Raw genomic sequence first — 72,089 nt, forward strand, 5'->3', positions numbered from 1 at the left:
TAAGAGGGGGCAATCGAAGGCTAAGGAAGAAAGGAGAGATAGCTACGCAAGCTAGAGGTACAAACGGAGGGCTAGAAGGAGGTGCAGTGACATGCTAGAGGGATTGGGAATTGTTGAAGTCCTTGACACAAGGGTTTTTAAAAAGAAGAAATGAGGGAAGAAACAAGGTGTAGCTGAGAAAGATGTTCACACTCATGTGATCTACAGGTGACCAAGGGTTCAATCCCCCTTCTCTCTTCCCTCTTCTCTCTTCATGCTTCTGCACTGGGGAAGCCAGGGGCGTAAGCTTCTTTCATCTTTGCACTCTAGCCAAGGGAAAGAGCCCTTCTTATTCTTTGCATAGGCGGCCCATCTCCCCTCTCTCTCTATAGCCACACCAACCTCTCTACATGTCCATGCAAGCAACCCTCGTAGGCGATCCGCAATTAGACTTCCCTAATGATTTAGCATCTTTAATCATTGATTCTTGGATCGTGGCAATCTGACTTTTGGATGATCCCACTCTCCACACAATTCAACATCCTTAATCATCAATCTTGGATCGTGGCAATCCGACTCCTAAACAACTCCACTTTCCAGACAATTCAACATCCTTAATTGTCAATTGTGATCCAACCTCATCGATCTCACATCTTAAATCGTCGATCTCACTTCTATGATCGCAATCCAACCTCTTCAATTCCACCCTCTAATCGTTGCCTTCGAATCATTTCAAATCGTTGATTCAACTTTAGAAATTTCCATACCCCTCAAATTGTTCTTGCAATGTGACCCAAGTTGATCCAATCCATGTTAATCTAACTTTAGATCAACAATCGGCGGCGGGCGATCAAACTTTTGAGAGTGCCGATTCGACTCAAGTGCCACATCACCATGTGCAAATGTTTTTTTTTGAGGACTCTTCATATGTTGTTGGGTTTTTGTGTTTTTTATCATTCCTAGTGAAGATAGTTACTAGTGACACGAGTGGGAAGGATTACGCCACATATGTACACATGGGCTAGGGTTTGAGGCTTACCGTGCACGTGCTCACGAAGCGAGGATGGAGAATCGTTTTCCCATCCACAACAAAATCTTAGATGCCACCACAGCTGGCTTTGTTAGTGCACTTGATTGAGAAGTGTCTTTCAAGTTCTAGCTTATAATTTGGCATGGTGACACAGCACGTACATAGGTGTTATGGGGTCGTGGTGATCCTTTTGAGCCCTGGGTTTCCCTAGAAGTGTGTGCACATCTCTTTGAGGTTTGGCACCATGGGTGGCATCGTGGGTGTTATGAGGTCGTGGTGATCCTTTGTGCCCTAGGTTGCCCCAAAAGTATGTGCACGGTTCTCTTTCAGGTTCGGCAGCATGGGTGGCTGTTCTTTGATGGGAAAAATGAGGGGTAGGGACACTGCACATGGGCGAGGTGTTGCCTCTTGCTGCTTGTTGTCCATGGGCTCTTTTGACTTTTCTAAAGGTGCTGTCATAGGTGGAAGCCACTATTCTCTATTCCTGCATAAGCTTTAGAGTTGGCATTAGAGGCATGGCTTTGGGTCTCCACACCCACTTGGATTTGACATTCAAGGATATGTTTTACGGGGGTCCGGGGCATAGGTTTCTTTGATCTCGATACCCAAATGTGGGGTTTCCTTCATAGAATCCTTGTGCATCAAGCAAATTTATTGGGATCCAACAAAAGCATCCACTTCTGAGATGGTACTGGGTACCGAGGCTGTCACCTAGATATTTTTGGCATTTGGGGTTATGTGAAGGCACTAAGGTTTTTGAAACAAAGATGGATGGGTTCCCTTCATAGAATCCCTAGGCTTCTAGTAGCTTGACAAGGATCTAATAGGGCTTTGGGTTTGGGTAAATCTCTATTGCTTGGGCTGCCCGCTTGGCAGATCTCCATTCATAGTTGGACTTCGGGCCCAATGGTAGCAGTGAACTTGCATGGGCGTCACATTCCTTGGATAGCCAAGGTACTCTTGGGTACCCATGCTTTCTTGGTGACCTCCCTAAAGTGTTGCTGAGGTTGAGGTTTGGGAGGTGATCTTCGATTTCCCTAACAAGGTTTTGGATCTCTATAATAGTTTGAGGGGGTAGCTGACGCACGTGACCAGGCGAGAGGAGTGTTGAGTGCTAGAGGTTACTTGACGTAGTGGCTCATAAGTGAAGGACGAGGCTTGCGATGTTGATGAGTTTGGGGTGCCCTCATCCACCAAGGATGCGATAACCATTCTGATGAAGGGGAGCTCGAGTGTTGCGATCCTTCTTTACTAACATAGTTGACAATGCAATCCGTGGTCGCGTGATCCACTCCTTTGTGAGGATGATGTTCTCTTTCAATGTACTTGGGGGGTCACATTAAAACTTGCACACACAACACATGTTTAGATCCAATTAGAAACTCCACTTGACGATCATAGATTGGGAATAATTTACCCACGATAATGGTTGAATCAGATGAGGCGAGGGGTGGGTGGCCGATGAGGTATGTTTCCCAAAGGCAACATGTTGTGGCTAGCCCCGGTATTACCTAGGTGGGCCATGCACTAGGTGGTCTTTTCAGGGGAACTTTAACTCAAGACGAGTTGGTTCCACTGTTGAATTTGTCACATGAATGCATTGAGCATGAACAAGGGTGTGATTTTGGCACCATCCAATCGTGCAAACATTGTCCCAAGCTTTTGTGGAAGAGTGTTGTGAATCTAGTCCTCATAGTCAGTTGGCTCGTTAGGCTCTGGGAGGGGCTCATATTCTTGGCCTCGTTTTCACCATCAAATATCTTGTTACAAGCTCTATAAATGTCAATCCAATGTGGTGTGAGCTTCTCCGTTGTTATAGGCTCTACAATATATAGTGTTCCGAGCTATAGTGTCTAACTCATTGGCAAGAATACCTAACCCCATGGGATGTTTTCCATGGTTTAGGTTTATCTTCAAGGATTGGCTACCCTTGTGTATGTAAATGTGATTGGTTTCCCAATCGTGAACCAGCCTTGTGTCTCTCATGTAAGGCCTTCCAAGGATCATGGTTTATAACCCTCCTCTAAAAATCCACCACTCTGAATGTGTGGTGAAAACTTACCCCAAAGGTCTTAATCTTTACAACTTGAAGGACGCCTGAGGGTTTAGCTATGTTCCCATTGACAGCAAGTTTGACCGCAAGACTTGTGCCTATGAGTAGTGGGCTTCCCCATGCCACCCAATGATCCACCAACACTACCATCCAAGATTGCAAAGAGAATGTTGCTCCTTTATGAACGAGAGACAACACGTCATTCATTTCATCACTGTCAAAGTAGTGCCCCAACTTGTTCATGGGAACTTTTGGCTATCCTTTTGTCTTGTGTATAGAAGGAGAGTGGTCACTGTGGCATGACTCATCCTCATCCTCCTCCTCTTCAAATTCAAGTTTAGGTTCATGTTCAGGTTCAGTTATGTGTCTCTTAAGTTTCCATTCATCCAGTCTGATAAGTCTCTCCAAAGTTGAGAATTGAAAGGGATTCCAACTTTTGAGGACAAGAAGATTGTGAGGTGTGCCATGTCCCTTTTGCAATATTCACGCTCACTTATCTCATACTCATTGGACCTATTAATGTGTAGGAGATGTGCAACGATCCTTTCCTAGGAGGTGGTGCCTCCGATGGGGTCAAAATAAAGTCACCACCTTTGACATATAAGAATATATTATGGTGCAGATGATGATCCATTTAAGGCCAACTTTCACCTCCCACTAATTCCTTCTTCATTGCATCTAACAATGCAGAATCTGATGCATTGGTTCCAAAGGCTTTGGAGCTGGCTATTTTCACGACCTTTTGAGAATGATTACATTCTCAAAAGGCCTTTGGCTAAACTTGCTCTTTTCATGGCCTTTTGAGAATGGTTGCATTCTCAAAAGGCCTTTGGCACACTGAGGTTCCCTCATTAGTTCTATTATTAGCTCTAGGATGGTGTCAGGGATTGACTCTGGTAGGGTTAGTGATTCATACTCAACCACTTTCTCAAGTATTGTCTCTAGTTTTGCTTGGAGGACGAGTCGGCAATTGTGGAGTCAGGGTGGCTGAAAAGTATCATCGGAAGTCTTGGCGGAATTGGAATCCGGTTATGGGAGAAGTGAGGGTGGCGGGCTGCTTGCGAAATTTGATTCCGAGTGGCGTGTGCGAAGATGGCAGTCCGGGTGTGATGCGGAATGATCACCAGGATGCGCGCGGGGTGAGGGTGTTTTCCATTACCTGCTGTTGGATCTCTTTAGATCTTTGTTGCTTTGCTGTCACGTTTGATGCAAAGATGAGCATCGGTTGGCTTGAGTTTTGTTGGCTTGACCTTGCACGTGTGCGATGCTAGTAGGAGGAAGAAGGGTCACACGAGCCCCTTTGTGCAGCTCTTGCGAGGCCTCCGTGGACATGCCCTTGAACGCAGACATCTTCGAAGAGCCCCCCTCAGGCTTCAATAGCCCACACAGCAGGTACACATTACACAAAGCTATTTTTATGGCAAGGCTGCCATCGTGACGCGAGCAGAAAGCAAGGGTTCGTGGTCGCATTACTGGAAGATGAGACAAGTGAAAACTCAAGATGAGGAGCCTTTAAGATTGAGGGAACCAAAAAAAAATGAGACAACACTCAGCTAGAGAGCCGTGTGATTGAGACAACAGGAAAATGAGAGGTCTCTGTGTCTACAACTCTGCGCCTACTTATGCATCGAGCTTCATCTCCCAATAGGGATCGCTAGCATTGTGATCGTGGAAGTGTTAGCGGCCTCTTGCCCTAACAAAGAAACAACAAAAGAAAGGAAAACACAGAAAACACAAGGAGAGGTATCCATTGCAGCTCTCAGAAATCTATAGTCGTGCATAATCTCGTACAGCAACACACACACACACAACCTCTACCCGTGAAATGATCTCAATGCTCAACCATATAAGGTAGGCAGACACACCTAACTCTGGCGGCACGCCGGCTCCACAATAAAGTGCACCGACTCACCGGCTGTGACATCCGATGGCGTTGGTCCCAGCGCTGGTCCACCAACTCGACGGTAGGGTGGTTGACCGCCTGGTGCTGCGACTATCCGGCCGCCAATAGGGCCATTGGTACAAAGTGGGTTTATAAGCTTAATGATCATAGCATTGGAGCATTCACCACTACAAGGCAAGGCTTGTCACAAAGGGTAAAGCTGATGGTAGTATTGTAGCATTGACCACTACAAGGCAAGGCAAGGCTTGTTACAAAAGGTTATGCTCAAGAGAAGAAGGGCATAGATTGTGATGAGACATTTGTACCCACATCTTGTATGACTATAATCAAGTGTATTATTACATTGATAGTGCAATGTGGTGGTTAGAATGTATCAAGGCTATCTTTATAAATTGTGATTTTCATGAGGAGGTTTATGTATCTTGAAGCCTCATGGTTTTGTTAAGAAGGGACATGAGTCTAAATTATGCATGTTAATAAAAGCTTTATATAGTAGGTACCATGTTCCCAGAGCATGGTACCTGCATACTTGGTTAACAAATTGTTTTTTCAATATTCCAACTAAGAGTACCCTCTATGTAAAGAGGAGTGAATATTTTTTTTTGGTCATCATTTTATACCTTGATGGCATGCTACTCACATGCGCCCTAATGAAGAAGATTTCTACCTTCAAGGCTAAATTACATATGTCATTTGAGATGACAGATTTGGGCTCATTGCATTATTATTTGGGTAAACAATTTATGTAACATGATGATGGTATTATTGTTATGATGTTGCAGTTAAAGTACATACAAAGGATGCTTACACAGTTTGGTCTTGAAGGCTGTAAGCATGTTGCTACACTAGTAGAGATATGTCTCTAGGATGCAAGTGAACCATTGATGTATCACTTTATCAATAGGTTGTTGGATACCTCATTATCTATGCAACACGAGACATTTAGGATTGTAGTGGTGGTCACTCCTCCCAATTTAATTGGAATGGTGACATTTATATCATCTCCCTCGTAGCCTCCCAACCACACTGACTGGAATATCCTTGAATGTCCTTCATGGGTTATCTATTGTAGCTTGGTTTGTCCTCAAATTTTTCAATAGGTTTAAGCTTCTCTTTCATTTGATGGACTTTATCCTAAGCTTCTAGCTTGCATACCAAAGCATTCGACCATAGTTATATATAGTGTGAGTGGGCTGAGAGGATTGCTCTCGAGGTTCCCATGGTTATATATAATGACTGGGCCTAAGAGGATTGCTCTCAAGGTTCCCATTTCTCCTTTCAATGTCTCAATTTCCCTAATAGGTTTAGGCTTCTCTTTTATCCATTGATGGACTTCATTCTAAGCTTCTGGATAACATGCCAAGTATTTGGCCATGGTTATAGTGACTGAGACTTAGAGGATTACTCTTGAGGCTTCCATTTCTCCTTTTAATGCAACCCTTAAAGATGTCATGTTTGTAACTATCATCAACTCCTCATTCGTACCCATGTAGAACGGTGTGATCAGTAATGAGATAGGTTTAGATAGGCAATCTCTCGGTGTATCCTCCCATTAGGGATTCTTTGAGGGCATATTGCCTCTCTTGGTCAAGCCTTTCTTTTATGATGTGCTCCTGCATCAACCTCATATTCTTTGTTTTTGTAAGCTCTTAGAGCTCCAATGTTTTGTTTTGTTTTTGAGCTCTTTGTAAGGCTTTGGTGTTTTGTTAGGCAATTCTTGTTCCTTACTTGAGACACTCCCCTCATGTGATTCCTCTCTGACAAGCTCTATGAGTGTCATAAAACAAAGGTTCTCTGTGGGAACATAAAAATTGGTTCCCGTAGGCCCTTCTATTTCTAGTTGGGTCTGCTGCACCAACTCTTGCATGCCATTCAACCTCGATATTTCCTCTCTCAGCTTAGGGTAAAATTGTAACTTATTGGGAAGGGGTTCTTCTAATCCTGTAAATTTGTACTTCCCTTCCAAGGATTTCTTGGTCATTTCAAGAACCTCATTCTTATGATTTATTTGACTTCACTTCATTACCTCATTCTTTATCAAGAGTGATTTGAATTGGCGGTTCAAATAATTAGCAGTTCACTTTCCTCGCCTCGTTCTTCATCAAGAGTGATTTGAACTAGTGGTTCACGTATGATTTACTGTAGGAATAATAATTAACAGACAAGTAATGGTTAGAGTGCACCTTCAACCATGCATTATGAAAATCAGGATCATTCTCATATGTATCATGCATAGCATCAAAAAATGCATATCAAGAATAGAAATATTTGTAGTGGAAGGATATCTACTCATTACATTAGCTACAACATTTTCTTTATCTAGTTGATATTGAATGAGAGGATGAAAACTTTGAATGAATGAGGCCCATTTATTGTGACAATAAAAAATCAAAGGTTACGTAAGTAGAAGCCGTATACTTTGTTGATCAATTTTAATCAAACACTCAAAATCCATCAAATAATGTTTCCATATACAAAGTGACAACAAGAAGAAGTTCTTTATTATAAGTGCTATACTTAGTTTTAGAAGGTTTGAGTGGCTCTCATACGCAAGAGGATAACTATCTTTTGCATAAGGATTGCACCAATGCGCCTGATCCACTGGCATCAGTGATGATGAGGAAGAAAGGTCGAGAAAAATCATGCAATTAAAGCACTGGAGCATGTGTCAAAATATGCTTAAGAATGTCGAAGGATTTTTGTTAGTACTCATTTAATCATTAACAACCTTTACATTTTGAACAGGAGAAGTGCGTGCATTACTAGGTGCTACCCAAGGCTTTCTATTTGCATTAAAACCATTAAAAGAATATGATCCATAATAGGAGCACTGTAGTGATGAGGAAAAGATTGTTGATTGTTGTTAACGCCTAAATTTTATCGATAATTTGGAAAAGAGCCATCAAAGTGTCGAGTAGGCTTGTTTAAACCTCTTTTATGTTCTGTATCATTATGTGCGAAGACAATAGCATCATCCAGTGAAGTAGGCTTGAACATGTTTACCTCCGCTTCTTGAATAGTTTCTTCAATACTAGATTTATAACAATGTCAAAAAGAATCTTTAGGCATGTCTTCAAGTTTGCCAAAACTTCTCGGTGTATTGAGGAATCGTCTCGTGGTCGGACACATAGACAAAATGTCCCATGAACGACGAGCTTTGAGGGCAAACTGTGGTGGTAAAAAACTGGCCTTCACCTTGTGTTGGAATTTATCCCAACTAGTAGGCTTGTCAAGGCTATTGTGGAGAACATTCCACCATAGTGATGCATGATTAACCATATGGTCGGTAGCACATTTACTCTTATCTCGTTCTAAAAAGTCTCTTTAGAGAAGTAATCATCCAATTGGCTTAACCATGAAAGCACAAGACGAGTATCTTTTTTACCATCAAATTTGATAAAAGAAAAAGTATGACAACTAATCTTAATGTCCTTTTGAGTTGCTTGAGCGTCAAAAGGAGCCTTGATGAACTTGGCGATGCATGCACCTTCAAAAGTAGGAGTTGGAACTTCATTATAAAAAAAGGCGTTGCTCGAGGCGTATTTGTTGCTCATCTTAAAGTAATTGTTTGAGGAGTTGAATTTGGTCTTCAAAAGTTGGTTGTGGAAGTAGAGAATAGTAGAATCCACCATCTTGAACATTAGTAGCTTCATGGTTGGTGTTGTCGTTGGCGCCTTAATTAAAAGCAAGGTCCGGATCCACTGGGTTGAGTTAAAGAAACTTGATTCAGCACTTGTAAGTGGCAAAGAATTGTGGCAAACTACTTTGAAAACCTCAAGAAAAATTTCAGTAAATTTTTGGGCTCAAAAAATTACTAATAAATATCAAAAAAATTCTAAAAAATACTTGACTGATTTGGAACCCTTGGAAAGCTATCATAAAATTTATAGTATTAAGATCTTGCACCAAACTCCATGTAGAAGGATTTTATGGTGATTTTTAAGCATTTTTTGAGCAACAAAGCTTAAAAGGTTGTATTTTGGAAGCTTGAAAACCATGGTTTGAAGCAAAAACAAAATTAGTGGTTGAAAGATGTCTTTTGGAAGCTTGAAAACCATGGTTTGAAGCAAAAATGAAATTAGTGGTTGAGATTAAAATCAAGCTTTGGGTGATGCCTGAAATTAATTTTGCCCTCGTTCAACCCAGGTGCGTCGTGTATTGTTTGCTTGCGACACTTGCTCCGTGAAGCTACCTTGTATTTTGATTGGTAGAGATTGCAGCCCTGAAGTCTTAGCTTCGTGGCAATCACTGGTGTTGACCACGTGGAAGATAAACTGAATGGGTTCTCCATTTGATTTACTTCTTCTATTTTAAAATCTGTAATTCTGAGAGTTGGTTTTGGCTATGGCTATGGCGTCTTCGGCTGCTGCAAGCGTTTCGCATCTGCCTCTTCACCCTCTTCTCAAGCTTTCCACCTTCCATGGCAACTCCCTTCCGATCCCTCGCCTTCATCGCGCTCCTCTCGCCCTGCACTTGGTTGAAGCTCGCGACATCGCTTCAAACCCGAACTCTAACCCTAGCCCAACAGCATGCCCTTCGCTGAAGCTACCCGCCATAGCCGCCCTTGCAGCGTTCTCCTGTCTGCCCGCCATAGCCGCAGACCTGTCACCGCCTCCTTCTCAGCCACCTCAGCTTCTGCAGACACAGCAGGCCGACCAGACCCTAAATCCCTTCTCCAGGAGCTCTCTCCCGGCTCCGCCTGTGAAGTCCGACCTCCCCGAGGGCACGCAATGGCGCTACAGCGAGTTCCTGAACGCGGTGAAGAAGGGCAAGGTGGAGCGGGTCCGCTTCAGCAAGGACGGATCCACACTGCAGCTCACGGCCGTGGACGGGAGGAGGGCCAATGTGACGCTGCCCAACGACCCCGACCTTGTGGACATCCTGGCCATGAATGGCGTTGACATCTCGGTTTCAGAAGGTGAGGCCAACAACAGTCTCTTTAACATCCTAGGCAACCTCCTGTTTCCCATCCTTGCGTTTGGTGGTCTTTTTCTGCTCTTCCGCCGCGCCCAGGGCGGTCCTGGCGGGCCGGGCGGCTTTGGCGGCCCCATGGACTTTGGCCGTTCTAAATCCAAGTTTCAAGAGGTCCCGGAAACGGGAGTGACATTTGCGGATGTTGCTGGAGCAGATCAAGCCAAGCTTGAGCTTCAAGAAGTGGTGGATTTCCTTAAAAATCCCGACAAATACACCGCCCTTGGTGCCAAAATCCCCAAAGGATGCCTTCTAGTTGGACCTCCTGGTACTGGGAAAACTCTGCTGGCCCGAGCTGTTGCTGGTGAAGCCGGCGTTCCATTCTTCTCATGTGCAGCATCAGAGTTTGTCGAACTTTTTGTTGGTGTCGGAGCTTCCCGTGTCAGAGACCTCTTTGAGAAGGCCAAGGCCAAGGCTCCTTGCATTGTCTTCATTGATGAGATTGATGCTGTTGGTAGACAGAGAGGTGCTGGCCTCGGTGGTGGAAATGATGAGCGAGAGCAAACCATCAACCAGCTGCTGACAGAGATGGACGGATTTGCCGGTAACAGTGGAGTCATTGTGCTCGCTGCAACAAACAGACCTGATGTTCTGGATTCTGCCCTTCTGAGACCTGGTCGGTTTGATAGGCAAGTAACAGTGGACAGGCCGGATGTAGCGGGTCGTGTGAAAATTCTGCAGGTCAGGAACTAATCTTAGCTTATTCATTGTTTGTGAATTTTTATCAGTAGGTAAACATACCCATGTTACTAGGTAGGCATCGCACCTCAATACAAGCATCGACATGGGGAATCCTTTGACGAATGTCAATGAAACTTTTAAGTAGGACTTCCTTTTGCAGCCAAGCCTATGGTGAAATCTTTCAGTTCTAACCCTGCAATGTAAGGGTGCTTCTGCTTACCACGCATTAAGAGAAAGGGGTGGTTGCTTCGTACATTAGGCAATATTTTGGGACTGCAATTGGGAGGAAAGGTTAGATTTACCTTCTATGACACGGTAGAGCTGCCATTTAAAGCTAGGCCAACTTATTTCCTTGATCTTTGCTCATTTAAGTCATGTGAAGTCTCTCATTTAAGCGGTCCTCGTGTTGGGAGCTTGCTGTTATTTTTGTCTGTTTGCGTTCTGAGCATGGTCATTGATAAGGCTAACTGCTCGTGGGAAATGTGGAGGATCATGGAATTGTTCTCTTAATAAGAAATGTCTGAATATGATGTTACATTGTACCAAGGTCACCGCGAAACGTTTCACCATCGAAACGAAACGATGCTGAAACGATTTATTTTGGAACAAGACGTTTCAACTCCAGGTAGGTGAACAATGAAACGTTGGACTGAAACGATCATATACATAAAATGTGAAGGTGTTGGCCAATAGTTATAAGATGATATTAGCATATTTATAATCAGTAAACAAAGAAGACATACAAAAGAGAAGTGAAAAGAACAAATAGGATGAAAGAAGAAAAGAGAGAATTATAAAAGCTAAAAAGCGCACGAAATCACAACCTTTTTCCCCACATGAAAAGAGCATATTTATCATCAGTAAACAAAGAAGACATACAAAAGAGAAGTGAAAAGAACAAATAGGATGAAAGAAGAAAAGAGAGAATTATAAAAGCTAAAAAGCGCACGAAATCACAACCTTTTTCCCCACATGAAACGATATGGTTTCAATGTGCACATGAAACGATATGGTTTCAATGTGCACATGAAATGTTTCAACATTGAAATGTGAAACGAGTTTCAAAGCCATCGAAACGAGTTTCATGGTGTCCATGCATTGTACACAATTGACTAGCAACAGTTGAAATGGTTGAGGGTCCGTGACCTGTTGGGTAAGGAGAGGTAGTGATGACTTGAATGCTAGTCTTATTTTAGTGTGCCACTCAGAATGACAAGCAGAGCTTGTAGAGTTAAGCTCAGGCTTACTTCACAGGCTAGCTGCATCAAGAGCCATGTACAGTTGTTAGAACTTGGCATTTGCAATGTCCCAACTCCTTTCTCAATTTCTACTCAGGAGAAGCCATTGCCTACCCAGTTGAGACCTTTGCATCCCAACTTGCTAGCCAAACCTTTCCTACCTTGTTGACAGTGATAGAGGAAAGCATTGGCTGGCAATTTGGGAAAGGCTACATTTGCCTTGTCACCTTAAGCTTGGCATCATGAACATAATGTCCTCCCTAGTTGTCAATGGAAATGTGGTAAGCACTGTTGTAAGTGCAGCTGTGTCATTGCCTTTGTGGTGCATTGAGATCCGTCTTTGCTTTTATATTTTTTTGTTTTCAAAATGCTTTGGGGGCTTCCATGTCCGTTTCTGTCGGCAACTATGGAGTTAGCACAAGTGGGCTTGACTTACAATAGGATAGGTGATGTTAATCATTGATAAGGGATTGAAACTGAGAGATAAGGTGTTGAATTAAGCCATTCTTATGTAGATGTTTGTGCTTTCAGATGTTCGTGCTTTTTGAATTGTCTTCTACTTTGAGGCTTTGGTGATGTGAACAATTCCTAGAAATGGCATCCTTTAGAACATAGACAATAATTGACTAGAATAATGTGGCATAGTGATAGGACTATGGCCACTTTGCATTATTAATATGGTCACCATCTACTTTAAGGAAACCAACTAGTCTTCGTTCAAGTTTCCATCTAGAGGTGCAATATACCCAATCAGCTATGATGTGTGTGTGTGTGTGTTCTCTTTAGTACTAGCCTTAATTATTGCTGATTGTGCCCTTCACATCTGGAGGAGTGATATAAATTTCAAGTTAATTGGTTTTTAATGAAAATTTGTCGACTAACATAGTCTTCCATTTCCATTTTGAGTTATTAACGAATTTTCAATTTGGTTGTTTTCCTTTGAAAAATTATTTACTAAATATGGTTGGGTGGATTAGATAGAAGCAAGCCCTCCAATTTTTTGCCTATTTATGATCTGTAACTTGCCAATTGCTGAAATTAGGGTATTGGGACAACATACCTAAGAGATAAATCTTCCGTTGCTAGTTTCATTATTCCCATAACTCTGCTTCACAACTAGGCCACACACCCCCTTGCCTAGGACTTGCCATGCGCCCCCTTCCCTCCCCCCCACCCCCCTTTTTGGGCTGTTAGTAATAACTATTCGACAATTCCTTTCTTCTTCGCACTGGCAATCTCTAAGCCTTTCTTCTTCGCTTTGGCCATCTCTCCTCACTTGTTTGAATATTGTGCATCTCAGTGTATTGGGGGTGTGCCCATTTATTGGGTATTTATGTTTTTTCCATGATTATTTGGGTCGTGGAGCAGTCAGCCAGCTCCTAGGGGTAGTCGGCCAGCTCCTTGCTTCCCTATATAATTGGCCTCCTCATAGTCACTTGTTTCATCCATTCCGAGCACATTGTATTGCACTCTCTTGCTGGTTATTGCCATTGTAAAAGCCTCATGCTATAATAAAGGTGGTCTTGTCAACAAGTGCTCTCTCTCTTTTTCTCTCGCTCTCTCTTTCCTTGTCTATGCTTCCGCCTGTGCATGCTGCAACATGGTATCCGATGACTAGGTCCCGGCTGCCCTCATGTGCGTTTTCATTCTCTCTCCTCTTGCGTTTTTGGCTTTAGAAGGTGGCTGCATTTTCTGCTGAACCTGCATTTTCTGCCTCTTCACATCAGTGTTTTCTCTTTTGGAGGTGCTCTTGCCCCATGCTACTCCTCCAAGGTGCCAAGGTGCAAGTTCAGGTGGTTGGTGGTCTAGTGGCTGTTGTTTTTACAGTTAGGACAGCTTCTGGAGGTGGTTTATTAGCGTGTTTTGCAACCAAACAAGCGGCCCCGACATCCGCCTCTTTCTCTCTCAGATTTGAGGGGGAGCTGATTGATCCGTGTGCTTCGCTTCGTTGGAAAGTGCTCGAGAGGAGTTTTGGAGTACTAAGATTTGTGTTTGGCGTATTTTGTTGATGTGGATATGGCTGCCCATTGGAATATGCGGATTTGGTTCATCCATAAGGGTTTGCGGGAGATTGTTCCAAAGCCGTGAGAAGAAGCCCGAGCATCCTCGGAACTCGAGGTGTTGGACCTAGATTCAGGAAGATGAATTCCTTGCATTATTACAAGACAAGGAGGATCCTGATTCGAAGGCGCATGCAGTGCTTGTGCGGACCATTACGAAGGAGGTCTCACCAGCCGTGGTAGTGACTTTGCAAGGGCAACTCTACGGTCTGTTATTTTCTATTGGCAGTTCTATGCAATCCTTCCTCATGAAGGCTAAGGTTATCGATGACAAGTTATTAGCAATGGGTGCTGCCTTGTCCTCTGCCCAGTTGGTTGCACTTATCCCCTCGAAGCTTCCCTCAGAGTATGATGTGGTTTCTCGGGCTTTGAGGTGCCAGGTCACAACCACTCAACTGGATTTTGATGACCTCAGCTCCCTTCTCTTGGAAGAAGAGCCTGTCCTCGTTTCTCGTGGTAAGATCAAGGTGTCTCTTAATAGTTTAGATTAAGTACTTCCTTAAGTACAGAAGGAAGGTTGGAGCCGATGGTCCTCGTGTGAGAAGAGAGGATATTTGTCTAAGGGTTGCTTGTCCAAGAAGAAGGACAAGACCAAGGGCAAGTACATCTCAGAAGAAGGGCAAAGACACAACTCAAGGCAACGATATTGATACTTCTAGTGACTCATCTAAGGCTCCTAGCGTATTTCCAGCTCGAGAGGACCAAGATGGTGTTCTTCTGTAGTATGCAGATAGTTTCCCCCATGCATTTCTAGCCATAGGAGGCTTGTGGGTAGGAGAGGGGGGCTATATGTAGCTCCATTTTTGGTGCATGGGAATCGTGAGTCGGAGTTCCATGCATTAAAAATTTGGTAGGACAAGGTTAGCTTTGGTGCACGAGAGACTATGGATAGGATCCGTTCCAAGGTCATTGTTCGAGGTTTTGGGACGTGATGTGTTCACAGTCCACTGCTGGGAGATAATGGGCGTAGTGTGTCCAGTAACTCATCATTCTATTCTTGGAGTTCAGTGCACACTGGTGTGGGAATTCGGAGCCAAGAAAATTTCTTTGCTGTTCGTGGTGGCGTTGTGTTTCGAGGAAACAAATTGGTGGGTGCTCTCTCCGAGGTGATTCCAGTATGTGTAGTATTGGAGGGTCCATGGTTGCATCTTCATCAGCTTATCTTTTTTAGACTGTTGCACACTGTGAATTGTAGAGGGAGTGTTAGAATATTGTGCATTTGGAGGTGTGCCCCTGTATTGGGTATTTATGTTTTTTCCATGATTATTTGGGTCGTGGAGCAATCGGCCAGCTCCTAAGGGCAGTTAGTCAGTCCCTTGCTTCCCTATATAACGGGCCTCCTCATATTCACTTGTTTCTTTCATTCCTAGCACATTGTATTGCTCTCTCTTGTTGGCTATTGCCATTTCTAGCACATTGTTCTGCTCTCTCTTGTTGGCTATTGCCATTACAAAAGCCTCATGCTATAGTAAAGGTGACTTGTCAACAAGTTCTCTTTTCTTTGCTCTCTCTTCCCTTGTCTATGTGTCTGCTTGTGCATACTCTAGCAAACTTGAGGGTAGGTCTAGACATAGGACCTTTGAGGTCATAAAATGGTTATTTGCTACCTTTTCAAGGGCATGCCTAGGCTTGCTAGAATTATGTACCCTTTTTGTACTCTATGAATATATTGAAAATATAATTCTCTCTCTCTCTCTCTCTCTCTCTCTCCCTCTCTCTCTCTCTCTTCTTTGTGTTTTGCACCAGGGTGTTCCTATGAAATGTGTTTAGGGCAGAAAGAAGACTTAGAGCTTTGCGCATGTGACATTGGTATGAGATCTTCATGTTCAGCGATGCTAAACACTAATGGTGTCCCGAGGTTTGACAGAAACTCAGTACAAAGGACTTTGTGTGAATATATGCTCTTGTGTGTGTGTATGTGTGTGGAGTGTGTGTGTGAGAGCATATCTTGATATAGAGTTCTACACCCACTATTGGGCATTGATGATGTTAGTGGGGATGTCGTAGTATCTAGTCCATTCTATGCATAATGGAGTTGATAGTTATATAGTCTTGTGGGTTGACTACCATGAGTATATAACATGCATGTTTCTAAAAGGTGAATTTGTGCATGTTCCTGGATTCATCTAGGTATATACCAATGGTGTCCGAATGAAGGTGCACAATCCAAGGAGAGTAACACAAGACATGGAAGAAGTTTCGAGGAGGTTGGTTGGTGGTGTTCCATAACGCCCAAGGGGAACGGTAGCCTCGTGAGTTGGATGCGATTGGTGGCATACCAAGAAAGGCTTTCAAGAAAACGGTTCCAAGGGATGATGATCATCCAAGGGGTTGGAGCGAGGATGCTAGACTCAATACTCAAGAAAAGAAGACCAAAGCAAGTGTTTAGGGACATGTCAAGTAGGCAAGGGGACAAAGTGGATCCGATGCATAGATCTTCACCAGGCTTTGGAGTAGATTCAGAGACGTAAGGCAAGGTTTTCAATGAAAAGGTTGTGAAGTCCATGTGGAGACAAAGGGATGATGACAGTCATCTAGGGTCAAAAGTTGGAATTCCATCATCAAGTTTAGCGAGGATGCTAGACTCAATACTCAAGAAAAGAAGACCAAAGCAAGTGTTTAGGGACATGTCAAGTAGGCAAGGGGACAAAGTGGATCCGATGCATAGATCTTCACCAGGCTTTGGAGTAGATTCAGAGACGTAACGCAAGGTTTTCAATGAAAAGGTTGTGAAGTCCATGTGGAGACAAAGGGATGATGACAGTCATCTAGGGTCAAAAGTTGGAATTCCATCATCAAGTTTAGCAAAAGGGAATGTCATGTGCATGCACATGGACATGCTCATCCTAGGGCTAATCCCTGAAGGGCATTTTATAGGCCTTAAGAGAAGTCCACAATTGGCTGACCTGCTGTCGGCCAGCCAGCAGCAAATACAATAAAATACACATATGTTGCAGGTCAGCCGATTGTGGACTTCTCTTGAGGCCTATAAAATGCTTTGCCAAAGGACTCCTTTGAGCATCTGCCCCCTTGAGGGTGGATGGACCCTTGAGGTCATAGAAAAGGTTACTTGTTACCTTGTCAAGGGCGCATGCCTAGGGCTGCTTTTTGTACTATATGAATATACTGAAAATATAGCTCTCTCTCTTTTCTCTGCATCCCTTCTTTGTGTTTTGCATCAGGTTGTTCCTCTGAAAGGTGTTTAGGGCTGAAAGAAGACAGAGCTTCCGTGCATGTGACAAATGTCCTCCAACTCCTTCTGACTGCGTTGGGTAAAATACCTAGCTTGAAACTGGGCTGTTATTGCCCAAAAAGGTCCCTAATCACAGCTTAAAACTAGAGGTTAAGCATGTCCACATGTTGTGCATGTGACATGAGGAGGGTGACTTAGGATTTGTTCTATCCATTTCTTAGTTCATACAAGGTTCGCATAGTACGTGGGCTCTGTCTCCTTTGGCATATTTTTTATTTTCTTGTTTTATAAATCCATTTTACTCATGGATTACATGTATCACTTTTCGTCTCATAGACCCTATGGGTCTTTTGTAGAAGTTTATACAATCTTCTCTCTCTCTCTCTCTCTCTCTCTCTCTCTCATATGTTTACTTCGGGGTTACTTTTATCGGTCCTATTTTCACTTTTTGTCTCATAGACCCTTTGGGTCTTTTGTAGAAGTTTATACAATCTTCTCTCTCTCTCTCTCTCTCTCTCTCTCATATGTTTACTTCGGGGTTACTTTTATCGGTCCTATTTTCACTATAAAACGAGTTGCTGGGGAGAGAAAAACAGGGGAGTACACCACCACATGTAACTGCCAATTAACTAAGTATATATCTTTAAGTTATAAAATTATTGAATTTTTGAGACCTTGTAGTTCTTTCGCTAATATCTTTAAGCACTCACTCGGTATGCGGGTTTGTTAGGTGGAGAACTACCTGGCACAAGATCTATGCGATGATCTTCGGGCCTTTGGGGAGGTAATTCACCTGGCAATGAGTCAGCAAAACAATCGTTCAATGCATTAAGAAAATTCAGCCTATCATTAGATATAGCATCCACATTTTGATGATTTGGCACAAGACTATCACGCACAAAAAGCAAGTACGCTGAAAGACTCTTTTTCATTGCTTTATTAATTTGGATGTGTGATACAACTGGGATGGAATCCCCTTCTTTGCCAGCATCAATAAAATACATGCGGCCTTTATGCATAAAAGAAATCATATTAGACTTGTAGTCTTTGCGGGGCTCAAGCCTATGATGCCACGGCTTGCCCAACAATACATCACATCCATTCAGAGGAGCAACTAAGAAATGCTCATTGTCAAGGTAGCCCTGGATATGGATACGCAACTTCCCAATCAAAGGGGTAACCTGCACCTCTTTGCCAATAAATGCAGCTTCAGCTTCAATCTGAGGTCCCATGTTTTCAACCTCAATACCCAATGCAGCTGCCATTTGCATAGAGATGAAATTGTCAGTTGCACAGTCATCAAACATGAATAGTGCGGGCTGTTCCTTGATTTGCCCCCAAGCCTTGCAAACCATACGCTCTTTTGCATCATGACCTGTATTACCTTGCACATCAGGAACTGCATGAACATTTGCTTTGGTGTGCTTGTCCTCGTGCTTTGATTTGCGATCTGGGCATTGTCGGAACATGTGGTCTTTGCTACCACAAGAAAAGCATTTTCCATCCTTAGTATATTGCTCTCTTTGCTCCGGGGTTAAGCCGAATTTGTTCTTTCTTGGGCCCTGTTCTTTAGATGTGTTATTTTCAGCTTTACCACCCTTGTAAGGCTCCCGGAAGTTCTTTTTAGGTGGCTGTCCACCCTTTTGCTGATTTGGGACAGCCTTGTCCTTCCCCTTTGAACCTCCTTGATCTTGCTTGATCTTGAGCACCAATTGCTCCGTGGCAAGAGCAGAAGCTGTGAGTTGTTGCAACGTATGTTTCGGGTGCAATTCAATACCCGATCTATATGCTGGTTGCAGTCCAGAACGAAACTTCCTCTTTCTTTCATCCTCTGTGATTTGCATGAAGGGAGTGACTTCCAGCAACACTTTCCAGAATTTGTTAACATACTGTTGCACACTCTCATTGTCTCTTTGTTCCAGCCTGTCCCACTTTTGAGTGAGAGTTTGCTCTGCATTGGGTGGCAAGAACTGAGCATAAAATCTATCTTTGAATTCCTTCCAAGTAGAAATGGGATCCTTGGTGATCTTTTCAGTGATCCACCAATGGGCAGCAGTCCCTTTCAAAAACATGCTAGCATGGCGTACCATTGACTTTTCTGTGAAATCCTCATCGCTAAAAGCAATGTCGAACTGTGCCACAAATGCTAACACCTTAGAAGCATCATGTTCACCATGAAATACATCAAATTTGACAGATTTATCACTTGCTTTGAATTCCTTGAGTTTCCTGGCATGAGGCTCATGGTCTTCTCTTTTTCTTTTCCCCTTATCCAACGGGGCAGCCCTGTCTGCATGGGCTCCATGGGCCGTCATAGAAGCTTCATGGGGCACGGTGGCATGTGCTCCACGAACTCGAAACTCAGATGCATGTGACTTACCTGCATATGGCATGGTCTCTCCATGAGACAACTCAGAAGGCAAAATTTTTCTGGAAGTAGACCTGTCACCATGAGATACATGTCTTGCATGCATGTGACTTTCATGCCCTCCATGAGCACTGGCATACATATATCTGTCAGGCTTAGTGCCTTGAGGAGAAGATGCATGTCGAGAGGTGACAGTCACCTCTTCCTTTTGCATAAAAGATTTCAGCCTCTGGGATGCGGGATCTCCATGCTTCAAACGAGGTGGATTTCTGAATTTCAGCTCTCCGTCATCCTCCTCTTTGATATCACCTTTGCGAAGTAGATAGGCAAGTGCCAACTCCCTTGGTTTCTTGCCCACTTCACGAGCCATTGATTCAAAAGTTATATCAACCATAGCATCAGCCTTTCTGGCTTCAATAGCACTTTGCAGATGTGGATCTTCATGCAAGAACTTTAACTCGCTCTTGAGCCGGCAAAAGTTTTCTCATATGTTCCATTTCAGCCCTCATAGCATCAGGCTCTCGTTCAAGCATAACTGTCTTTCCTGGAGACAGTTGACCCTTGGATTCACTATCCATAACCCTTTCAAGGGGCTTGTGTCTACCTCGCAGGGCATCAGACCCACGAGAAGCACTAGATGGACCCCTCGAATTAGGCACTTCCAAAGGGTTGCCTTGGCTGTCCATTGTGTTTTAAGTTTGCTAGAAGCGGGATGTCCAGTACACAAGTTCGTTTCCCCACTAGGAAGAGGGAAACAACCGTGCTCTGATACCAATGAAACCGATCCCGTCAAGTGGGAAAGACTCCGTTGGACACCCACACGCTTAATAGCACAACTTTAAAACCACAAATTTGAAATGGACAACTTAATACAACTTGAAATTTAAATGAAATGAAATGGAAAGATGGACACCAGCACTGGGGCCGGAATGGGCCGACCCCCCTCTCAATATATGATATATTTATTGGGAGTATTTAATGAATACAATGCTCCACAGGTTCCAAGAACCAGATAATGTCCATGTACATATGAAAACAGTACCAAACAAATAGGCTCGAATTTCGATGTAGAAGCTCGAAGTAGAAGGACCACTAGTGTGGTCCAATCGCTACGGTCTTGTGCTTTCACTGGACTCCGCGGAGAGCGCCTCACTGGTGTTCCGAGACCACGCACAGACAGGCGCTCTCGTACTAACGCCTGGCTCTCCCGATCTCAGCACCTTTGGACCGAGGTTCGCCAATATAGCTTGGACAACCCGGCACCGAACGGGTGTTGGCCGAGCGGGATGAATCCTTTATCAGATTTAAACATAAAATACTTTATTCAAATCTGAAAATCACTGACTTGTAGATGATTGATAGAAAACCAATACTTGTGGTATGATGAAGTCACCCAGGAGATGCGAAGTCCCTTTGATGAAGACTCAGTCGCCTCGTGGTGAACCACCAAGGCAAGTACCACCGCAAAAGGCACAGCCACCTGCTGTGAGAGTAGGAGTGCCCACTTGCAAGGGAGGAATACAACAGCAGAAAGAGAAGTATGTGTAGTTGCCTGCTGTGGGTAGGCGCAACCACCTGATGAAGATTCAGCCGCCTGAGAGGATGAGAGAAACAGCCACTAGGAAGCGCCTGGCTGCAAAGAGCCGGCTGGCTGTAGGAATAGAAGCGTAGCCCTCAAAAGGTGGCAGCTGTTGTGCAGGGTAGGCAGCCGCCTGTTGGAGAGGAAAGAGAGAGTAGTTTGCAGCCTGCAGGTAACACCAGCGCAGAGTAGAGGGCAGCGCAGCCTGCTGGTGTACTTTCGCCTGAGGGAGAAGCCGTCTGCAGTCAGTGCTGGCTGGAAGTACAGCCACTTGAAGTAGTGCAGTCGCAGCCAACAGCAACAGGTACTGCAGCAGTCGCCTTCATGAAGAGCGTGCGCCAGAGGGAGAGATGGTCGCCGATTGATGAATCAACGCCAGATAGAAGCGATGATGTTTTTACGCTTGAAGGAGGGAGTCCTTTTTAATAAATTAATGTGGAGTTTTACTTTGGTGATACCCACGCATGCATGTGGGGGAACTAGTGGGGGTAGGTGACCATGCCCACTCCCACACTCACTTAAAAGTGGGGCTCCCCACCTTGGCCCCTAAGTGGGTGCCCAAAGGGGGTGTCCACTTTTAAATAAATGTGAACACCTAACCTTATAAATTAAAGGGTTAGAATATAAAACATTAAAACAACAAAGTGCGACATACTTACCACCTGTTCACATGCACCAAAACTCGTCAGAATACAGGGCAGACTTCACGACTCACTGGCAGGCGTCCCCGCTCAGTAAGTAACACGTCAAGCAGGCAAACACACAAATACATGTCATGCGAAAACAGTTTCAAACATGCAAAATATGTGTGCATGTGCAAATAGTAACATGGACATATCTCCCGTTCATGGAACAAGTACAAAATATCTGTCGGCACAGAACTGGCACGACATAAAACATAAAAACCTGGTCTTCCTATGGAGTGACAGTCCCATAGGTAAGACACAGTTCCAGGCACGAGTTTCCCTATGGTGTGACAGTCCCATAGGCAAAACACGGCACGAATACTGGCTCTTTAATGGCGTTACAATCCCATGGATCGAACACAGTCCAGGTCATACACGGGTGGCACTGGTCTGGCTCCGGCCCATACGACACCATCCTGCTAACACACGGGTGGCACTAGTCTGGCTCCCGTCCATGTCAGTAAAATACTGGCCTCTTCACACGAGACACCGGCCTGGCCTCAAGTGAACGAGACGCAAAAACTGGAGATGGACCAAATGGTCGGCCAATTGGTGACATCCCCCCGGGCTTCTAAAGAGTTGACCTCAACTGAAAAGCCTCAAGATATGCCTGCAACAATTGCGGATAATCTGCAAAATAATCATCATTTACCCACTTGGCATCAATAGGCAAATAATTCTTAAACTTCACAAGGTATCTCCAGGAAAGCTTTCCTGCAGGTAGCTTTCTCTCCTTGTGAAAAACAATCTGTTCTGGCTGGAGGATCTTCTCAAGCTCTTCAATTTCTGGCGGATCTTCTGTGAGACAGGCTCATCAGGATCTGGCCCCACATATTTCCGAAATAGACTCACATGAAAAGCATTGTGAATCTTCCAATGACTAGGTAAAGCAAGCCTGTAAGACACTTCATTGATTTTGTGAATCACCTTGAAGGGTCCATAATAGCGAGGAGAAAGCTTAGGATATGATCCTTCTCGTCCTGGTCTCTTCCGAAGCCTAGCCTTCTCAAATTTCAGCAATACCCAATCACCTTCTTTGACTTCCATGTCCCTTCTATGCTTGTCAGCAGCCATTTTATGCTTATCCTGAGATCTTGCTATGGCTGTCCGCACCTGACCAAAGGCAACATCCAAGTCACGAACATATTCATCAGCTGCAAAAATCTCATCCTTGGTACGAAGGATGGGTCGCAATACCACTCTGCCATAGATAATCTCAAATGGAGCCTTTCCTGTGGAAGCATGGATCGTATTGTTGTAGGCAAACTCAACAAGTGGAAGATACTTCTCCCATGCACTCTTTTGATCTGCCACATAACATTTCAATAAATCGAATACGGCTGAATTTGCAGCTTCACTTTGGCCATCCGTTTGGGGATGATAAGCTGATGAAAACTCAAGCTTAGTACCCATATTATCAAACAAAGCCCTCCAAAATAGGCTTGTAGTCCTGGGATCTCTATCCCCAACAATGGATTTAGGCATACCATGATGCTTGAAAATATTAGCAAGAAAAAGCTTTACCATATGATCAGCTTTGATGGTTTTCTTGACGGGCAAGAAATGAGCTTGCTTGCTAAACCTGTCCACAATAGTCCAAATAGCATCATTCCCATGCTGGGATCTAGGCAAGTCCATAATAAAATCCATCGTGATACTTTCCCAAGGTTGCGAGGGAATAGGCAATGGCTGAAGCAATCCTGGAGGCTTTTGCCTATCAAATTTCACCTTTTGGCAAGTAATACATGCAAGTACATAAGCCTCAATGTCTTTACGCATGCTTGGCCAAAAGAAATACCTCTGAATCATGCGAGTAGTAGGCATAATACCTCTATGACCAGCATATGGTGGAGCGTGACATTCGTCCATAACCTTTGGATGCAAATTCTTCACCACACATAGGCAATTATCCTTCATGAGATAACCCTCGTTGATAACATAAGAGGCATGTGAATGACCAGCCATCAAATCAGTCCATATATGGCAAAAATCAGCATCCAAATGATACAAATCTCTCATAGCAGATAGATCTCCATGAGAGGCCACTGAGACTGCTGTAACGGGAGGCGGACGCGTGTATTAGAATCGTATAAATGTGAACAAGATTCTGAGCACTTAACACTTGAGCATTACAACCACAAAGCTGAAAATGACAGTACACCACATAAAGGGGCCGATGATAGGCTGACCCCCCCCCTTTAGGTTATATTACCAAAAGAGTCTGCAAGTACAAGTTTACGGGTGCCTGGGGATTCACCACCAGCCTGCACCTGATTCTTCCAAATACATCATGAATGAATACATTTCAAACAAGAGAATCTGTAGGTACATCCGCCCTACACACAGGTACATCCGCCCTGCACAAGCCTCTTCACAGGTACATCCGCCCTGCACAAGAGTATCACAATCCTCACAGGTACTCCGCCCTGCACAAGATGTAAATGGATCTTTAGGCCCTGTTTCCACGCGAGAAACTGATCCAGAAACCTGTGTTCTCCGCGAGCAAGTGTTCCCAATGCTTGCCCTAAACACCTGTTACACCTGGAATCCTTGAGACACATCCATGCTCACATATTCCATTGCTGTCCGGCCTGTTTTATGCAATAACCAGTCCAAAACAGCAACTTTCCATCGCGAGAAATCCACCTGTAAAGGGTCCTACAGCCCTGTGGAGGTCCCTAGAGCTGTCCTGTACTGTCCAAGTTGACTTTGGACACCTGTAACCAGCCCAAAACTCGCAATAACCAGAAATTACAGGTCTGAAATTTACCAACCAGCCCTTTAGAAGAGTGTGGGGATCGATATCCAAGCTTGTGTGAGTCCGGGAAGCAAGCAACCAGCCCTGTAGCAACTCCCAAAGCTTCAACCAGCTCTCCAATGTGTTGAATTATGAATAAAACAGCCCAAATGGCCTCTTGAAGGAGGCGCCTTTCTCCAGTGCCACCTATGGGGCTTGGTGGGTTCACATACAGGCTGACAAGTGTCCCCATAAGGTGTCCAGGTAGGTGTCCAGCCCATAGTGCTCCATTTGTCCTGTTTGTATAAGTTTAGGTCCAACCAAATGGGAAATGGCCATAAGCTGTCCGGACTTCATTAATTTTGGTCCAACCAAATGCGAACGCATTATAAGTTGTCCGGCCACTTATTAATGAGTGTGGACCTGCAAACCAATAAACTTTAGTAGTAAATGAAATAAGCTGTAAATTGAGTGTGGACGCACTTACCACCTGCAAAACCCATAAGCCCACAGTTTTAGGCCCAAGCAGGAGTGCACACACGTGTCCACAAGGTGCTCGGGCATCCCCGGTCCCTCGGACTTCACAAGCCAAAATAACAAGCATTGTCCAGGCAGCCAGACAATGTCACACAAAGTAAAATAAAGTTATGGCATGCTTCATTTATGCATTGTGCACATGTAAACTTGGAGAACCACCTATCATCATTCTTGTACTTGAAAATATTCCGCCTGCCATCATAACACACCATGTGTGCATGGTCGGAATCCACACGGGCACCGCTCGAAAGTCCACAAATGTCCTGCCATGTCCTTGGACTCATATGCATCCACTCATATGATCCATACACATGCCCAGGTATAATACATACATGCATCCGCATGTTTCTAGGCTTGACACGCATCCGCATGTCCCTAGAATATAGGGATTTGTGACATCCCCCCGGCTTCTAATCAGTTGACCGCAACTGAAAAGCCTCCAGATAGGCCTTCAAAAGATCTGGGTAATACTCGAAGAAGGCCTCATCCATCCATTTCGTATCCAAAGCTGAATAATTCTTGAACTTCACAAGGTACCTACGAACAAGTTTGCCTCCCGCAAGCTTTCGTTCCTTGTGAAAAACAATCTGTTCAGGTTGAAGAATCTCTTCCAGCTCATCCACCTCGGGTGGGTCTTCCAAAACCGGCTCAAACGGTGTCGGTCCCACATAAGGCCTCAATAGGCTCACATGAAAAGCATTATGCATGTTCCAATGATCTGGGAGTACAAGCCGAAATGCAACATCATTGATCTTCTCCAAGATCTGAAAAGGTCCATAGTACGTGTTGGAAAGTTTAGGATACTTTCCCTCTTTTCCTGGCCTCTTCCGAAGGCGTGCCTTTTCAAATTTCAGCAAGACCCAATCACCTTGTTTGAATTGTACATCCCTTCTATGCTTATCAGCTGCCTTTTTATTCTTGAATTGAGACCTCTCTATGGCTGTTCGTATCTGTGCAAATGCAGTATCCAAGTCTCTAACATACTCATCTGCTGCAAAAATCTCATCCTTTGTACGAAGGATGGGTGGTAGTACCACCTTGCCATAGATAATCTCAAAGGGCGCCTTGCCCGTAGAAGTATGTACCGTATTGTTGTAGGCAAACTCCACAAGTGGCAAATACTTCTCCCAATCCGATTTGCGGTCGGATACATAAGATTTCAGCAAGTCGAGGACGGCTGAATTTGCTATTTCACTTTGCCCATCTGTCTGTGGATGGTAAGCTGATGAGAAGTTCAGCTTTGTACCCATATTGTCAAACAATGCGAGCCAAAATAAACTTGTGGTTCTAGGATCTCTATCCCCCACAATAGATTTAGGCATGCCATGGTGTTTGAATATCTGTGCCAAAAACATCCTAGCCATATGATCTGGCTTTATTGTCTTGCGCACGGGAATGAAATGTGCCTGCTAGCTAAACCTGTCAATAATGGTCCAAATAGCATCATTTCCCTGTGGCGTCCTTGGCAAATCCATAATGAAATCCATAGCAATGCTTTCCCATGGTTCATTTGGTATAGGCAAAGGTTGAAGCAATCCAGGTGCTTTATGTCTGTCAAATTTGACCTTTTGACATACCATACATTCACGTACATATGCTTCAATATCCTTGCGAATATGTGGCCAAAAGAAATACCTCTCCAAAGCTTGTGCTGTGGCCAAAATGCCTCTATGACCTGCATATGGAGGAGCATGGCACTCATCCATAACCTTATGGCGAAGGTTCTTTACCACACACATACGATTTTGCATCATGAGATATCCATCTCTTATGGCATAAGATGGGACAGCAATACCCTCTTGCAAATCAGCCCATACATGTGCAAAATCCTCATCCAAATGATAAGTATTACGCATATCCGATAAGTCCTCATGGTATGCAACTGTAATAGCATGAACCTGTGGTCGTCTAGATAAGGCATCCGCCACCACATTCTTTTTCCCTGGAGTGTGTAAAATCTGAAAATGAAACATTGAGAGAAAATTTGCCCATCTCATATGCTTCTCTGAGAGCTTACTTTGAGTCAAAAAATATCTCAAACTTTGATGATCAGTTTTGACCGTAAAATCAGCCCCTAAAAGATAGTGTTTCCAAATAGTAAGGGCATGAATTACAGCCAACAACTCCTTCTCATAAACCTGTAAGTGAAGCTCTGCATGTTGCAAGCGTCTGCTCTCATAGGCAATGGCATGTCCTTCTTGGTTCAAAACAGCCCCTATGCAGTCCCCACTTGCATCACATTCCACAACAAAAGGTTTGTGCAAATCCGGAATAATGAGTACCGGTCCCGAGATGATTGCACTCTTCAACTTTTGAAAGGCATCTCTCTCTTCTTGTGTCCATTTAAAGATTGCTTTCTTCTTCGTTAAGTCATGTAACGGAGCGGCAATAAAAGCAAAATGCTTGACGAACCTCCTGTAGTAAGCACATAAACCAAGGAAGCTCCTCACTTCATGGACTGATTTCAGCTCTGGCCATTCTTGCATGGTTTGTATCTTTGCGGGATCCATGCGCACACCATCCTTTGATACAATGTGACCAAGATAGTGAATCTCTGGGAGGAAGAATTCACTCTTTTTTGCATTTATGTAGAGCTGATTTTCCTTAAGCTCTTTAAACACAATAGCCAGGTGCTCACGATGTTGGGCTTCATTCTTTGAGAATACAATAATGTCATCAAAGAATATACCTGTGAACTTTCTATGCTTTCTGAATACCCTGTCCATCATCCTGTTGAAGGTAGCGGGTGCATTTGTAAGGCCAAAAGGCACCACCAAAAACTCATAAAGACCAAAGGCTGTCCTGAATGCAGTCTTGTGTACATCTTGAGGTGCCACTCTCACTTGATGATACCCACTCTTGAGGTCTATTCGGCTGAAACATGCCGAACCTTCAAGCTTGTCCAAGATGTCATCAATACGCGGAATGGGAAACCGATTTTTGATGGTTATCTTATTGAGGGCACGGTAATCAACACACATCCTGTAAGTACCATCCTTCTTTTGAACAAGAAGTACCGGCGAGCAATATGGCGAGGAACTAGGCCGAATCAAACCCTTTTCCAAAAGTTCATTCACCTGTGCCATAATCTCTTCTTGTTGACTAGCACTCACCCTGTATGGTGGCCTATTAGGTGGAGAGCTACCGGGAATTAGATCTATGCAATGATCTTCCGGCCTCTCTGGTGGCAACCTTGCTGGCAAAGCATTTGCAAAACAATCTTTGAACTCATTCAAAAAGTTAAGCTTGTCTTGATCTAATGCAGTAACAACAGTGGAATGTTCAATGGTATCATGTACAAAAACCAAGTAAGAACAAGCTGATTTCTTTATTGCCTTATTAATTTGTACATGGCTTACAAGAGGTATGGTACTTCCAGTAGTACCAGCATCTATAGAGTGCTCACGGCCTCTATGTACAAAGCTGATTTTCTTCTCTTTGTAAGTCTTAGTAGGCTCTAAACGGTGATGCCAGGGCATCCCCAACAAAACATCACAACCTGTAAGAGGAGCCACTAAAAAGCTCTCATAGTCGAGGTAGTCCTGTATATGTACACGGAGCTTACCAATGACCGGAGTTACATCAACCTGTTTGCCCTCAAAGGCGGGATCTGCATTCATTTGCATTCCCATGTCTTCCACGTTGAGACCTATGGCGGCAGCCATCTGTACGGATATAAAGTTATCTGTGGAAGCATCATCAAAAAGAAACAAAGCGGGCTGATCCTTCAATTTGCCCCAAGCCTTGCATATGACTCTACTCTTGGGCTCATGCCCTGTATTACCCTGCACATCGGGTACAACATTCGCAAGAGGCTTTTGCACATTAGGCTCAGCATTCTTAGGATTCTGTGGGCATTTAGGATATATATGATCTTTACTGCCACACTTAAAGCATTTTCCAGCCTTCCTGTACTCTTCCAATTGCTGTTTTGAGAGCCCAAAATTGTGGCGTTTACCCCCCGGCTTCTTTTCGGAGTCATCCTTTGCATCTCGGCCATCTTTGGGAGCATTCTTAGGTGGCTGTCCACCCTTTTTCTGGTCATAACCAGCCCTGAATTTGCTCTTGTTTTGACCTGCAAATGGCTTATTTGTGGGTGCTTTTATGTGCAAGTTCTCCGCAATCATGGCTGAGTGTATAAGCTCTTGTATGGTCTTATTTGGGTACACTCCCAAGCTTTGTTGGATGATGTGATGGAGCCCCGATTCAAACTTTCTCTTCTTCTCGTCCTCTCCAATCTTCATGAAGGGAGTAACCTTGAGAAGGACTTTCCAAAACTTTGCTATGTATGAAGCAACGGACTCTCCCTCATCTTGGGACAGCCAATCCCACTCCTTGCGTACATCCTTTGCAAAGTTTGGTGGTAAGAATTGATCATAAAACTGAATTTTGAAAGAAGACCAAGTTGGGGCAGCACTTCCATCAAGTATTTTTGCAAGCCACCAATCACTTGCCGTATCCTTGAGATGCATTCCCACATGCCTGAGCATAGACTTTTCCGAAAAGTCTTCATTGCAAAAAGCTATCTCAAACTGTCTAATGAAAGCAAGTGCTTTGGTAGAGTCCATCCGTCCCTGAAAGTTTTCAAACTTTACATCCTTGTCACCGGACTCGAACTCTCGAGGTTTCTTCCTTCTATAAGCATCCCTATGTACATCCTGTTCATCTGCATGATGATGATGCCGCGATGAAGATTCACGATCCCTCTTCGTTCTCTCTTGAGCCACACTCTCCAAATGAGTGGAAAGCTCAACACGAGAATGGACATGTCTTCTTGGAGCAAAGCGGGAATGAGTAGAGGATCCCTCATCCTTACTCTTCTCTTGACCTGCATCAAGCCTAGCACCAGGGACTCTTGTCCTTTCAGCATTTGGCACTTGCTGTGCTCTTTCTGCTTGTTGTGCATCATGTGCATCACCATGGGTAGCCATGAGGGGTGGCTTCTTGAAAGCCAAACTACCATCTGCTTCAGTGTATACATCACCCTTAACCATTAGGTATGCAAGTGCAAGCTCTCGGGGTTTCTCAACATCCATTTCCTTTGCAATTGCTTCAAAAGTGACTTCATGGACCGAAGCCTTTGCCTTCGCAGCCAACACCCTTTGTACATCCGGGTCATTTTTCAATGACCTAAGCTCTTCGGTTTCAGCCCTATAGCGTCGCACTTGACGCCTCAAAGATTCCAAATCAGAATGCATAGTGTCATGAGTACCTGCATCTCCATAGACATCATTACCTGCAGCATCTCTTGCATCCTTTGTACCATGAAATTCACGGTCCTGTGTGTTCTCCACACTGTCAGAAATGTGGCTGTCCATGACACTCAAATCAGGTCACCACTTATGATTCCAAGCCTCAGACTGTTTTCCAATGAGGAGAAAAACTGAGCTCTGATACCAATGTAACGGGAGGCGGACGCGTGTATTAGAATCGTATAAATGTGAACAAGATTCTGAGCACTTAACACTTGAGCATTACAACCACAAAGCTGAAAATGACAGTACACCACATAAAGGGGCCGATGATAGGCTGACCCCCCCCCTTTAGGTTATATTACCAAAAGAGTCTGCAAGTACAAGTTTACGGGTGCCTGGGGATTCACCACCAGCCTGCACCTGATTCTTCCAAATACATCATGAATGAATACATTTCAAACAAGAGAATCTGTAGGTACATCCGCCCTGTTGGATATATCATCCAAATCCATTCAAAGGTTGAAAGGGGCTATGTAATCTTGATTACTTCACTCAAGACACCTCCTCAAAAGGGCGCCTACATCAAATATAGCCTAGAGGGAATATTTCTCATTTAAGGCATACCCACATGGGGGAGATGGCATACCCACATGGGGGAGATGGCCTCTTATGGTTGTAAGACATCATAGGTGATGTCATGTGGTCATGTACTACTTGCCTATATAAGAGGCCTTTGCTAATGAAGATTCAACTCGTGTATTTCCATTATAATGCCCAAGCTATGTCTCATTAGTGTTTCTTAATTCACTCTTAATCATGGTTATAATCATGACCTAACCATGACTATAACCATGTTTGATCCTCCTTAGTTTTGTTAATTCACTCCTAATACCAACATTTGGTATCAGAGCCACATTAATACAACCTAATCCCTCTCATTTGCCTCATCATTAGTGATTAATTAGCTTAATCATAAGCTTATCTCTTCCTATTTCATAGCCTGAAATATAGGGCTGCCTTGGAGCATCCACAGCTCACAGCCGCCTCCACGAAATCGTACGGGATTCAAACCGTGTATTCTCAACATCATAAAGAAGCTGCAGCTCGGAGGAATCAGGCGGATTTTGCGCAGAGACGCCAGCATTGCAGGCGAAACCGGCGCCAGTTTTTTTGGGGGAAATCAATCCACCGATTGAACCAGTAGAAGATTCTCTAATTCGCCTTGGCTTTGGGGGTTTTCAATAGCTGCAAACACGCCTGTGCAGTCAGTTTCTTGAATGGATTTGTGGTTTGGTGGCTTCAGGTCTGACATAATCTCAGAAAGTTCATTTGGTAACAGTTAAAGCATGGATGATTAACTCACTTAATCACTAGTAATTAGTGCTTAATCTGGCCTCAAGTCATTGCTATTGAAGGTGCTAAAGGCATTTTGTATTCAGACTTAGGCTTCTATCTCATTCAAGTACTCCAAGTGACCCATTTTTTGGAAGTTGTTTTGAAAGCATTATCACATTGGTCACCATATACTTGATGATATTACTATATTGTGATGATGATATTGTTTACATCATTTTTTGAATCACAATGACTGAACCATCTGATGCTGAATCATCAAATATTCAACATTTGAGGCCTAAGAAGAAAAGCAGAAAGCCGAGGAGACGGGTAAGAAACAATGTCTACAACTCAAGAGCAAACAATGTTTTAGGAGGGCATGATTGGTCTGAATTTTTCATAAATAACCTCCATCTATTTGGTGAAGGTATCTAATCTTGTAAAAGCATTAGACACTGCCCTTGAGGGATACTCAAGTGGTAAGACCTTGCTTTATCATCATGTCTACATCCTCATTTCATGTTGATAAGTTTAATGGGATAGGCTTTCATACCTGGCAAGTTAGAGTAAGATTTATTCTCATGAAGAAAGGCCTGTGGGGAGTTGCTAGTGGAAAGGAGAAAAAACCTACCACTAGAGATGGTGAACAAGGATGGTTACCTAGGGATGAGAAAGCTTTTGCCATAATTGCATTAGGTCTAAGTGACAACTACATACATCATATCTCTAATGCAAACAACTCAGCTGAAGCATGGGAAATCTTAGAGAAATTATTTGGGGCAAAAGGGAAGCATTCCAAGATAGGGCTGAAAATCCAATTCTTTAAACTTGAAAAGAAAGCTTCTGAGTCTTTACCTACTCATCTTAATTATATGAAAAGCCTAATGTCACAACTTGCAACAATAGGAGCACCAATAGATGAGGAAGATGCCATTGCAGTTTTATTGAAAAGCATGCCTTATGATGAATATGGGCACTTAGTGTCAACTCTTATGAATCTTCCGGATCCTACTTTAGAGGCCATTGAAGCTGCACTCCTTGAGGAGTACAAGAAGAAGCAAGAGAATATAGGGATAATGGAAGGGGCATACTTCTCCAACAACAAGTCACACTTCAAGAAGAAGAACTTCATCGACACAAAAGGAAAGAAGAAGACTTGTGGATTCTGCGGCAAGGACAATCATATTGAAGAAAATTGTTTCTTCAAACAAAAGGCACAAAAGGCATTTCTCGCAAGTCAAGACAAAGAAGAGCTGCAAGAAGAGGCCTCCGAAGAGGCCAATTTTATCGAAGAAGATTGGGCCTTTTGAGTAAAATCAAGGGATAGCCCAAACCATGTTTAAAAACCTCTCCATCCTAAACATAACTATCTCATTGTAAGCTTTACTATGGTATTCTAGCATCATCCATCATTGCTAGCATTGTAAACCTAACTGGAATAAGACCTACGGGCACCAGCATGGTCATCATAACTAGTTCTTGTATGTTGTAACTAGAACCTAGAATTGCCATCATAAAGGTAGCATTGTCATGGATTTGGTTGAAGGAGGGTTTGTTGGATATATCATCCAAATCCATTCAAAGGTTGAAAGGGGCTATGTAATCTTGATTACTTCACTCAAGACACCTCCTCAAAAGGGCGCCTACATCAAATATAGCCTAGAGGGAATATTTCTCATTTAAGGCATACCCACATGGGGGAGATGGCATACCCACATGGGGGAGATGGCCTCTTATGGTTGTAAGACATCATAGGTGATGTCATGTGGTCATGTACTACTTGCCTATATAAGAGGCCTTTGCTAATGAAGATTCAACTCGTGTATTTCCATTATAATGCCCAAGCTATGTCTCATTAGTGTTTCTTAATTCACTCTTAATCATGGTTATAATCATGACCTAACCATGACTATAACCATGTTTGATCCTCCTTAGTTTTGTTAATTCACTCCTAATACCAACACGCCCTACACACAGGTACATCCGCCCTGCACAAGCCTCTTCACAGGTACATCCGCCCTGCACAAGAGTATCACAATCCTCACAGGTACTCCGCCCTGCACAAGATGTAAATGGATCTTTAGGCCCTGTTTCCACGCGAGAAACTGATCCAGAAACCTGTGTTCTCCGCGAGCAAGTGTTCCCAATGCTTGCCCTAAACACCTGTTACACCTGGAATCCTTGAGACACATCCATGCTCACATATTCCATTGCTGTCCGGCCTGTTTTATGCAATAACCAGTCCAAAACAGCAACTTTCCATCGCGAGAAATCCACCTGTAAAGGGTCCTACAGCCCTGTGGAGGTCCCTAGAGCTGTCCTGTACTGTCCAAGTTGACTTTGGACACCTGTAACCAGCCCAAAACTCGCAATAACCAGAAATTACAGGTCTGAAATTTACCAACCAGCCCTTTAGAAGAGTGTGGGGATCGATATCCAAGCTTGTGTGAGTCCGGGAAGCAAGCAACCAGCCCTGTAGCAACTCCCAAAGCTTCAACCAGCTCTCCAATGTGTTGAATTATGAATAAAACAGCCCAAATGGCCTCTTGAAGGAGGCGCCTTTCTCCAGTGCCACCTATGGGGCTTGGTGGGTTCACATACAGGCTGACAAGTGTCCCCATAAGGTGTCCAGGTAGGTGTCCAGCCCATAGTGCTCCATTTGTCCTGTTTGTATAAGTTTAGGTCCAACCAAATGGGAAATGGCCATAAGCTGTCCGGACTTCATTAATTTTGGTCCAACCAAATGCGAACGCATTATAAGTTGTCCGGCCACTTATTAATGAGTGTGGACCTGCAAACCAATAAACTTTAGTAGTAAATGAAATAAGCTGTAAATTGAGTGTGGACGCACTTACCACCTGCAAAACCCATAAGCCCACAGTTTTAGGCCCAAGCAGGAGTGCACACACGTGTCCACAAGGTGCCCGGGCGTCCCCGGTCCCTCGGACTTCACAAGCCAAAATAACAAGCATTGTCCAGGCAGCCAGACAATGTCACACAAAGTAAAATAAAGTTATGGCATGCATCATTTATGCATTGTGCACATGTAAACTTGGAGAACCACCTATCATCATTCTTGTACTTGAAAATATTCCGCCTGCCATCATAACACACCATGTGTGCATGGCCGGAATCCACACGGGCACCGCCCGAAAGTCCACAAATGTCCTGCCATGTCCTTGGACTCATATGCATCCACTCATATGATCCATACACATGCCCAGGTATAATACATACATGCATCCACATGTTTCTAGGCCTGACACGCATCCGCATGTCCCTAGAATATAGGGATTTGTGACAACTGCAGCAATATAAGGCCTCCTAGATAGTGCATCGGCCACCACATTTTTCTTTCCTGGGGTATGCACAATCTGAAAATGAAACATGGAAAGAAAATTTGCCATTCTCATCTGCTTCTCTGAAAGCTTGGTTTGAGATAGAAAATATCTCAAGCTTTGATGATCTGTCTTGACTACAAATTCAGTCCCAAGAAGGTAGTGTTTCCAAATCTTTAAGGCGTGAATTACAGCCAAGAGCTCTTTCTCATAGATATCCATATGAAGCTCAGCATCATGCAAACGACGGCTCTCGTATGCAACTGCATGCCCTTCTTGATTTAGGACAGCTCCTATGCAATCACCACAAGCATCACATTCAACCACGAATGACTTGTGCAAGTCAGGAACAATCAATACTGGACCACATATGATTGCATGCTTGAGCTGCAAGAAAGCATTCTGTTCCTTTGAAGTCCATTTGAAAGCAGTTTTCTTCTTCGTGAGATCATGTAGAGGAGTGGCAATCATAGCAAAATGCCTTATGAAACGCCTGTAGTACGAACATAATCCCAGAAAACTACGTACTTGATGTACGTTTTGCAATTCGGGCCAATTCCGAATAGTCTCGATCTTTGCAGGATCCATTGTAACTCCATCTTTGGATACAATATGACCTAGATAATGAATCTCTGAAAGGAAAAACTCACTTTTCTTGGCATTGACGAAAAGTTTATGCTTCCGCAACTCTTCGAACACTGTGACCAAATGAGTTCTGTGTTCCTGCTCATTCTTGGAGAAAACCAAGATATCATCAAAGAAGACTCCTGTAAACTTGCGATGGGGTCGGAATATCCTATCCATCATATGATTAAAAGTAGCAGGAGCATTGGTGAGACCAAAAGGCATTACCAAGAATTCATATAATCCGAAGGCTGTCCTGAATGCAGTCTTATGGACATCTTGTGGCACCACGCGTATCTGGTGATAACCACTCTTCAAATCAAGTCTGCTAAAGCAAGCTGAGCCATCAAGCTTATCCAAGATATCATCAATACGTGGAATAGGAAATCTGTTCTTGATGGTAAGCTTGTTCAAAGCTCTATAGTCTACACACATACGGAATGATCCGTCCTTCTTTTGAACAAGAAGCACAGGAGAGCAGTAGGGTGAGGAACTGGGCTGAACCAAACCTTTCTCTAAAAGCTCATTTACCTGCTTCATGATTTCTTCTTGTTGTGCAGCACTCACTCGGTATGCGGGTTTGTTAGGTGGAGAACTACCTGGCACAAGATCTATGCGATGATCTTCGGGCCTTTGGGGAGGTAATTCACCTGGCAATGAGTCAGCAAAACAATCGTTGAATGCATTAAGAAAATTCAGCCTATCATTAGACATAGCATCCACATTTTGATGATTTGGCACAAGACTATCACGCACAAAAAGCAAGTACGCTGAAAGACTCTTTTTCATTGCTTTATTAATTTGGATGTGTGATACAACTGGGATGGAATCCCCTTCTTTGCCAGCATCAATAAAATGCATGCGGCCTTTATGCATAAAAGAAATCATATTAGACTTGTAGTCTTTGCGGGGCTCAAGCCTATGATGCCACGGCTTGCCCAACAATACATCACATCCATTCAGAGGAGCAACTAAGAAATGCTCATTGTCAAGGTAGCCCTGGATATGGATACGCAACTTCCCAATCAAAGGGGTAACCTGCACCTCTTTGCCAATAAATGCAGCTTCAGCTTCAATCTGAGGTCCCATGTTTTCAACCTCAATACCCAATGCAGCTGCCATTTGCATAGAGATGAAATTGTCAGTTGCACAGTCATCAAACATGAATAGTGCGGGCTGTTCCTTGATTTGCCCCCAAGCCTTGCAAACCATACGCTCTTTTGCATCATGACCTGTATTACCTTGCACATCAGGAACTGCATGAACATTTGCTTTGGTGTGCTTGTCCTCGTGCTTTGATTTGCGATCTGGGCATTGTCGGAACATGTGGTCTTTGCTACCACAAGAAAAGCATTTTCCATCCTTAGCATATTGCTCTCTTTGCTCCGGGGTTAAGCCGAATTTGTTCTTTCTTGGGCCCTGTTCTTTAGATGTGTTATTTTCAGCTTTACCACCCTTGTAAGGCTCCCGGAAGTTCTTTTTAGGTGGCTGTCCACCCTTTTGCTGATTTGGGACAGCCTTGTCCTTCCCCTTTGAACCTCCTTGATCTTGCTTGATCTTGAGCACCAATTGCTCCGTGGCAAGAGCAGAAGCTGTGAGTTGTTGCAACGTATGTTTCGGGTGCAATTCAATACCCGATCTATATGCTGGTTGCAGTCCAGAACGAAACTTCCTCTTTCTTTCATCCTCTGTGATTTGCATGAAGGGAGTGACTTCCAGCAACACTTTCCAGAATTTGTTAACATACTGTTGCACACTCTCATTGTCTCTTTGTTCCAGCCTGTCCCACTTTTGAGTGAGAGTTTGCTCTGCATTGGGTGGCAAGAACTGAGCATAAAATCTATCTTTGAATTCCTTCCAAGTAGAAATGGGATCCTTGGTGATCTTTTCAGTGATCCACCAATGGGCAGCAGTCCCTTTCAAAAACATGCTAGCATGGCGCACCGTTGACTTTTCTGTGAAATCCTCATCGCTAAAAGCAATGTCGAACTGTGCCACAAATGCTAACACCTTAGAAGCATCATGTTCACCATGAAATACATCAAATTTGACAGATTTATCACCTGCTTTGAATTCCTTGAGTTTCTTGGCATGAGGCTCATGGTCTTCTCTTTTTCTTTTCCCCTTATCCAACGGGGCAGCCCTGTCTGCATGGGCTCCATGGGCCGTCATAGAAGCTTCATGGGGCACGGTGGCATGTGCTCCACGAACTCGAAACTCAGATGCATGTGACTTACCTGCATATGGCATGGTCTCTCCATGAGACAACTCAGAAGGCAAAATTTTTCTGGAAGTAGACCTGTCACCATGAGATACATGTCTTGCATGCATGTGACTTTCATGCCCTCCATGAGCACTGGCATACATATATCTGTCAGGCTTAGTGCCTTGAGGAGAAGATGCATGTCGAGAGGTGACAGTCACCTCTTCCTTTTGCATAAAAGATTTCAGCCTCTGGGATGCGGGATCTCCATGCTTCAAACGAGGTGGATTTCTGAATTTCAGCTCTCCGTCATCCCCCTCTTTGATATCACCTTTGCGAAGTAGATAGGCAAGTGCCAACTCCCTTGGTTTCTTGCCCACTTCACGAGCCATTGATTCAAAAGTTATATCAACCATAGCATCAGCCTTTCTGGCTTCAATAGCACTTTGCAGATGTGGATCTTCATGCAAGAACTTTAACTCTTGCTCTTGAGCCGGCAAAAGTTTTCTCATATGTTCCATTTCAGCCCTCATAGCATCAGGCTCTCGTTCAAGCATAACTGTCTTTCCTGGAGACAGTTGACCCTTGGATTCACTATCCATAACCCTTTCAAGGGGCTTGTGTCTACCTCGCAGGGCATCAGACCCACGAGAAGCACTAGATGGACCCCTCGAATTAGGCACTTCCAAAGGGTTGCCTTGGCTGTCCATTGTGTTTTAAGTTTGCTAGAAGCGGGATGTCCAGTACACAGGTTCGTTTCCCCACTAGGAAGAGGGAAACAACCGTGCTCTGATACCAATGAAACCGATCCCGTCAAGTGGGAAAGACTCCGTTGGACACCCACACGCTTAATAGCACAACTTTAAAACCACAAATTTGAAATGGACAACTTAATACAACTTGAAATTTAAATGAAATGAAATGGAAAGATGGACACCAGCACTGGGGCCGGAACGGGCCGACCCCCCTCTCAATATATGATATATTTATTGGGAGTATTTAATGAATACAATGCTCCACGGGTTCCAAGAACCAGATAATGTCCATGTACATATGAAAACAGTACCAAACAAATAGGCTCGAATTTCGATGTAGAAGCTCGAAGCAGAACGACCACTAGTGTGGTCCAATCGCTATGGTCCTGTGCTTTCACTGGACTCCGCGGAGAGCGCCTCACTGGTGTTCCGAGACCACGCACAGACAGGCGCTCTCGTACTAACGCCTGGCTCTCCCGATCTCAGCACCTTTGGACCGAGGTTCGCCAATATAGCTTGGACAACCCGGCACCGAACGGGTGTTGGCCGAGCGGGATGAATCCTTTATCAGATTTAAACATAAAATACTTTATTCAAATCTGAAAATCACTTACTTGTAGATGATTGATAGAAAACCAATACTTGTGGTATGATGAAGTCACCCAGGAGATGCGAAGTCCCTTTGATGAAGACTCAGTCGCCTCGTGGTGAACCACCAAGGCAAGTACCACCGCAAAAGGCACAGCCACCTGCTGTGAGAGTAGGAGTGCCCACTTGCAAGGGAGGAATACAACAGCAGAAAGAGAAGTATGTGTAGTTGCCTGCTGTGGGTAGGCGCAACCACCTGATGAAAATTCAGCCGCCTGAGAGGATGAGAGAAACAGCCACTAGGAAGCGCCTGGCTGCAAAGAGACGGCTGGCTGTAGGAATAGAAGCGTAGCCCTCAAAAGGTGGCAGCTGTTGTGCAGGGTAGGCAGCTGCCTGTTGGAGAGGAAAGAGAGAGTAGTTTGCAGCCTGCAGGTAACACCAGCGCAGAGTAGAGGGCAGTGCAGCCTGCTGGTGTACTTTCGCCTGAGGGAGAAGCCGTCTACAGTCAGTGCTGGCTGGAAGTACAGCCACTTGAAGTAGTGCAGTCGCAGCCAACAGCAGCAGGTACTGCAGCAGTCGCCTTCATGAAGAGCGTGCGCCAGAGGGAGAGATGGTCGCCGGTTGATGAATCAACGCCAGATAGAAGCGATGATGTTTTTACGCTTGAAGGAGGGAGTCCTTTTTAATAAATTAATGTGGAGTTTTACTTTGGTGATACCCACGCATGCATGTGGGGGAACTAGTGGGGGTAGGTGACTATGCCCACCCCCACACTCACTTAAAAGTGGGGCTCCCCACCTTGGCCCCTAAGTGGGTGCCCAAAGGGGGTGCCCACTTTTAAATAAATGTGAACACCTAACCTTATAAATTAAAGGGTTAGAATATAAAACATTAAAACAACAAGTGCGACATACTTACCACCTGTTCACATGCACCAAAACTCGTCAGAATACAGGGCAGACTTCACGACTCACTGGCAGGCGTCCCCGCTCAGTAAGTAACACGTCAAGCAGGCAAACACACAAATACATGTCATGCGAAAACAGTTTCAAACATGCAAAATATGTGTGCATGTGCAAATAGTACACATGGACATATCTCCCGTTCATGGAACAAGTACAAAATATCTGTCGGCACAGAACTGGCACGACATAAAACATAAAAACCTGGTCTTCCTATGGAGTGACAGTCCCATAGGTAAGACACAGTTCCAGGCACGAGTTTCCCTATGGTGTGACAGTCCCATAGGCAAAACACGGCACGAATACTGGCTCTTCCATGGTGTGACAATCCCATGGATCGAACACAGTCCAGGTCATACACGGGTGGCACTGGTCTGGCTCCGGTCCATACGACACCATCCTGCTAACACACGGGTGGCACTAGTCTGGCTCCCGTCCATGTCAGCAAAATACTGGCCTCTTCACACGAGACACCGGCCTGGCCTCAAGTGAACGAGACGCAAAAACTGGAGATGGACCAAATGGTCGGCCAATTGGTGACACCAAATTTAAATGTGAAAGCTTAATTTACTTTAGCGATGGAATGGAGATAAATTTGGAATTGCCGGGTGGGAAGTAGGAAACATATAGTCTAGCCCCCAAATTCAAGGGCACCTATTAAATGCCCATGAGCATATATTGCATTCAAAACACCAAGGTCTGATCTTTTTGTGCTGATGTATCCCTTGTTTGAGCAAATTATAATCTCTCCTGCTTAATATTTAAGATGTGTTCTGTATTGGGATGGGTCTGCAGGGTATATGTCCCTGCACCCTAGACCCCTTGCTCACACATCGTCGTGTGTTACATTGCCAGGTGGCAGGTCTCGCAATTAGGCCTTAAACTGGCTAAAGCTACTAGTTTTTTGAGTTAAATATGTCTTGCCTTTCTGTGCACACATTTTTTAAAACCTTGCCAGGTGTCATTAACCAGCCTCTGCACGCCATTACTTCAAACTTTTCAGCCCACACTAAGAGACTTGCTGACAGAGAGTGAAGTGATTTGTGGTGTGGCATGCATCAACAGCCATTCCTCTCTTGCTCCTCGAATTGGCATTCAACATGCTGTCATGAACTTCTTCTATCCTTTGATATATGTGCATTGGCAATATCCGCAATTGCAAAATGCATCAAATCTTTTCTTGAGTCCAAAACCTTCCGCTTTTCTCTTACTGATTTTAAAATGAATGTACGCCAAGGCCTGAAGTGGGAGAGGGAAATTCAAGGTTAATTTTCTCCGCCACAACTGACTCTTTAGGTTGCTGATGATTCTCAAGTTGTGGATGCTGCTGCTATGTATTCATGATGCAAGGTGGTTCCAAATTTTCTGGAACCTCAGCTCAAAGACAATGTTTAAGCTGTGGGGCTGGATAGTTTATTCGCCTTGGAGTTTTAACCTCCACCTCATTAAATGACTAATGTGTGCCTGATAAACATTACCCCATGCCACAGGGTTATGTTATAATGTGAGGCTGTCGTTGACTTGCAGGTCCATTCTCGGGGAAAGGCTCTTGCCAAAGATGTGGATTTCGAGAAGATTTCCAGGAGGACTCCTGGTTTCACTGGGGCAGACTTGCAGAATCTGATGAATGAGGCAGCCATCCTTGCTGCAAGAAGGGATTTGAAAGAAATAAGCAAGGATGAAATTGCTGATGCACTGGAAAGGATTATTGCTGGTCCAGAGAAGAAAAATGCTGTAGTTTCAGAAGAACGAAAGAAACTAGTTGCTTACCATGGTACATTAAGCCTTGTTTCACTTTCCTCTTGGGTTTGATAGAGCTATCTTTATTTTGCCCAGGCTCATATAGGTGAAGTTCTGTACCAAGCTATTTGATGATTGTGTGTGATGCTCTGTGCAGAAGCTGGGCATGCGCTCGTTGGTGCCCTCATGCCAGAATATGATCCCGTGGCAAAGATTTCCATTATCCCTCGTGGTGGTGCTGGAGGGCTTACTTTCTTTGCTCCCAGTGAAGAGAGACTGGAGTCAGGACTTTACAGTAGAAGCTATCTGGAGAACCAGATGGCAGTGGCCTTGGGTGGAAGGTAAGGCAGTGTGCAGCTTATGCATGCTCTTATGCATATATATGTACATTCAAAAATGCCGATCCTGAAAAGTGGAACTTAAACCTGATTTACTTGCGACAGGGTTGCAGAAGAGGTAATTTTCGGGGAGGAGAATGTGACTACTGGTGCATCTAATGATTTTCAGCAAGTCTCTCGGGTGGCGAGACAGATGGTAGAGAGGTTTGGCTTTAGCAAGAAGATTGGGCAGGTTGCTCTTGGAGGTGGAGGTGGAAACCCCTTCTTGGGACAACAAGTAAGTCAAATACTCAAAGTTTCAACAGGGAAACTTTTCTGATGCTATGGAAACCTTCAAGGTTTGCCACATGGGTGCTAATATGTGAACAACCTTTGGTTGCCTATGGCAGGTCTCCCAACAATCGGACTACTCTATGGCAACTGCGGACGTGATTGATTCTGAGGTGCGGGAGCTTGTAGAGCGAGCATATTTTAGAGCTAAGAACATTATCACTAAGCACATTGATATTCTGCACAAGTTGGCCAACTTGTTGATAGAGAAAGAGACCGTGGATGGAGAGGAATTCATGAGTCTCTTCATAGATGGCAAGGCTGAATTGTACGTAGCCTGAAATCAGGCTAGTAATTTTCTGTAATCATATATAGTCATGTAATGAGAAACCTTGTTTTTTTTCCCATCATAATTTCAGTAGTCTATCCCACCGTTGCAAAGATGCAGGCCATCTTACAAGTGGCCATTGACCAAGCAAGGTCAAAGCTTGAGGGGCATTTTTCTAAGAATGGTACTTTTTTGGTATGTTAAGCAAATGAAATCGTTCTTAGCAGTGCCCCCAATGATATATTCAAACCTTACTCCATTTGTATGATTTCTCAGAAGTAATAGTAATTATTTTTCATTATTGGCAAACACGAAACTATCTATATTATATATATAGATGTGTTTTACAATTTTCTCATTTCTATGTTGCACATTTATTAATGAAAATGGGCTTGAATTTTTGCAGGATTTATACTAATCTATTACTTTTTACTAAATGATTATTGAAACACAATAAAACCCTGTATATATGCATATATTTATATTTGTAGATATTCTTCTTTGTTTCTCTCTCCCCCCACTTGCTTACAGCTATTGGACCATGGTTGGCATTCTTAACATTTGGATAATGGCTGAGCGTAATAGCTGGCTAGCTTTAAATAATTAACTCAAGGATAATGACTGTTTGTACTGCTTGTCCATCACTCATGGCTGTCTCATAGGTTGTCATTTTTTCTGTGCCATGATCTTTCGCTCGCAGTCAGTCACCCTGTCCTCAAGCAGGCTCCCATTAATATGCTGTTGGTAACGCACAGGCTACCACCATGCCGCGTGCGCTTAGTAAACAAGAGTTGTGCAGTCCCACACAACGCCCGCTTGAACCTCTTTCCACCCTTGTTTCTCTTCATCTTTATCGGCACCCTCACGTATGGTAGTGCTCAGAATGGCGATGGCTATATGCCTGATATGCTTAGTAACAGTCCATGGCCACATACTCACTATCTATTAGAAGAGCTTACAATGCTGGTTCGTATGTTTAGCCCGGTTGGCAGCACGCTTCTCTTTCCACCCGCCATCCTAATGCTGTAGGACTTCGATAACAAAGGGAGATGGGTGTTGACAGCTGCCTACCTTGTTCTCTAGGTCCTAACGTGCTTTCTTTGTTTTTCGGACGACAGTAGGTAAGTATCCTTCACTTCGGCTTTATGGTTTGGATGGTGGCATCTGATTTAGGCGGGTTTAACAAGCATCTGGCGTGCGCCGCCCAAAGTTCGTCTTGTGCAGGCATGCCACGTACTGGATGGCCTGCTTCTTCTATTCACACCCAAACCCCGTCTGGTAGGTGGCATGCCTAGTCATGGACGCATTTCCCTGCTTTGTGATTGGCAGGGATGGCTCGCCCAAGTGCAAACCCCGTGCCGGCGTGCTTTGCGGCGTTAATCACGACCTCTCCCGCCTTCGACCTGTCACACCTTGCTCCCGCCATCTTTGCATGTGAGTATAGGGCATTCTTTTTGTGGCCCCATTTTGGTATGTTATATTTGCAGGCAGGCGGCGTTTGTGAAATGGAACTTGGGGATGTCCACGGACGCAACTAAATAGTGTGCGCTCGCCTTGCCTGACATGATGCTACGTCCGTCGGACGCTTGTGAAACCCGCCTTACCTCGGCATTGTTGTCACAATTGTGACGTATTTATGTATCAGATTCTCTCTTCATTGCTGATTCCTGTTGTAGATGCAAAGAGTAACCAGCCAAAGGGAACCCCTATCCTCGATTGGTTGCGACTCTTCGCCAAAGGATGTACCTCTTCATCGAATAGCCACATCCCTTCGACGAATGGTTGTATCCCTTGATGAATGGTTGTGCCTCTACATCGAATAGACACATCCCTTAGCCTAAAGTTGTATCCTTTCGTCTAAGGTCATGTCCTTTCATCAAAGGACATGCCTCTTCAAATGTGTCTCTTCATCTCTTATATAAGAGACCTATTGTACTCAGTTTAATACAACAAGTCAATTCAATCTTATCTCAAGTGTTCTCCTGAAGGTTCTTGTTATAAGTTAATTACTTAAGTAGTAATTAGTACACAATATGGAGGATTAACAACATAATCCTCACAGTGGATCAGAGCAAATTTTTTTTCCTACCCGTGGGTTGTGTAGCCCTCACCCTCTCCGTGGCACTCCCTCATCCACCTCTCCTCTCGGTGTTGTATGGAAGAAGCAGAGCGATGGTGGACTTGGCGTAAATCCTTGCTCAGAGTGATGTAAACAAGAACAAAAGGTCTCACACCCATACACACATATTGTGTGTATAGCAGAGAGGGACCCCTTGCTAAATTTCCGGACTACCCTCCCTCCCTTCTGACCGGTGGTGTTCGGCGTCCGCAACATGGCGGGAACTGCCCCTTTCGCTCTGCTGAATATGGAGCCTCCCCCTCTCTTCGCCTCGTTCGCTGCCAGTGTGAGCCCTTGCTTGCTGGGAGCAGCTGCCGGTCGTGAGCCTCGTTGATACATCCAGCGATTGCCGCCTCTTCACATTGCTGGTGGCACACCGTTCGAAGCGACACACCCTTCAGTCGGCGATCCAGCCCTTCGAAGCAGCGCACCTCCTAGTCGGCGACGGCCTTCGAAGCGTCACCTTTACACATCCAGTCGTCGGCGACGGCCTTCGAAGCGTCAACCTTCAAAAACAATACACAACATTTAATACGTGCATTGCCACATGGGTTTTTTATTAAAAAAAAAACAAAACAACACGAAAACTCACCGGGCGTGCGCTGGGCGTGCGCTGGGAATTCGCCGGTGTGAACCGCCACCCTGGGCGATTTGAAAACCACCACCCGTCCCCCGGCTATCAGGATGCCGCCTTGTTCTTGTTCGCTTCCCTCTTCCTAGCGATTAGGCGCCCTTTCTCCTGGCTGTTCGTGGGTTTTCCTGGCTTTGTCCACACCGCATACTCTGTGTGCTCTCGCCCTCTACGTGCATGCTTCATGGACAACTTTCCAGAGGAACCCGACATGCACATCTCTTACCTGAGTTACATCGACGAGATCCTCGAGGCTCTTCTTCCCGAACACAGCCCTCCTCGTGCCCTCACTCCGGAATCAGTGCCACTTCCCGCCGATGCTGGGTGGATTCCAAGTCTTCTGGCCTCTCCTATCCCAGCATCCCCGGCCTCTCAGGTGTACCACATACATGTCAGCAGCCCGCATGTGACCAAACCCGACACTTGGGCGATTTGGACTATTTTCCTCACCTGCGAGCCACTGCATCTTACTCATTTCGAGTATTTTCTGTCACGGTACCCGCAGTTGGCACACTTTCTTCCAGAGTGCAGTGTGGATGGCCTCCGCAATATCTCCTCCACGCGCCCTCCTGTGACATTTTACTGCGAGATCTTCGTCCCCGACTATACTCCATTATCTCCGGTGCCCAGTTCTTTGGCGGAAGCCGACGCAGTAACTTCCGAGGACGATCCCGAGGAAGTGGAAGACCCCGACTTCGAGTACGAGGCTCCTGTTACTGCCTCTCCAGCAGCAGCTGTTCCTTCCATCCTACACTTCGGGTGGACCTTTCCTGCTTCACCACCAAAGTACTCTCTCTGAGTTTTCCAGATGTCGACTTCGCACGACAACGTGCCACCCGCCGATCCTCAGATGGAGGCCTTGCAGATGACTACTCTTCAACAACAGATGGAGGACTTGCAAAAGGCCTTTTTCGACGGTATGGCATCAATGAGATCACAAATGGAAGACATGCAACAACGGCACTAACATCAGCGCGAGGGATCCAGGAAGTCACAGCGAGCGCGTCGTTCACGTTCTCCAACATCGTCATCCTCGGTGGGCTAGCAGGACGATCCCTTAATTCCTCCCGATCCGACTGCCGAGGTAGACAATGTTGAACTTAAACTTCTATATAAATTAATGACCACAGCACAAACACGAAAGATGGACATCAAGTTACCTGAGCCCTACAATGGCCGCCGCGATAAGCGGTTAATCGATCACTGGCTCTACAAGATGGAGGTTTATTTCTCAAATACCGAATTGCCCGAAAATAAAAAGGTGGCATTGGCCAGTACCCTCTTGAAAGATACCGCCTTCCTTTGGTGGCGACGCAGGATTTCAGATGGCAAGTCTACTCTAACGTGGGATAAATTCCGGCGTGCTCTTTGCAAGGCTTTTGAGCCTGCAAATGCGAACTTTCATGCCAGGTCTTCTCTCCGCTGCCTGAGCCAAACTGGCTCCGTGGCCGCGTACATCTCAGAGTTTCAAAAGCTGGCTCTGGAGATAGAGACACTCAGCCCCTCTGACTAGCTTCACAGCTTCATTGATAGGCTTGAACCCACGATCCAAGACGAAGTCCATAAGTACAATCCTGCCACCCTGGATGAAGCAATCTCGTATGTCGAGCGCATTAGTGATTATCGGCGTCCTCCCAGGAACTTTTCCTCTGGCGCCCGTTCCTACCAGCGGAATCGATCCAATGGGACTAGCCAACCCCAGCGTCCTAATTCTGGACAACCCAACTCTCGGTGACCATATTCTGGACAACAGTCCTTCCGGCTGCGTTTTTCTGGGCAAGCTTCCGCGTCAAATGCAGGATCCTCTCAGACCGAATCCTCTGGCAGCAAAAACCGAGATCGGTCTCGACAGGACCGTCGTCGCAGCAATGATCGGCGCAACTTCAAGCGAGAAACCTCTTTAGGACAGCAAACCTCTTCATCAACTGCCACTTCATCACAACCTAGTCGCCCAGGCCTATGCACAATTTGTTCTGGCGATCACCGGTGGTATGAATGTCCTCAGTGTCCTAAACCCTCCAACACTCGGCGCAATTCTCAGGTGGACAGTTGCCACCATGCTGATCATGACCCACCTCCCGTGAAAGACAAGAACAAACAGATACCTTGTTCTGTTCGTGTTTCTGAGTTCATCAGTACCCTAATGCTTAATGGCCAAAGTACCAACCCTATTCCGGTGAATCTTTCCAAACAGGTCCTTAGTCTTCTGGGCTTCATTGGCGACCATCCCATCAATGTGCTGGTGACAGTGGCTGTTCCACTAATTTTGTGGGCACTTCTTTGGTTCACAAGCTTCGCCTACAGACCCGACATTTTGTGGATGCTTTTCAAGTGGAGCTTGCTGATGGTTCCTTTCTTAATTGTAACCAAAAGGTGCAACAGCTCCAGTTCCAGATTCAAGATTACCAAGATCACCTTAATTTTTCAGTGATGTCGTTCTCACATTATGACATGATATTGGGACAATCTTGGCTGTATCGATATGATCCGGTGATCAGCTTTTGTTCGCATTCAATCCAGTTATATCATGATGGTCGAGAGTTGGAACTTCATGGCCTTTTCAGTATCAAACCTATCACTGTTGTTTTTGCCCTGCAAGTCAAACGCCTCGTCCGCAAACGTGACTGTACAACATCCCTGGTCATGTTACGGGAGATTGAAGCAGAAACCAGTGAGCAATCTCAAGCCTCGTCATCAACAACTGCTTACTTGGAGCAACCCTTCTTCAGGCCTTTTTAGGATTTGTTTCCGAATGATCTTCCGACGACATTGCCTCCTCGTCGTCCTGTGGATCACCCGATTGATCTTATCCCAGGTCAACCTCCTCCAACCCGAGCTCCATACCGTGTTTCTTACTCTGAATCTCAGGAGATACAAAAGCAATTACAGGAGTTGCTGGACAAAGGTCACATCCGTCCCAGCAAAAGTCCCTTCGGAGCCCCGGTTTTGCTTGTCAAAAAGAAGGATGGATCAATGCGGCTTTGCATTGATTACCGTGCTCTCAACAAGCTGACAATCAAGAACAAATTCCCTTTGCCTCGCATCGATGAGTTGTTAGATCAACTGCTTGGTGCTAAGGTGTTTTTCAAGATTGATTTGAAGTCCGGTTATCATCAAATTCGTATCCGTAATGGTGATGAATACAAGATAGCCTTTCGGACAAAATATGGCCATTATGAATTCTTGGTCATACCTTTTGGGTTAACCAATGCCCCGGCCACTTTAATGACCCTGATGAATGAAATTTTTGGGCCGTACTTGGACAAGTTTGTGATCGTTTATCTCGATGATATTCTGGTTTTTAGCCGATCTATGGTCGATCACAAAGAACATTTACAGATTGTCTTTGAAGTACTACGCACCAATGTGCTGTACATCAACGAAAAGAAGAGCGAAATTTTCAAGAACCATGTGGAATATCTTGGTCACATCATTTCTGCTAATGGGATTACAGTAGATCCTAAGAAGATTCAGGCGATTGTGGATTGGCCTTTGCCTCTCACCATTTCAGATGTTCGATCTTTCTTGGGACTTGCTAACTTTTATCACAACAAGGTGCATAGATTTTCAGAGATTGCTCCCCCTTTGACAGAACTGACAAAGTTGGACAAACTTCAGTGGTCTTCGGAAGCTGAGCAATCCTTCAATGATCTCAAGCATGCCTTGACGACAACCCCGGTCTTGGCCATTGCAGATCCTACTCAGCCCTTTGATGTAATGACAGATGCCTCAGATCGTGCTTCTGGTGGAGTTTTGATGCAGAATGATCGTGTCATTGCTTTTGACAGCAGGAAGTTTTCAGCTATTCAAAGCAGGTAACTTGTGTATGATAAGGAGTTTTTGGCAATCATGCATGCTTATCGAACTTGGAGACATTATCTTCTTGGAGCAGATTCAGTTGTACGTACAGATCATCAATCTCTGACGTACATTTTCACTTAGCCTGTTATGAACTCTCGACAATTTAGATGGGTTGAATTCTTGGGTAATTTTCACATGATTATTCAGTATGTTCCTGGTCTTCAGAATGTGGTTGTGGATGCCTTAAGCCGCATGCCTCGAGCCATTAATTTTGCCATCACAGATGTGCAAATGGAAATCCCTGCTTGTTTCAAAAATAAATATTTGACGGATAGAGATTTTGGAGATGCGTTCCGTGCTCTCAAATCTTCTAATCCCAGTCCTGCAGAAATGAACATGTTTGCAGCCTACATTATCATGGATGAGTTGCTGTTCTTTTCTGACCGCATTTGTGTGCCTCACAATACTTCATTACCTAAGATTCTTATTCAAGAGCATCATGAAGTCCCTTATGCTGCTCACCCTGGTATTAACAAGACATATCGGCTTTTGTCTGCTACATACTTCTGGCCTCAGATGCAGCAAGATGTTATCAAATTTGTCAAAGCTTGCCATTCATGTCAAACAATGAAAGCCTCTCCCCAATGAGAGATGGGAAAGTATCAGTATGGATTTTATCACCACCTTGCCTCGTTCATCCAAAGGCAATACTCAGATTCTTGTGGTGGTTGATCGATTTCCCAAAATGGCGCATTTCATTCCTTGCAAGAAAGTTGCTTCAGCCCCAGATGTGGCGTCATTGTTCGTGCAACATGTCTTCAAATTGCATGGTTTGCCAAAGACCATCATCTCTGATAGAGATCCAAAGTTCACTGGACATTTTTGGACGTCTTTGTTCAAATCTCTTGGCATGAATTTGTTATTAAGTTCAGCCTATCATCCTCAAACAGATGGATAGACTGAAAGAGTCAATGAGATTTTGGAAGAAATGATTCGACATTACATTCAATTTCGTCTGGCATCATGGGAAGATTATTTACCACTCGTGGAATTTGCTTAATAATTCCCATCATTCAGCAATTGGATTAACTCCATTTCAAGCAGCATATGGGCATACTCCTCTTGTGCCTACAAACTTTGTTTTACAACACAAAGTGGCGTTGGTAGATCAGTTGGTTCAGGATATGCAAGATGTGCTTGTGCAAGTTCGAGATAAATTGGTCCATGTGCAACAAAAATATCAAAAACAAGCCAACAAGCATTGTCGACATGCAGATTTCCAAGAAGGAGATTTGGTTTTGTTATATGTGGCACCTCACCGCTACAAAACAGTGAAGTCAGTTTTTCCAAAGTTGTGACCTCGCTTTTATGGGCCTTTCAAGATTCTTAAGAAAAATTCAGTTGTCAGTTACAAGTTGGAACTTCCACCTTCTTGGGGAAAGATTCATCCGACTTTTCACATTTCTTGGCTCAAACAGTATGTTCAAGGAGATTCGCATGTTCCAGACTTATCTTCATATGTACCAGAAATTGAAGATGACCATATTATCCTTGTTCCAGAAGTAATACTTGACGTACGACAAAAGGAAACAAGAAGAAAGTTGACTACAGAATTTCTTGTGAAGTGGATGGACTTGGATGAGTCTGATTCCACTTGGCAAACAGATGAAGAAATGCAGCAGTACCCTAACCTTCTTCAGGAGTTCTTTGACAAACAAATGTCTATCATTTGACACATGGGTTTTATTTTAAATGGGAGGGAATGTCACGATTGTGATGTATTTATGTATCAAATTCTCTCTTCATTGCTGATTCTTGTTGCAGATGCAAAGAGTAACCAGCCAAAGGGAACCCCTACCCTCGACTGGTTGTTGCGACTCTTCGCCAAAGGATGTACCTCTTCATCGAATAGCCACATCCCTTCGATGAATGGTTGTATCCCTTGATGAATGGTTGTGCCTCTACATCGAATAGACACATCCCTTAGCCTAAAGTTGTATCCTTTCGTCTAAGGTCATGTCCTTTCATCAAAGGACATGCCTCTTCAAATGTGTCTCTTCATCTCTTATATAAGAGACCTATTGTACTACTCAGTTTAATACAACAAGTCAATTCAATCTTATCTCAAGTGTTCTCCTGAAGGTTCTTGTTCTAAGTTAATTACTTAGTACACAATATGGAGGATTAACAACATAATCCTCACAATTGTAAGCTGCAACAAAACCAAAAATAGGTTGTTTCCCTATACATTTGTGGAAAATTTTCAACCTTGAACGTGAATACATTTTCCTTTTTTTAGCTGGTGTAAATATATATATATATTCACACTTTTTTATAGGTGTCTTAATTAAATGCCACTATTAATGTGGCATTTAATTAATACAACCTTGGAACATGAGTTCCCCCCACTCCCACCCTCTCCCTCTCCTCCTCTCTCTCCCTTCCTCTACTCTCATTGAATGAGTGAATGCATGCAAATAGAAAGCATATAGGTGAATGTATGCAAATAGAAGCGAAATGGGCGGTCATCATTTTATTGCCTTAATTACAGAGAATATGGGGGTCATCATTTCATTGACTTTTTTAAGCATTAATTATTACATACTAAAATGGAATCTCACCTCGCCTTGTGATGATTTCCTTCTTGGAAAGAAGAGGGAGTCTCTCTCTCTCTCTCTCTCTCTCTCTCTCTCTCTCTCTCTCTCTCTCTCTCTCTTCTTTTACATTCAGAACATGATAGTGGAGGATTGAGTATTTTACTACTTAATGAGTTGAGCCACCAATAGTGAGTAAGTCCATCTAGGGAACTGTAAGGTAATCTTCCTATATATTGATAACCACTCCCATTAGTTAACATGGTTTCGTCCGCTCGACTTACCGTGAGAGGTGCTTTGCCATCTTACCCGCATTAGAACAGATACTTAACTTTTGTAAGACAACGTTGGAACATATAAAGTAGCTTTACATATGTTTAATGTTAAATAGGAAAACTCTACGGACTTAGTGTACCTAGTTGCTTAAGACTAGAAATAGAGGAGGCTAGATTATCTTTAACTTTGGCCGGCCTAGTGTAAAAACTAGTCACTTGTTAAGTAATACACAATCATTCCCTTCCAATAGTTTACTTGTGAGCTTTCCTTCTTCCCTTCTCTTGCTTGCTTGTATGCTTTTGAATTCATGCTGCTTGATGGGTACATGCTTGAGTAGGTTTGATTGTAGGCTTCTCTCTTTGATTAGCTTCTTCTTCCCCCATCTATTGTGAGAGAGAACCATCAGGAAGGACCATCTCTTCTTGCCTCTATCTAGGCATTGAGAGCTATCACTTCACACCTTTTTGGCAAGAAGCATTCCGGTGTGACAGCGGAGTGAGGAAGCGATGGTCGAGCTAGTGCACCAACATGGGAAGTTGCAGATTGCGGCTCTAAGGCAAGACCCAGTGACACATGCTTTGGTAAGGTTAAGGTAAGCTCTTGACTTGAACATATTTGGCACCACTGTCAGGGACTCGCTTAGGACTTAGTTTCGATTTTCTGTTCATTCCAAGCTATCAGGAGCTGTTCATGCATCTCATATTTTTGATAAATTGTTCAAGCATTGTGGAATTGGTAGAGTAGAAGCATCCTAAACCATCAAAAAATAATAAAAAATCACTTAATTAGATGCATCACAATCATTAATTAGGATTAGGAATACTAAACACATCCCATCACGTCCAAAAAATCACAAAACCAACCCAAACCAACTCTTGGGTAAGGGATATGAGCCTATAATCTCGCGCAAGAAGACCTGAATATGGAGACGTGAGCCTTGATACGTGAGTATAGAAATGCAAGTCTCGAGCCTCGACATGTGAGCCCTAAGTTTTGACATGTGAGCTGTGAGCTTGTAACACGTAAACCTGCAAACATGAGCCTTGAGGTGGGTATACCTAATATAGTACGGACCAATTATTACAACCATAAAGACTCATACTATGGACACACATATCCATGTTCTTGGAAGATATTCTTGTCATACAATCTGTACCAACTATAAATTCCAATATGAATTCATATTCTTCACAATTATTGGAGAATTAAGTACACTTATTATCTAATAAGTGTCAACAACCCTGTCATAGACCCTATTTCTAGATTTTTGTATCCTAGATAGGCTTGTTTCATATCATGGAAGTATGTGAGCCGAGTTTGTATAAAAAAGACGTGAGCTTGCATACGTAAACCTAGGCATGCGAACCTACATACGTGAGCTTGGAGATGTGAGTCTAGAGGCATGAACCTGGACATGTGAACTTGTATACGTGAGCCCAGGGACGTAAACCTGCATACGTGACCCAAGGGATGTGAACTTGTATACGTGAGTCTAGACATGTGAGCCTAGAGATGTGAGTCTAAGGGCATGAACCTGAACATGTGAGCCTAGAGACGTGAGCCCAGAGAGACGTGAACTTGTAGACGTGAGTCTACAAGTGTGAACTTGGACACATGAGCCTAGTAGCACAATTTTTTTAATTTGAAATAATTCTTAGACTTGATCCAAAAGCACCTAGGACCTTTGATGATGCAAATCCGATGTGGACTAATTGTTAGGCACAATAATATAGTCAATTGCAACACATTAAACTAGACCTCCTCAAACCCACCAAGCCTTTGATCTTAGCAAATGATGACCAATGTCACTCATCAGAGTACTCCCTGCTAAGAAGGTTAGATTCCTTTCAGATCCACCTCAAGCGAGGAGATTTGGGAAGAAATGAGCCAACGAAACATAGACGTGAGGAGAAAAATAATGGGACACCTGAAAATAGGAGCCGTCGGTCCTCCAAACTCCAGATTCACCAAGTAGCTCTACAAACAACAACTTAAGTGTTATGAAGAAGGCATTCAACTGTCCAATTTTTGGGTGCAACTCCAGTGAAGAAGCAGGAGTAGGACCAAGAACCTCAAGGTTTGCTCCCACAGGAAGTGGTTAAACTATGTCAGATGCAACAATGTTTCAAACATTTAGTGTCAATTCTGAGCTGGGTTTATCCCAAGCAACCCAACAATGGCAAACGTGACATGTCTCAAGCTAGGTTTATTCCAAGCTAACCATGACCAAAAAGAACCCCAACAATGGAAAACGAGACATATCTCTTTTGCTGTACCCCCATGGACAAGTGTTCCATAGTACACACAACAACAAGCACACACAATGCAAGCAGATGTCCCGCTCTCCACAGGAGCCTATTATAAAAGTGCATTTACCACGAAATCCAGTTCTAGTTCTTATCCGTTTGGATGAGGAACATGTAGGGGATGCATTATCCAAATGCTCATCGGCCAACCAAGGGTGCCCAACCAACACTAGGTAGAGTCTTAGTTAAGGACATGAGCATGGATGAGTTGGCATATAATCTACTCAACCATTTAGGCCAGCAAGGTTAATACCAACCAATACCTTAAGCATGATACCCACATCTATTCCCATGAAGAAGAGATATGGTTTGATGCCACAATTTGCTGAGCTGAAATCATACAAGAACGGAGTGTCCAATGCTAAGGCCTAAAACATCAACATTATTGTGCTCATTGCTAGCACCACACGGGAACCATGACAGAACCCATTATTTTGGATACCCGACACCGAGCTGGCACCACACCTGCGTTCAGACTTTGGATCACCCGGATGCTGATTCCGCGAATTCCGGACTACTCCAACGCCTTCCGCACTCCGCATCACCCGGATGCTCATTCCGCGCATTCCGGACACCCTGCTGCAAAATCCGAAAAGCGGATAATAATTATACTTGATGACCCAGAAGGTACATAGGTCTTCCGCTTGGAGAATCTGGAAGGCTGATACGGCATTCCATTCTTGGCCGCTGCAACAGGCTTCTTCTGAGCCACTGGCTTCTTTCCGGCCAGCTTCGTGCCGGCTTTGATAGTCTTGCGAGCCTTCTGCTCCACCTCCGTTGCTGTAGGGACGGCTTCCTTGGACTTGGGCACCATTGATGCTACGCACGCCTACACGCAACCCCCGCACAAAATTTTTTTCTGGAATCCCCAGATCTTTGAATCTGGAGTAAGCCTTGAGTAAGGCAATAAAAGTAACTAGCGTAAGAGCGAGAGCATGGCCGAGTTCACCGTGTTTGACAGACTGAGTGATGAGACAGCAGTTCTTGTGGGTTAGCGCTTCATGTGCTTTGTTCTCGAAGGGTTTCTGCAGGAGATCGTGAGCCTTAGTGATTTCCTGTAGCACTCAGACGACAGCGGAGACTCACTCTGTTAGTCAAAAATCTAATCCAAAGCCGACCTCTTCTCTTCACAAATGATAGGAAATGGATCCTTACGTGCTCTTGCCTGTCTCACCGCTAGTTCAACTGGCTTTGCTACATGGATTATCCGGGAGCCATCATGTCCGGTACTCACGATGCGGCACCCACCAAGATGAGACTGACCGGAGTGTCCAGATTCGCTAAACTAGCAACCAAGGAGGCCAACCCGATTCCACCAGATCTGGATGCAAGAGTGATGCCGAGTTGCTGATTTGTTCAGAGTCTAGTCCGGCATCTGCCCCACATTTTGTAAATTCAGCAAGTACTGCATTCAGTATGCTAAAGCCGGGTAGAGTTGGGTAATGAGCCGGAAAGCATGTAAGCACTGCGGCAGTCAGAAGCATCGGTCTAGTGACTGTGTGACCTGCAAGCAGTGTAACCAACATGACCATCGAACCAATGACTGCTTATACCATGTATGTGGCCAATATGCGGATTCCAAGGTGATCACAACTCCCGGGTGTGCCCAAATGCATTGTTGGAGTAGTTTGAGGATGTCCAGCACCGATGGCTTAAGTGGAAGAATGCACCCGATACCGACTGCCTTCTAAAAAGTAAAAAGGAGCTAAAACAGTTTCTCAAAGATACTGCCTCAACCGTGGAATGGCACTCCCAACAGTCTCGAAGAGGAGACTCTTTGTTCCAGGATATGGCATGGACAATAATTGCAACAAGAAACCTCTTGTCTGATGTCAATCGTGCAATTGTAGACCTCGAGGATGAAGACAATAGTTCGGACAACATACCAGAGAGTGACTCTGAAGTTTCTAATGCTGATTCGGAAGCTGACTACGGTTGCCATGATAATGCAGTGGATATGGCTGCAATTGACCATCCACATGAGGATCTTTTGGCTGCCCGGAATGTCCTTGAAGAGCATGGTGATAATCAGCAGTAGCGCATTGATTATATCCCCCATGTTAGTGATGGTGCATGGCATAAGCTGAATGAGCTTCCGGAAGAAGCCCATACCCATGATGAACCATTGGCACATGTTCTCGCTAAGCGGGCTAGTAGAGGTCATGAAGACATGGGCTGAAATGTTTCCAGATTCCGGCTTTGTACCTCCTACATACCGACATCCACATGATCAATCCGGATTGGGTTTTGGCCAAGTGTGGCTAGATGGAGAATGTTCCAAGGTGGCGGAGGACAATCATGTACATAAGGATGACCATCCTATGGCCAACAGTCAGTCGAAGCAAACTTTTCTGGAATCTCCATCCTATACACAGTTGATGGTGGAATTCCTAGATGATCCGGAAGAGAAGGCTCTTGCTACAGATGCACATGGTGTATGTGGGGGCAGGTTTGACCTGGGATCTTTTCACTTTTGATAACGATAACCTGATGACATTGGCAGCCCACACGGAGATGCCTCGGTTGCAAGCAGAAGTGGTGAATGCCCATGATGCAGTTCATGGTGATTCCGTTGACCTGGTGGTTCATCTGGAAAATGTGGTGACTAGACAAAACGAAGCGAAATCAGTGGAGATTGCCCACAAGAGCCGAACAAAATTTGAATATGTAGTAAAAGTTGCTCAGAATCCTAGGGATCTTGCCCATATTCTTGCGAAGCGGAAAGCTTTATGTGATATACATTCCATAGAGTCATGGTCATCAGATACATGGAAGGGGAAGGTGGAGCTTCCTTGAATAAGCATTGCCTTGAACCCCCATATTCTAATGTTCAGGCTGTTGTGGATCAGGATGATCTAGTTTCCAGTGGATGAGAAGGTTCTCATCAAATGTGGGTTTCTTTTGCAGAAGCACAACCGGTGTTTGATACACTGTTAGTCCGAGAGGAATGCTCCCGAAATTCTCTAATCTCCTAATATGTTGATAAAGGGCTTAGTAAGGAAGCATTGGATTTCTTAGAACAAGAGTAATGTGCCATGATGGCGGAAGGAAGAGCAAAAGACAAAGACAACCTGCAAGGAGATTTCCCAGATGCTATGGCTACCTTAGAGCAGCATGATAGGGCATAATTGCTTGTAGGGAATCTTGACCCTATTGAGGAGCAACAAGCCCTTTTGGAGATTGAAGATGATGCCAATCTAGATGAGCAGAAGTGGCTGGACAGCCCCATTACACCACAGATGAAGCTTGAGGAGCAACATGGTTACCAGATACATGCTCAAACGAAGGAGCAAGATACATTCATGGTGGTTGCTTGCATGAATGAGCAAGATGGATGCTTTGTGGATTCTCAGATGGATGAATAGAACAGGTTGCAACATGCACCCATGGATGAGGAAGAAGGTGAGGCAGTGGAGGAGCTGTGTGGCCGAGAGAGCCTAGGAATGAACTCACAAGTCGAGACCCCTCAGACGGATATGCTGGAGAGCATGGAGGATGATCTCTAGGATGCTTCGATGCATCAGAACAAGGGTAAGGTTGGGGAGGAGCAGAGTGCATGTGCTCGGAAAAGCCCTCACATGTCGAGACCCCTTGGATGGATAAGCAGGTGGATTACCAGTATGCAGTTTATGCTCGGATGAGGAGCAAGGGAGAGAATGGAAGGAGCATGAAGGCCGGAAGAGCCAGGTGATGCACTTGGATGTCTCTAACCTTGCATCAGATTTCCCTCATGGTGCAGATAGTCTAGAAAATCTAGTTTCCATTTTTGGTCAACATGATGATGCAATAGATTGGTTTGACATGCTGATTGCCAAACGGAGTGCCTATCCATGGTGATAGCCTTGCAAAGGTTGATGCAGCTTGGTTTGACAACTTGCTGGAAGAGGACATGGATCATACAGATTATGCTTGTATGCCGGATGCAGTGGAGCATGGTTTGAGTGTTCTTGACGAGCGTACGAAGCACGATGTGGATAGAGTGCTTAATTGGTTACTTATGCACACGCTCTTGTGCTATTTAGTAGATTTCTTCGGAGATGATGTGCCATTTAGTAGATTTCTTCGGAGATGATGTGCCATTTTCACTGAGTCGAGCTCGCACTGTTGTGCCAATTGGGGTATGTCAGCATGTAGTAGATGTTGAAGCTTCATGACCTATCTTTTGATGGGCAGTGTTATGCCTACCCCGTGTCTACTCCGTGCCAGTGGATTCTGGACATACTGGTCACAACCTGGTTTTATGTTTTTAGATAGCCTTGTATTTGATGGGTTCCCACCCCTAGCATGTTGCCATGAAATGGTTGCACTATACTTGCATTAGCTACATGTCATGTGCACAATGCTGGCATGACCCTATGATTGTGGGTTCGAGTAGTCGGATTGGGAATCCGACCCACCAATCGTGCCAAATGTTGGTGGCCAGACAGCTGATGATCAGCCACCCTACCACTAAACTGGTGGATCAGCGCCGCCAAATGTCAAACCTGGTGAGTCAACGCACTTTATTGTAGAGTCGGTATGCCAAAGTTAGGTGTGTCCACCTACCTTATGTGGTTGAGCATTGAGATCATCCATGGGTACAGGTTGTGTGTGTGTTGTCGTATGAGATTATGCATGCTTATGGATTTCTGAGAGCTGCAATGGATACCTCTCCTTTTGCTTTCTCTGTGTTTTCCTTTCTTTTGTTGTTTCTCTATTAGGGCAAGAGGCCACTAACAGGCCCTTTTACCATAAGGCAAGTCTATCAAATACTAAGTGTCATTTTTTAAGGATTAAGTCATATTCATCCTATATGACCTATATCCAATGACCATTTTAATGTGCTTTCTCAAAGGAAGCATGTTCCTATTCATTGTATATACTGGCAATGACAACATGATCCATAAAAGAATAAGATGTATGATAAGAACCTGCACATGCTTTGCTAGGCAAAGGATCAGCTAATTTATTATCCCGTAATATTTACACTAGCTCTTTTTACATACTCTTGGATGCATGTATGGCTTCCCTTTCCTTATCCACTACATCATTCACACTTGCTCATCACAATAGGCTAACCTGTGAATTGAAATTTCAGATGGTATGGGGTGATTTACAACACCTTGTTGAGCACTTATTTTCTCCACATATGGCTACCCAACATTGTATAAAGATAGGAGTGTATCAAAGATGTCCTATGAGCATACATTTCAATTTATTTGGCATAAAAGTCATGGGCTTAATCAAGTTCTCAACAAGCCAACATCTCTACTCAGTAAAATCCACCTTGTGGCTGGATGGTAGAGTCTATACCCTTTGCTTCCCCATAAAAATGCAATTTATCACCTTATCATCCAGCTAAGGCTTCCTTGATTTGGGACTTGTTTTCTCAAGTTATCATTGGGAGCTCTCTTTTTTTTGCACCAAAAATCAATGTAGGTTGGCTATCTTAAGACCTTTTTGTGTAAGTTAATCTTGTCAAGCTTATGTTCTCTCTCTTATGCATAATCTTGCATACTTGTTGAGAATTTGGTCCTATGCTCAAGGGCTCTTATAGACAAGCTTGGAGCTCTTCAATTACCGCCCTATCTCTCTTAGAAATAAGCATAAACCTAGATGCCCCCTTTCTTCCTTGTGAAAATTGCTCAGAGCAAGATGATGAGACTTCTCTCTTGTCCAACCACTTGGCCTATATGCTTGTTAATTTTACCCATGCTCGAGGGCACCCAATCACAAGATTTTGAACACTCTAATTGAGTCCCAAAATTCCCAATTTTTAGCATTAAAATTTCAAGTCATGACCCTCTTGTGTGTGATGGAGAAGATGATCTTTTGAGACACCATTCTTGCCCCATCACTAAGCAATTTTTTCCCATCCAAGTAGCCAAACTTCAGTGGGTTTCAAATTTGTTTTGAAGAAGAGCCTCATCAATTAGCCCCCTAATTCCATATTACAAACCATTGAATTAACTCACTCCATATTCTTGGTTGAAGCCAACTCTTGATCTCTACTTGTGGAAAATGCCCATAATCAAGTCTATAAAGTTAAGCTTAAGCTACAACAACATCAATTTATACAAGTAAATTTGTTAGGGTATTCTTCTTCTATTCTACCTCTTAATTTAATATTTGATTTGAAAGATTAGTTTACACTTGATTTTGATGTCATGTTTAATTTAGAGTTCTTTTTAAAATTGAGCCTATAGCTATCAAGAATCAAGGCATATGGATAATCATCTATGTTATGGCTTTATTTGTTATGATGACATAATTGTTGGGTAAAGTTTATGCATATTCTTTGTCTACATCTTATTTAGTTCAATTGAATGATTGAAAGAACATAGGTTTAATCTTTCTTTCGTAAGGGTTAAGGAAGTGAAAGGCTTGATTGTATGTCATTCATATGGTTTAAATTGATTTCCTTCATAGTGTAAGTGGTTATCTAGAATCTAGTGTAGGGCTTGCATGCTTGAGATAATTAGTGTTGGCTATGATCTTTTATAAATCAAAATAAAGTTATTAGTTTTCTCAATAATCTTTATCAATTGGTATTAGTAAGAGAGAACAAGGGTTGATCTCATGGCTATGTACAAGAGCATGGAGATTTTACCACTCCATGATTTTCCCTTTTTCTTGGTTATGTAAAGAGAGAAAGAGTTGAGAGTAGAGAGTGTCTAATTTAGGTTTTGGATATCATAAGCAGTCAAGGGCATGGAGATTTTACCACTCCATGATTTTCCCTTTTTCTTAGTTATGTAAAAAGAGCAAGAGTTGAGAGTTGAGAGTGTCTAATTTAGGTTTTGGATATCATAAGTAGTTAATTAAATGAAATTTTGAAATAGGTTTATCTTTTGATTAAGTCTAAGGTTTTTCTTACTCATCTAAACAGTTTGAGATAACTAGTTTTTCTAATGACTCAGATATAAGAAATCTGTTTTGTCTTATGGTATGTCTATGCATTTAAATTAAACATAGCTAATGCATACATAAATTTAAGTAAGCTGAACCCATTCAAGAGATGGAAATTCCAATCTCACCAGCACCTTCATATGGTAGAGAGGTGACGGGCACTCCATTGAACATCCCTAAGTTGATGAATTTCATGGCTTCAAAAACTGAGACCACAACTCGACCACAATCATTGCATGTCTGTGTGGAGACCCTAAACTCTTTGTTGCATTGAAAGCTCTTCTTAATGGGGAAATTAATGTTGGGCTACCACCCTTTGTAGACATGAAAAAATGGCATCCTTCCTATGAGACTACACCAGAGGCTCAAATGGATGAGGAGAACATCAAGTCTATGGTCTTAACACCATTGAACAAATTGGGACAATGCTTTGAGAGTGATGAGACTAATGCAACCCTCTCTATCACTGCCAAGGGAATCACATGTGAAAGTCTATTCCTCACACACACACACACACACACACACACACACACACACACACACACACACACACACACACACACATAGCTATGCATGTAAATATATACAAAAGTTGGAACTTTGCTAGAATTGGGTGTAACTAGAAGAAATTTTCTTTTAATAAGGAAGTAAATTGTCCTTTTAATTGTGTATATAAGATAAATTAATATATTTTGAATAATGCACCAATTTTTTTTGCATCTAATAATTATCTACAAAAAAATTATTTCTTGTCTTGAGAATGACTAGGAATTCTTTAGAAAAGACTTAATTAAGGAAGTGAACAATGTGTGTGAGTTAACTATGGATAATTCCTTGGAAGATGGACTCCCATGGAAAAAGGACAAGACATAGGCATGTGCAATCCACTTAGATTCCTGGCTCTTTAATCATTATCTAAGGGTAATTTGATAATTTAGGGGATGTTGATTTGACATGCATACAAGTAAAACTTAAGGGTACAAGGTATCCCCTATTGAATTACACTTGGAGACTCTTTGTCAGGGATGTAGCCACCAAAGACAACCTAAGACATGGAAATTGAATAAATGTATTTGGTGTGATTGAGCCATAGGGATGGAGATACCAAAGATAACCTAAGATGTGGAAATTGAATAAATGTATTTTGTGTGATGGCTTGTATATCTTGATTTAAGTTAAATTTCGGGTATGGATGAAACTACTCCCTATGTGCGGGATAGTAATCCTAGTTTACCACTGCTAAGTTCAGTTTGATAGAATAATGAGTAGAGGGGATCTTATCCCACCCTCCTCAGGCTCCCACTAGGTGACCAAGATGAGGTCTCGAGATGTGGACGTTAGAATAGGCCATGACCCAAGACACCTGGAATCCAAGTGGTGAATCTAAATTCCTAGGGAACATCCAACTATTGGTCCCACGGTCATAACCAAGGTATCTGGCAACAAATCCCACTAGGTGACCCAAGACGAGGTCTCACGGTCATAACCAAGGTATCTGGCGACAAATCCCACTAGGTGACCCAAGACGAGGTCTCGAAATGTGGAAAAGTTGTGACCCAAGACTACTGGAAGAGTCCATAAGTGATGAATCATAAATCCCAGGGAACATTTGGGTATTGGTCCCATGCATGTACCATGGTCATAAACCAAGGTATCCGAAGATAAATCCAGTGTTGTGCAAATAATGATATTGCACAAAAATAGAGGACTTGACCTCTAATGCAGGCTTAAATAAAGAAAGTTGATTTATTTGAATTGTTTGAGATTGTTTGTTCAACTAAGGAATATAAGAAACTTAAAGAAAATTCACATAAATCCATCTTGGGACATAGTGGTAGTTGGTTGGATTACAGGAAGCTGATCTAATTGAAATTGTTTATCCAAGCGACGAATACAAGAAACTTAAGGAAAATTCATATAAATCCATCTTGAGACAGATTGGTATGGTGGTTGGCTGGATTTCATGAAGTTTGGATCTAGACTCGAGTCTCCCCCCATGTTTCCCCACCAACAGAAGTGGTAGGCTTTAGGACTTAGATGTTTTATTTCGATGCTTAATAAAAAGTTTTTATTTGACCCTAATTTTATTAGACCCCCCTGGGTTCAAAGGAGAGAACTATTAGAATCCCAAGTGGGATGCACCCAGTTAATCATGAGGGTGGTCCCAAGAGGGGGGAACTGGGAACTAGGCATGGTTTCATAGGTGGTATCAAAGTATACCTTATTAACAAACTAAGGGGAAACTAAAAACTTATCAAAAGTGGAGGATGTGGATGCTAGGCGCATGCGAGCAACCAACTATCGGTGGCGGTCGAGAGGCCCCCCCTTCCCCGATCCCGTGTTTCTAACCATAAGGTTGGGGGATAGGGGAGGCCTTAGAGTGTTTTACCCTATACATCAGGGTGAAGGATATGATGCAACATCATATGGGATTAAGTAGACATGTGGCAGCTAAAGGAGAAAGACTCACCAACATCCCCCTTCATTCGATACTAGCTCCATGTGTAAATCAGAATATGACAGAGGCCAGCACACACAAATCTCCATAGTCGGTGTTCAACCCCAATGGTAGGCTCACCTGGGTGCAATAGCCATAGCATGATGGCATCAACCCAAGGAGCATCACGGTTACGGCTTGTCCACCAAGGCAAGAGTAGTTACACACGAAGATGATGCTAATGAGATGACCAGAACTAGAAATAGAGCTAAGCTCTAATACCATGTCAAAAGCATAGGATGTGGATGCTACACACATGCAATCAGGAATTCCCCCCTTCCCCAATCCCGTGTTTCTAACCATAAGGTTGGGGGATAGGGGAGGCCTTAGAGTGTTTTACCCTATATACTAGGGTGAAGGATATGATGCAACATCATATGAGATTAAGCAGACACATGGCATCTAGAGGAGAAAGACTCACCAGCAAGATTGTGGCTATCATGTGTGTAGGCCATGGAAGAGACTATTCCCCAAGGTTGTTAGACTTGACCTGGTGAGTTTGATGAATTCAGTCAAGCTTATCTACATGATTATGGTAGAGTAGAGTAGCAATAAAAAGAGATGGTGAATGAGCTATCACCCATGGTTTATTCTCTGAAAACCTTGATGGCTCTGAGTTTGGATTATGTATGGGATAAAGTTTGGAACTCCAATAACACTAAATAAATAGTGTTTATCCCAGTAGGAAATCATCAAGGTTTGTTAGAAAATCTTCTTTTATGTAAAAAGATGGAAATTTTGGCTTATGTTTTAGATGGAATCCCAAATATTTCTCCCCAGCAGTTTAAGGATGAGGTGGACCTTATGTTTCAGCACCTACCTTGTAGTAAGAGAGAAATTTCCCCAAGGGTTAGAGAGCATTATCATTGGGATAGAGAAAGAGAGAGACTTACCTCCTTAATAAGTGGCATGAGATATGGTATTATAACAAATTGTTTTGTATATGATGTTCTTGTAAATAAGTAATAAAGTTGATTTTTTTCTCTATGGGTGGAACTAATGCAATAACTAGGGTGGCACCATGGGTCACTTGGATCTCGATGCTATTTTTATCTTCTAGAGTTATGGAACCCTATCCAAGGTGTCTTGCCCCCGTGAACCAGTGCAGTGCAGCTATGGATGACGATCTGAGAGATCTCCTTTAGAAATCCCAACAAGGACCCTTCTTAGGTGATCACAACACAACACATGAGAAAACTTGAGAGATTGGATAACTTCTATAGTGGAAGAATAATCTTAACTTGCCAATTACTATGAATCAAATAAGGTTATTATGGCCCAACTTAAGCTTCCAACTTAAGCTTGATATTCTTGCCAAGAGTTGGTGAAAATTGGCTTGCTAAACTCAAGGTTGGAATGAAGGTGGTCTCACTTGGACTTAGATTAAAGAGATGTTAAAGAGTCACTACCTTCTTCCCACTCAATACAAATATGAATGAGTTCTTCTCATGTATATGGAGGAACCGTCCCATGGAAGCCTACCATGAGGACTTTATCCGACTTTCCAAGTACGCCCATGATATGCCCGAAGATCAACTCTTGAGCAAGTTTGTTAATGGGTTGGAACCTCCTTTGTCCCGTGAACTGGAATCCTTAAGGCCAACATAAATCATGGATATTGTTATCAGGGCTAAAAACTACAAACTCTCTTAACCATCCTCTTTGTCTCCTTTTAAGAGAAAAAAGAGGCCTTTCCACCTCATGCCATAATAACCATAATTTTAAGGGAAAAAAGAGGCCTTTTCACCCAGGCCATAATAGCTGACCTTTTGAAAAGCCAGAAGTTTTAATATGCTAAGAACCTTTCAGCCTTAGAAGCCAAGAACATCCAAAGAATCTTATCTATCTCCTGAGTTTAAAGAAAGAGCTCGAGTGTAAAGGCAAGTGTTTGAAGTGTTTTGACAAGGGTCATATGGCTTTGAAATGTGGGGAGCAAGTGCATCGGCGGCTCTCTCCACCTATGCTAATACCATGCCTAATCTTTCTCGAAACACTAATTTGGTAAAAAGACCCAAGCTAACTTCTAGCATTGCTCATGTGGCTACCCTCTAAGATGAAGAAGAAGATGAACCAGGTCAGATCCAAGTTACCATTGGAGCTAAAGGTGAAACAGGCAAAAGTTCAATGATGATCGAAGTTGAGGAATTTCATCAAGATACCATGTTTTCCCTTCTTATTATTTCCGAGAGTACCCATTCATTTTTGTCTTTATCGTCTTGTGTAAAAAATTTGAACCTTAACATAGAGAAATCTTTTCATGGTCTTAGTGTGAAATTATCTAAGGAAGAGAAAATCCATTTGATAAACTGAAACCTTAAATTTAACCTTGTGAACAATGAAACCTCTCAAAAAATTTAGGTGTTACCTCTAGGAATCTACGATAATATTGGGAATGGACTAGCTTGCAGCAAGGCAAGCTGATATTTTGTGCGGTTAAGGGATTATGACTTTTAGGGAGGATGACTTCTTCTGCAAGGTTCAACTTCAAGGGAAGTAAGGTCACTCACCCTTACATGTAGTGAAGATATCCTGAATTGGTTAAGGGAAGAAGGGACATATTATTTATGCCATCAAACTCAATAGGATATGAACCAAATTGTCTTAGTGATTATGCCAAGTATTTCTAGATGAACTCACCACTCTCCCACCCCACCGTGAAGTAGATTTTAAAATTAGTCTTGAACCGGATGCCAAACCTATAGTGAAGAGAGCCTATAAATTATATGTGTCTAAAGCAATTGAGTTGAAAGACTAACTAAAATAGCTCAAAGACCAAGGTTTTATATGATCCACTATATCTCCATGGGAGTTCCTATTTTATTTCAGAAGAAGAAAGATGGCTCGCTTGGATTATGTGTAGATCATCAAGACCTTAACCAGTTTACTATCAAGAATAAGTACACTACCTTGTATTGGTGAACTTCTTGATAGAATTCATGGTGCCAGTTACTTCACTAAGATAGATGTGAAGCCAGGGTATTATCAAATCAAGATTGATGAAGACGATCTACCCAAAATTACTTTCAAGATATACCTAAAAATTGCTCAAGATTAAGATTAAGGAAGAAGATCAAGTTGACTTCAATGCCAGGCACAAAAAGAACATTTGTCAGAGTGACAGGATGGCTGGAAATAGATGTAAGCTGTACATTTCCAACTCCTTTTACAACATATGAAGCATTATTGGCACATGTAAGAGTCCCCCCTCGAGGTGCATCAGCAAGAGAATGAAACAACTGTCTGCAAGATGTGACATGCTTGGAAGCACCACTATCAAAATACCAGGACTGAGCATCATTGGTAGTAAAAAGTGCATCAGCTTTGGATGGATCAAAAGAGCAATGGACAGCCCATGCCCAATCATCCTGAAGAGCATGTGCATGTGAAGCATCTGCTGGCTCATGGGATTTAACTGTCAATCCTGCTTTCTTTTTCTCCGAAGCAATGCGCTTCCTGCATTCTGAAATATCATGTCTAGGCTTGCGACAATAGTTGCATCTTTTCTTCTTTTCCTTATCTGTTGTATTTGTAGATGCATGAGAGGAATTACAGCTGCTTGGGGCAGATTTTGGCTTGCCCATGGGCTTGGAAGCCTTGCCTCCTCCTGTGTGCTGTGAAGCAAATGCATGATCAGGAATAATGGCTTGTCTGTTAGCTCTACTTTGCTCTTCCTGCAAAAGCAAAGTAACTAGCTGATCAAAAGAGTAGTGGTCTGGATTACCCATGGCCACTAATCGAAGGGTTGTAGCAAACCCTTGATAAGTATCTGGCAGCCCATTCAATGTAGTATTGACAAGCTGTGAATTTGGCACCACCTCATCAATGTTGACAAGCTGTTCCATGAGGTCCTGAACCTTAGTCAAATATGCATCCATTGACTCACCTTCATTCATATTTACCTCCTGCAATTGCCTTCTCAAATATGCAACACGAGCTTCATTGCGTATCTGATAGAGAGAAGCCAATTTATCCCAAGCATCCTTGGCTGTCCTGCAGGACCGGATATGTGGAATAATGAGTCTCTTGCATGATAAAGCAATGCATGAATGTGCATTTGCATCTCTGGCATCCCATCTAGACTGTTCTTGAGTTGGAAGTGGAGCAACAGGAGTGCTAGAGGAAGAGGCATCAGGAGGAGTACCACCTGCAGAAGGACCAGAAGTAGAAACAACTGAAGCATTGGCTGGCCTCAGATCAGCCCCAGAAACAATATTCCACAAATGCTTTGCAACAAGAATATGTTTCATGAGATAAGACCACATCGGATAGTTGGTGCCATCCAACTTATCTTCTTCACGAAGAACTCCAAATAATTCTTGAGTGTTCCCAGCCATTGCAAATGTAATAACCTATAAAAGACTTGAAAAACCCAAAAAACTTCAAGGCTATCACTGCAAAAAGCTGGCTGTCCCAAAAAGACAGCAAATATCTGTAAATTTCTGACCCAAATCAAAGGGCAAATGCAGATCTGACCCAAATATGACTGTGAAAGGCAATGTTCACTGCAAAAAACAGCAAATGTGGCAAAAGCCCCAAGTTTTCTGTCTGAAAATTAGGGTTTGGCAGTCAAAAACTGTCAAAACTGTAAAAGCCCCAAATTTCCTGTCTGAAAATTAGGGTTTGACAGGCGGAAACTGTTAAAATTGCAGAAAATCACCGAGAAATTGCAATTTCAGCTGATTTCTTCCCGATTCAGGTGCCAAAATGAGTCGCCCAGCTGAGGAGGAGGTAGGCGACTATTTTGAAGGACTGAAAGAGCAGTTTCGAGCTGTCACAAGGCTGGAAATGGTTGGCGGCTGGCTGGAGCAAGCTTCAAATGCCAAGAACTGCTGAAAACAAGCTCAAAATTGCCGAGAAATGTCTCGAGTAGTCGCGATTTGTAGGCGCCTGTTCTAGAGAGTTATGCCGGGTTGGAACAGCCACCGAATGCCAAGAAATGCCAAGAATAGTGGTCGAAACTGCTAGAAACAGCTCCACGAGTAGTCGCCCAGCTGGAAACTGACTGAAAAATGAGATTTCCCGCGACAAAAGAGCTCAAAATGGTCGAGGAAGTCGAGAAATCTGAATTTCGAGGAGCCAGCAAGCAAGAAAACCAGCTGAAATCAGCTCCAATGAGCAATGGTGAGGCTCGGGAAGGCTGAAACTGGCGGGGAGAGGTAGGCAAAGCCTGCTCTGATACCACTGTAGGATCGGAGAACCGGAAGAAGAGAGTGTGAGAACACTAGTGAGCTGAAAATGTCAATGTACTGAAGTGAGAAAAGAATGAACCAAAATACAAGATATAGGAACCCTAGTACATAGTGTACTAGTAGTGCCACGTGTCCCAAGTGGAACAAACACTGAAAGTACTATAGTCCTAAATGACTATATCTAGCCCTGCAAAACACATACCATGGTACATAGGGCATCACTAGAACCACCAAGAGATGGCCTACAATGGCCTCATAAATAACCTGTGCATCCAGGGCCCTTCCCTTCTCTACGTTTTCGTGGATATCTTTAGTCGATCGGGATCTCCACTTAACAATCTCTGCGATCCTTGTATTTTGGACGAAAAGCATTAGGAATTGTTGCTATAGTTGCATTTGGTTAAGCTGACTACAGAGGTGGACCCCCAATTTGAAGCACAAATTCAATTTCTTAAAGCGTTTGGATCTCATGTGGCTGCTTTGGAGACATGTCCCATCATCCACTGGCCACACCCTAGGTGTAGGGATAAGTGTGCCATCAAGTGATCTTTACACCCGCCCCCTTAATCATAACCCTAGGTTCTCAATAGAGAGACTCATCAGTTTGACTCCATCTAACCTCACAAAAATTAATTATTTAACCACAAACTAGATACCTCTATCTATTAGATAACCCGATATCCCATGATTATTTAACCCTAAATGTCTTGCCTATTGCCGCTCATAATACATCAAGGCATGTGGACCATAGATAAGGCCCCATAAACTGGGCATAAGTAATGGCATATGAATCCCAAAAGGGACGTAGCAAGCTTCATTATAGCACATGTTATGTTTTTTGAAAGAGGGAAGAGAAGAGAGAAGTTTAAGAGAGAGAAGAGAAGTGAGAAAAGCAAAAGTTTTTACTAAAAGATTAATGGCCTTTACATATTTTTTATTTTATACTAAAATCCACACCTACTACAATAATCACCATTCCAAATTTTATGGCCACTCCCCCTTTACATTATAAATCCTGTCCAAATACCACCACAACATTGAAAAAAATAAGCCTTTAGATACTCTCTCTAGATAATGATGAGAGTCTGTCATCATCATCATGATGAACTAATTAAAAATGTTTTTACTTTTTTTATTTTTTAAAAATACTTCCTTAGCTAAAAATACTTTTTAAATTTAAATTTTTAATTTAAAAAAAATACTTCCTTAGCTAAAATAAATGAACAAACACTTAGGCCAAGTGCCTTCTCTAGGCAAACCAGAAAACATAAGCCTTCTCAAAAGCCATCATGCTCATAGGTGTAACTTGTCAAGTCTTAAGTTTGGTCTTAGACGAAGCTGCAAAAAAATATCACCTGCTTGTGCCTCTTTACGACAATATGTTGCCTCCATCTATTTTGGCCCTGCCGGGTTGAGTAGCCCAAAGCTACCTTCCAAGTCCCGTTGTTACTATTGGCAGCACCCTTCAATGACTCCACCTTCTGCTATAGTGCCTCATAGCTTCCTTCTCTTCCTTACTACTCTGTAGTGCTGCCTCATTAGTCAGTGTTACCTCTTGCTGGCACTGTTAAACTACCCGTTACCTAGCACCCCTTATTTTAGCTATTTGGCTCGCCACCTCCAAACTCTATAGATTGTGCCATGACAGAGCCTCTTCTCTCCTTTCTTTGGTGCTATATGGCACGACACCTGCATCGGCCTTTCTTAACTTTGGCGGTGCCCGGGTTGCCCCCCTTCACTATAGTGTTGTCACACCTTCAAGCATGCATTAGAAGCTCTCTATTCCTTTTTTCACACACATACATACACATGCATGTATATTTTTTTAAAAAAATTTGGGATAAATGGTCCACCAACCAAAGTAGTGTGTGAATAATCACGGCAACAGATAGCTGGGGTTGTGTTGTGAATCATAAGGGCATCTGCATGACCTTTCGAGTATTGGGCAGGGGCTCAGTGAGGAGCCTTTTCCTTGACCAGCTATCAGAGTAACACAGTCGCTAGTTTGACATGTGCCCAAGCTGTTGATCTCTTCATGATAAGGGAGACGTGAGGCAATGGTCGAAGAGATTGTTACAGCATTGGCGACATCCATCAGTGGAGCCAACTTGTCAAGCGGACTGTGGAACTCCTCCATCAATATTGTATCTGGTGTGCCTGATCAACAGAAGTACTAGTGTTATGAGACCTCCCAGCTCGCTCAGTAGTTTCTTCCGCAGGATCCCAGCTATACTAGCCACTTGTTTTCTACCTGCAGGATCCTAGCTACGACGAATTCCGCCCCCCTTGGTCACGACCATCTATACTAGTCCGGCCATCTACTCCAACTGCAAAACGGACTCTGCAGTAGGGTAGAAGTGAACATGAAGCTCGGCCAGCCTACTCTTGACCTTAGCAACCATTAGGGATTGCTCATGGACGCTAAGCTTGTAGAAGAGCAAGTACCTGTTATACAAGTGACTTTGTAGACTTGATTATGGGTATTTTCCACAAGTAGAGATCAAGAGCTAGCTTCAACCAAGATTACGAAGTGAGTTAATTCATGGATTTGGGGCTGATTAATGAGGCTCTTCTTCAAGACCCAAAATCAGGAGAAGATTGGCTACTTGAATGGGCCTCAACAAAGGAACTAGTGACCTGATGGGGCAAGTATAGTGGGTCAAACGATCACCTCCATCACAACAAGAGGATCATGGCTGGAAATATTAATTGACAAGCTTGGAGCTCAATTACAGCCGTGGCTACCCCCTTTCAACTGCTCTCAACAAGATGATGGGCCTTCTCTCTTGTCCAACCACTTACCTATATGCTTGTTAATTTTACCCATGCTTGAGGGCACCTAATCACAAGCTTTAGAACACTCTAATTGAGTCCCAAAATTCCCAATTTTAAGCTATAAGAGTTGTTGAGCATAGAACTAAATTCTCAACAAGTATGCAAGAGTATTATCCATAACAGAGGAACATAATCCTGACAAGATCAACTTACACAAGAAGGTCTTGGGGTAGCCAACTTGCATGCTAATTTCTAGTGCAAAACAAAGCTCCCAATGATGAGCACAAAGATTGAAAAAGCAAGCCCCAAAGCAACTAAGCCT

The 72,089-nt window shown here is 43.5% G+C and overlaps 1 protein-coding gene across 1 annotated transcript; it reads left to right on the forward strand.

The window, feature by feature from the left end:
- The first annotated feature begins 9,150 nt into the window (after positions 1–9,150).
- LOC147619745 (ATP-dependent zinc metalloprotease FTSH, chloroplastic-like) lies at positions 9,151–42,992 on the forward strand. Its single transcript, XM_086825575.1, has 5 exons — positions 9,151–10,617; positions 41,543–41,789; positions 41,913–42,096; positions 42,199–42,370; positions 42,483–42,992. The coding sequence occupies exons 1-5, from the start codon at positions 9,310–9,312 to the stop codon at positions 42,702–42,704; spliced, it is 2,133 nt and encodes a 710-aa protein (XP_086681701.1). The 5' UTR covers positions 9,151–9,309; the 3' UTR covers positions 42,705–42,992.
- Positions 42,993–72,089: the final 29,097 nt, after the last annotated feature.

This window comes from Cibotium barometz, chromosome 32, assembly GCF_041138505.1.
Source record: "Cibotium barometz isolate CiBa-2024 chromosome 32, ASM4113850v1, whole genome shotgun sequence".
NCBI lineage: Eukaryota > Viridiplantae > Streptophyta > Polypodiopsida > Cyatheales > Cibotiaceae > Cibotium > Cibotium barometz.

Excerpts from the sequence above, each read along its gene's own strand:
- LOC147619745 (XM_086825575.1), top strand. The coding sequence starts at position 9,310 with ATGGCTATGGCGTCTTCGGCTGCTGCAAGCGTTTCGCATCTGCCTCTT. Across the intron at positions 42,097-42,198 it reads GCAGTGGCCTTGGGTGGAAG|GGTTGCAGAAGAGGTAATTT; the intron begins GTAAGGCAGTGT and ends TACTTGCGACAG. Across the intron at positions 42,371-42,482 it reads ACCCCTTCTTGGGACAACAA|GTCTCCCAACAATCGGACTA; the intron begins GTAAGTCAAATA and ends TGCCTATGGCAG.